This window comes from Triturus cristatus, chromosome 5_1, assembly GCF_964204655.1.
Source record: "Triturus cristatus chromosome 5_1, aTriCri1.1, whole genome shotgun sequence".
Classification (NCBI taxonomy): domain Eukaryota; kingdom Metazoa; phylum Chordata; class Amphibia; order Caudata; family Salamandridae; genus Triturus; species Triturus cristatus.
In genome coordinates this window covers 936,720,883-936,792,971 of record NC_140587.1, presented here as the reverse complement: position 1 = coordinate 936,792,971, position 72,089 = coordinate 936,720,883, and the positions used below count along the sequence as shown (strand labels likewise).

The 72,089-nt window shown below is 47.8% G+C and overlaps 1 protein-coding gene across 1 annotated transcript; it reads left to right on the top strand.

Moving 5' to 3' along the window:
* Window positions 1-30,647: 30,647 nt before the first annotated feature.
* On the top strand, window positions 30,648-49,330 carry LOC146832696 (keratin, type I cytoskeletal 12-like). The gene is made up of 8 exons (XM_085605977.1): window positions 30,648-31,162; window positions 33,967-34,049; window positions 35,368-35,524; window positions 37,693-37,854; window positions 38,000-38,125; window positions 39,323-39,540; window positions 47,050-47,156; window positions 48,622-49,330. The coding sequence occupies exons 1-8, from the start codon at window positions 30,713-30,715 to the stop codon at window positions 48,729-48,731; spliced, it is 1,413 nt and encodes a 470-aa protein (XP_085462103.1). The 5' UTR covers window positions 30,648-30,712; the 3' UTR covers window positions 48,732-49,330.
* Window positions 49,331-72,089: the final 22,759 nt, after the last annotated feature.

The following is a 72,089-nucleotide window of genomic DNA, read 5'->3' as shown; positions in this document are numbered from 1 at the left end:
TGCTAAGTGTGATTAAACAACACTTTGGCATCACTTTATTGCTCAATTTTTGATGTTGCTTTTGGATATTGCTTTATAAGTACATATGCTCTGGGACCTTCCCTTTATACTGCCAAAGTATTACCAGTCTGATTAATTAGCAAAGTCAACATCATCTGTTTGTAAGCAGGGGGAGCCAAACGGATTATTTCATTTCGCACTGACACAGTTAAAAGTCCAACCATCAACTTTTGTGCATTATCCATAAAAATAGCACTTTTCATCACTTCCTCCTTAAGCCTCTGTATAGCATCTCTCAATATATACAAGGGTTTATCATTCACTGGTCAGTCTAACTCTGTCGGGTATTTCTGACTGCATACAACCACTGCCAATTGTAACAGGTTAGTTTGATTATTGCCCCCGTAATTCCTAAACTGCCCCTGCACTGTGGGATCCATACAGAGTGTTCAGATTTTCATTGCATCTCCGTGATCCAACATTACCCCAGAGGCGCCCATATCGAACAACCGCACCATCATCCAGGTCTTTGTCGGAATCTGTCTAAAATGTCCTGCTGTATAAAATCCTCCATAGAATCCATTGCAACGTCCTGTGGAAAATTTGGACCACTCTGTATTTTCCTACAATGTATGGGTGGCGCCTGAACCACTTTGCGTTCTTTCGACTCACCCTGACTACTGGCTTGATCACACTCTCCGCCAGAGTCTGAAAACTCTGAAGAATCCCAAATATTTCCATCCCACGTTTCAGGATCCCAGTCAATTCCTACCTTTGCAATAGCTAAACATACTTTTCTCTTGTTAACCCTTCCCCTCCTTTTCTTGTACTTGTCTTGCGCGATACGAACTGCAGCTTTTTCTTCCACAGTTTGGTAAGTTTCCAACTTATCATGTAATAACTTATTCTGACAAATTAACATCGTAGAGGTATTTTTGGCTTCAACAAATTATTTTTCTATTTTTTTTTGCTTGTACTGCAGCTGAACACATTTTTCATGCATTTTACGATAAGCACACAAGAGGATCCAGCCTCTTCGCCCTAACGTGCTACGCTCATTTCCTTTCTCAACAGGCACTTTTTGAAAACACGCAAACACTTGTGCTGGCTCAGCGTCAGCTAAAAACACATTCATATTCTCACTTAGCCCAGCGCAATGAGCCCACTCGTGGGCAAGCATACCATATGGGACTATCTCCCATCCAGGTATTTCAATTAGTATCTGGGAATCTGCCTTCGTTTTTCTGGAAAAATATTATTTCCCCTTTTAATTTTCTTTTCGAATCCTGTTCGTGATGCCAAAAATGTAGTGCTTGCAATTTTTACACAATAGGACACACCTGGACCCTTCACTCCCAAGAGGAGGCTAATGCACTACTGCACCTTTAAACAACACATGTTAAACAGCACTCCCAAAAGACAAGGCAATAAAACAAAACCCAGCACTCTCTTAAGGCGAGGCAAGAGGACAAATTCAGGTGCATTTAAAGAGACACACACATGTTTATTAATTCAATATTTTAGAAAGGAAGGCAAAATATATCAGTTTAATGCAGACTCCCAAATATCAAGTAGCTCAAGTGCAAAACCAGAATAAAATGTAGCATATTTACATATAGCAAAGAGCAAAGACACATAGTAATTAAGTGTATAAACTAAGGAACACCTCACTGATCGATTATGCAACATCCTTGCCAACTCAAGCTGGAGAAGCCCTTCGACAGCCCAGGAAGGAGTTCGATTGGGACCCAAGTTGCGTTTCTTTCACAGCAGTACGTCTACTCTGTGAATGAGCTCCTAAACGCCCTTCCGAAGACTTCCAGCTTTAATACCTTTACTCAACGTGAGGTGAAGGTTCTAGAAATCTCTCCCCTTTCTTCTGTTGCGAAAACCGAGCTGGCCGTACTGGTCTGTGTCAAGGTCAAGACAGAAGCTGGCCAGGCTCCTGTATTTTGACTCGGAGACAGAGCTGTACATCCCGCACATTCCCTGAGAGGTACCAAGCACACATCCCACACAACATGCTCCAGTTCACTCTGATCGGTGAAGAGCAAAAAAACTAGTGAAGAGCAAAAAAATACCATCCCCACTTTGTAGCTATGTGCTAGCACAGAAAATGGAGTCTGTTACACAAGATGGAATCTGCACAGAAAATGGAGTCAATTATGCCAAATGGAGCCAATGGTCAATAAATCATTCTTAATATCAGTACAAGCAGCCAAAACGATTATAGATGCAATAACTGAGCTAGGGTTGATTGACATTTGGCGCTGCAAATCGGGTGACACGGGGGGGATTTATACATTATGCTGCCCCTTATGATCTACACACCAGGATAGATTACTGGTTCCTGGCAGGCTCACTAAGACATGCCATACAGGGCTGCAAGTTTTTTTCTCACTCGTATTCAGACCACTCGCCAATACTGCTTGACCTGGAGTGTCCTTCAAAGCTCCCACCTCCATTCACTTGGAGACTCCCTCCATATGCATTACTAGATAACACCTTTAGAGGGGAGATGTCAGAGGCCATAGATGTTTTCTTTACTACTAACATTGATTCAGTCCTGCAATTTGCCACCAGTTGGGAAACTTTCAAGGTTTATATCCATGGAATAGCTATTTCTAAGTACTTGGTGTTGAGATCTATCAGAGGGCACTTAGCCCTGTTCGAGCAGAAGCTGGCGGACTTAGAACGAGAAGCCCTTGAGAGAGGCAATGATCAGATGACGAACGATTTTAAGAATACGCTGGATGACATATCACAAAGAGGCCGATAGGGAGGTTAAACTATTGGGAGAATATATGCACTAGCGAGAACATATGGGGAGGGGGAACGCCCTAGCGCCACGTTGGCGGCCACAATGAGACGTAGGCGGGAGAGTGCAGGCCCCATAGAGATTTGTTTAGACTCTGGTGTGAAGACCAGCGACCCTGACGTGGTAGCTGAGCGCTTCAGGGATTATTATTCTGAATTATATCGCTCCAGGTCCCATGGCACAGACACTAGCATGCTGTCATACCTTGAGTACATAAAACTACCTTGGTTGTCGGACGATCACAGAGCGTACCTGATGAGACCTCTAGAGGCATGGGAAGTCCTTGACGCGCTGTGAACAATGCAATCCAACAGCGCTCCGGGCCAGGACAGGCTCACGGTAGCCTTCTATAAGGAGTTTAGAGAGCAATTAACCCCTCATCTGATTTCTTTGTTTGAGGAAATGGGCGAAGCAGATCCATGCCACCCACGATGCATGAAGCCTTGCTGGTCTCTCTCCTGAAGCCGGGCATATCGCCAGAAGATTTTGCTTCATGCAGGCCCCTGTCTCTTTTAAATGTGGACACAAAAATATTTGCCAAGATCCTCGTGAACCGCTTGGCCCCTCTGATTCCGTTCTTAGTTGGCCACAGCAGACACGATTCGTCCTAGGCGTACATTAACACACAATTTACATACAGTGTTTGGTACTATTCAACACACCAAACCAGATACTAAAGGGGCTGCGATCTTCCTTGACGCCGAAAAAGCTTTTGATTCTGTGAAATGGGATTTGATGCTGCTAGTGCTTGTAAGCATGGGGCTAGGGAGCCATTTTATCCATCTGGCCCATGTGAGAGTGGGCAACATTGTGACTTCCTCTCTGAAGATTTCCAGAGGCACCCGTCAGGGTTGTCTGCTATCTCCACTTCTCTACGTGCTGGTCGCAGAGCCATTGACATGCACCCTCAGGGAGTACCATAGCCACAAGGGGATCTGGTTTCCCTCTTACAACTTGACAATCTCTTCATATGCCACCGATACGCTCCTGTATATTCGTGATCCGGAATATAACCTCTCTCCAGTGTTATGGGAAATAGTGAAATTTGGGGAATTTACTGGACTTAAAATTAACTGGTCAAAGTCTACTGTTTTCCACCTCAACCCAGCGATGCTCCCAGTGGATTTGGACTTTCCCTTGGCTTGGTCTACTGATCCGGTGCGATACCTGGGGATCCAAGTACACACGTGCTCAAATACAGTATTCAAGGAAAACTACGGCACGGCGATTACTAGACTGGAAGACGATGTAAATAGGTGGATTTGCTTCCCCCTCTCGCTCCTAGGAAGGATATTGATTATAAAGATGGTAATGCTACCCAGATATCCTCTTCCTGTTCTTAAATATACCAATTGTCCTTCCAGCTCAGTTTTTCCATCACCTTAAGTCTTTACAGATCAAATTGGCTTAGGCCGGAAAACAATCTAGAGCCAAGTGGGACGTTCTTACTCTCCCCTACTCAATGGGGGGGCTGGGAGCCCCGGATCTAGACCTCTATTACTGAGCGGCTCAATGCTCATATCCCTTTTACTGGCAACACCAACAAACCTCATCCCTCACCTCCATATAGAGAGGGTGGCAGTGACTCCATCTCACTTGACTACAGCGCTGTTTCGTGCGGTGATACGATGCACTGGGACTTTAGATTCTATAAATGCAACCACACACGCCTGGCATAACCTAATTAACCGCCAAGTGGTCTCCATCCTTTATTCCTCTCTCACTCCCATTGAATGGTGCGCTTGGCTCCCAACTATTACAGAATCAAAAGTAGTGCGGGCCATGCAAACCCTAGACATAGCAGTAATTGGGAACTTTTTGGCAGATGGGAAGGGGCGGGACTGGGACGAGTTGGTCACTAATAAACCAGATGTCTCCCCCTTAACGATATTCCATTACTATAGAGCCTGAAGTGCACTTCTAGAGTTGCTGGGTGCCGAACTGTTGGACCCTCCAGAGGTAGTGCCCCTCACCACAATGTTACGCACCGACTCCACGATTGGGCTAGTCTCGCACATATAAAGTAAAACGCAGGAACTACGCCGGAACCAGTATATTAAGCCCAGGCTGGAGTGGCAATTGGACTTAGAGGCCCAATTAGATGACGACACATGGAAGTACTGCTGTGAGGCTACGCAATGCATTTCCCTGAACGGTAGACACCGCCTAATTCAATTTATATTTCTTAATAAACTATACCATACCCCAGTCTGATTGCATAGGTTTGGTTTGCGTGAAACCGACAAATGCAAAAGATGTGGAGAGGAGGGCAGCTGGCGTCTTACACTTAGCATGGTTATGCCCCTCAATTGCTAATTTTGGGATATTCATATTTTCTAAGCTTAGTGAGGTTACTGTTGAAACTATGAGACCAGACCCACTGCTAGCCCCACTGGGCTTCTCCAAGCAAGTCCATAAAGATATTAGGTGCTTAATAGACATAGGCCTCCTGATAGCAACAAAAAAAAAGTGGTGGCAATGCATTGGGGGCGAGGTCCCCCCCCCCGTACTCTGACTCAATGGTCTAGAGACATGCTGTTCTGCAATACGCAATCTGAATCATACAGTGAACTGCTTCCCCCTAGGAGCCGTCCTAAAAATTTCTGGAGCCTATATAAGAGTTACTTAGAAGGTCAGAAATGAAGGAACTTAAACAGCAGGAGCCCTAGTTGTAAAACTGGATTTGAACCGTGCACAGATGCCACTCTGTTCAAACAAGCAGTGTATTATGCTATACCCTTCCAGTAATGAAACTTGATGTACATTCATGATCGATGTGACTGTTTTTGTTGTTGTTTATTTCTTTTTTCTTTTTGGTTGAAATGTATGTGCTGTACCTTTCTTTTTGATCATAAAAACGAATAAAGAAAATAAAAAATTAAAATTAAAAAACGATCTCAAAGGTATGAAATTTCTCAATGATTCGCTGACTGTTCGAAGTGGCTTGTATCTGTTTCTTGCGCCTTGAAGTCCTTGAAAGTGTTTCAGTTTTTTTCACTGTTGTATTGTATTGTGCAGGCAATCAACTCTTCATATGTGGTCAATTGGAATTACCTCTATCTGGGCATTGCAGAATTCAAATGGATGGGTTTCAAATTGTTCAGACTCCTTTTAAGCCTTCCCTGACCGCATTCTTATATCCTCCTGTGTTGTGTCATTTCATGTAGCCACACATGTGCTAAGGCTGTGCATACATTTCACAATGCTGTTTTGGTCACTTGTCCCTTAATGAACCCTACATTCCTAGTCAATGGCTCTCTTCAGAGTTCCTAAATTTTGATAAGCTTTCATCGGCAGACAGTGTTCACTGACAAGCTTTGGAACTAGCTGCCAATTTCTATTCGACTTACCCAACATCTCTGTTTCAGGAAAGATTGAAAAACCTGGCACTTCACTCCCTCTCTTTAGATTTGCCTGTTCGTCGTGGGCTGCTGCCTTTATTAGCACTGCATGCCTCTAACTTTTAGCATACTCCATAAACTGCAAATGTATTTATTCATTCATTATCGGTGAGGTATGAAGGGGGCATGTAAAGAACCGATGAGGGGTTTGGCTGCATTTGATTCAGTTGTATTATGGTAATAGGCCAGAATATCATGAGTTTAATGTATTCTGTACAGATAAATATTGCAAACAAATATGTTCTCAATCCTATTTCATCAATCATTTTCATTCAGACTACCATTTTTTGTGGATTCTGACTTTTAAGTAATCATATTGTTGTTCTCTTCAGATGACTTTTATTGACTTACTGTTTTTTATCCATTCTCAGCAACCAAGTTACATTTTGTCTATATTTTTCTCTTCTGGATGCAGCAATATTGTAAATAATATGCAATTATCCCACTTGAGCAGAAGAGAACTTGAAACCTCTAGTCATTCTCACTGCTATTTAAAAGTGTACTTATTATAATAAAAACATCTACAAAAACTCCTAAACGTATCCATCTAATATGTAATCATCCCAAAGAAAAGTTCTCTATCATTTTCAAGTTCCAAATTTGATAATTCCGCAAATCTTGATGCACACACACACTTTCTGACTCATAGTGGCTTACATACACATTGGAGTAGTCTGAGATTCAAATAAGTTACAATCGCTCAAGGGCATTCTATAGAAATTGCCACGAAATATGATTTGTGAGCATATTGATTGACCACCTTGTTTCAGATATCCAAGCACCATTCTTAGCCTCCATTGCCCGTAAATATTTATGTAGTGGATTTACATCTCAAAAAGTCTCAAGACCTACTGCCGGAACATTGTAGGAAAAATGTATCTCAGTGTGAAACTTCCTACAAGAACCAGATGCAGAAAGCAATGTAATGCAAAATGTGGAAAAAATTGCACATTTCACGTAACAAAAAATTCAGAGATTATGAAAGACTACGCTGGCAGTGCACATTTTTCTTTCAGGCCACGTTTTATGGAAAAGTGTAGTACTTGTTGTCAGCTGCACAGCTAAGTGACCGGACAGCAACAGTGCCTATAATGGATTTTATGCGGAAAAACATCAATTGGCTGGCTGTAGGCGAGGTATTTACTACACCCAGTAAACACCATAACCCAAGAGTGAGGTATTTACTGCCTGCAGTAAATACCTCTTTGTCTTTTTTTTTCATTTGGGAATTAGGCATAACTGCAGCCACTGAATTGTTCATGATTTCGGGCTTTTTAGTTGATTAGTTGAAAGGATTCCCAAGATTTGACCAGCCCAAAAATGAAACAAGCATTGGCATAGCCAATAGGTCTCGCCTTTGGGACCTTATAAGTGTTTAGCCATGCAAGAGTTGCATAACTAAATACTTATAAGGTCCCAAAAGCGAGACCTATTGTCTATGCCAAGCGGCCGTGCGGCCGCGAAAGTGATCGCGATCAAACATCAAAGCGGCCGTGAAAGTGAAAATAAGCTCGGTCAAGCGCGGCGCGCGTGCCTGCGCACATGCACTGTAGCTATAGGCTGGCCTGGTAGCACTTTTTGGAGCCCTCACAAAATGTCTCGCCAGATCAGCGCATGCGCTGGGTCAGGCGAGACCTAAAAACTGCATGGGAGTGGAAATTATTGTACTTCTTGGAATTCCAATCCCTGTACAAACCCCAGCTTGCATAGGGATTGGAATACACCATGATAATGAGTGCAGTTGACGAGTTTCAGCTATTTTTCGCACCTAGAAAAATTAAAAACCCTGGGATTCAGAATTTATCAAGTGTAATAAAACAGTTGTTCTGTAAAAATGGAACGATAACATGGAGATTTTAATGCTTTAGAAAACAAAAGTCCACGTCATGGTATTTTCTGGGCATTTATCCTCCTATAATTCGACAGGTTTAACCTAAAGAAATATATGTGAAAAACAATGTGGGGTGCACTGTTTATCACACCCAATAATTTCCATGTGGTGTAAACTCCACATAAATTATAAATCTGAACCCTGTGCAAATTGGGTTTCCACAGAGATTACAACTGAGTGAGGCCCTCACAATCAGCCAAGGGTCCTGATGAGGAGTTGGCTGTAAACTGCATTACCTGAACACACAGCACACAGTTTGTGCAGGGATCAGAGTTACGAGGTGTGTCATAATTATTGCACATTTGCTATTTTCCCCTGATATATTTCATCAAGAAAAACCTGTGTCAGTTATGATGGTGGGGAAGTCCAAAGGTCTTGTTGGACTTGGCCTTTTTGCAGGGTCATCCCTAAAATGTTTGCCTTCCTCCTAGCCTTTCTGCTGACATGGTGTTGGTGGTTTTAGGACTCTGGGCACTTGAGCACTGGTTAGTAGTGCAGAGTGCGTGTGCTCTCAGCCCTCCATAGGCTAACATTGGGAACTCCTCCCTTATGACATAACTCCTAAATGGAATAAAATAAGTATGTCATGTCTGGTATGTTTGAACTGGAAACAATAAATGCTGCGCAATGGTGTGCGCAGATTTACCTTCAATATTTTAGAAATGCCACTTCTAAACGTTGCCATTTCTGTGTGCTGTGTGCCTGCCTGCTTGTCTGTTTCTAGAAGTGACAGTGGCTGGTGAGGAGTGGGTGGCTTCAGGGAGGCAGGGTCAGGCTGAGTTGGAGGTCTGCAACTGGAGTAGTGGGCGGAGAAATCCCCTGTCTCTGAAATAGGTCAGTGCATGCCCTGTACAAGGGTAGCTTCGCCCCCTTATAACACCCCTCCCAGTGCCACTTGGGACTGGAACTTCCAAGACCCTTCCAGAAACCCGTACCCCTAGACCCTTCCAGAAGTGTCTACCCTCTTCTAGACGCCGGGCAGGGAGGTGTATAAATACAGGGGCTGTGACCCCATGTGAGTGTTGTGCTTGTGCTGACTTGAAGGGGACATTCTGCCAGGAGGAACCGCCGCAGGACCCAGCATACTGGCCCCTGTGCCCAACTTTGCCCCTCTGCCTTTCTACCGAACCCAGGAGAGACTCTGCTGGAGTGAAGGCTGCTGCGCAAGGAGGATTGCCACCCTGATGGGTTTAACTGTTCCCAGGAACTGCTACTTCATTCTTGGTGAGCTGCCCTGTTGCCTGCTGATCTTACACAGCATTGACTGTGCTCTCCTGCCGTCTTGCACCACTTGAGCGCTATATTTTAATCGCCTGTACTCCAAGGAGGTGAGGAGCGTGTGCGCCCCTGCCGCGCAAGGCTGCGACGTGCTGGGAGGGAATCCCAGCGTGTGGGATTCCCCCTGCATAGTCACGGAGCTGGAGCCCACCCTGCATTAATGCTGATTCTGATGGCGGGTGCCCACCCCGCATGTGAACGCTGTTCGCAGGTGCCCACCCCGCACTTTTCATGCCTTTCTGCTCATTTATTAAACCCCGCATTGGTGCCATCTCGCGGGAGCCCACCCCGCGTTTCTGCCACTTCTACATTTATTTTAAGTGGGGGCCCACCCCACATTGCACCACCATCTCCAAAATTGCCACTGCGGCCTGAGAACACCGGGGACAGAAGTCGGCTCCCGCGCCTGGTTGTGGGCCGGGCCTGCCGAGACGGAACCTCGCGGGCTCCGTTTTCCCCTCCCCCTGCCTTGGGGGAAGCCATCCAGAGCCTCGCGGGTTCCCCATCGAAGTCCGGGGTCCCAGGAGGGGACCCGGGTGAAGTAAGGAGAAGCCTGGAGGCGGCATGTTGGTGTGCGGGGCTCCCGTGATCTGGAGAGAGCCCTGCGGAGGTCAGGAGGACCGGAGGAGGCACGCGCCTGCAGCCCAAGAAGACCGGAGCCTCGCGGGCTCCATCTGCCGCTCTACAAGCCTTCCCCCCACCTGCCCGAAGTGGAAGCACGGCTGCTGGGATCGCCAGTGACCAAGGGAGCCCAGGAGCAGCGCGAGGAGTGTCCCGGTGAGTGGGGCTTGGTGGTGGCGCATTGATGGTGCTCGTGAGACACCCACGTAGTCGGCCCTGTGGTTCCTGAGCGGCCCCTCAGGACAGCGGGCTGCTGCAACGCTATTGGCAAAGTCTACTTCTTTTCTTGAATCCACGAGGGGGGGGGCTCCAGCGTGGGCGGTGACAGGTTCCTCTTGATTACACAGTGGCGCCGCAGTTGCGGGCCGCTGCAACGTTTTCCGTTCTTGTGGGCACCATCTTTTTAGCAGAGTCCCGGAATTGGGCTCCAACGAGTACAGTGGTGCCAGTAGTTCTTTGTTGGGCTGCACAGCGGCGCCGCAGTTGCAGGCCACTGCAACGTTTTTGGGGGCATTTCTGATTTTAGAGTCCCAGAGGGGACTCCAACTTTACTGGTACTGGTTGTACTCTGCACAGCTGCCCCACAGGACAGTGGGCAGCTGCAACATTTGGACAGTTCCTGTACTGTGGAGTCCTAGAGTGGGGCTCCAATCTGCGCATTGTTGGGGTCACTAGGTTTGCCCTGCTGATTTTTTGTGTAATTCATTTATGCCTAAGGGAATGCCTAATGTGATGATGCCATGATGTTTTGGTGTTATGCCCACTGTTAATGGGATTTATGACTAATGGTTTCATGCTAATGAGATGCTGCATGCTAAGGTGTTTATGCCCAATGTGACTTCTGCTGTTATGATGCATAATATGTTTATAAGCCTAAGGTTGATGCCTAATGTTTTTCCCCTAATGCTTACATTGCTGGTTTTCTGCATAATGTGCTTATACCTGATCTAAGGTGGCTTATGCCTAATCTAATGTGGTTTACGCCTAATAAGATGCATCATGTTTTTCGGCCTAATGTCATGCTAGGATGTCTTAGGATGATGCCGCATGCACATGTGATTTATGCCTAACCCTAATGTGATGATGCTCAGTTCATTATTCACCTGTAGCTACTGGCTGTTATTACAGGTTGTTTTCATTTAATCTTTGTGCTTGTGATGGTTCTGGCAGTGACCCGATTGACGCTGCCTTGTACATGGTCCCCTGTAAATTGGGACCTGGTGTTGGTTGGCACAGTGTATACTTGTCTGTGATTGTATTCTAACGTGTTGTTATAATACAAAGGCTATTTATATATAACATTGTGTGGAGTCTCTTTTGCAGTGTGCCTAGTGTGTCACCGCTGTGTGTGTGTGTTGCGCAAACGCTTTAAACATTGCCTCTGGGATAAGCCTGACTGCTCGTGCCAAGCTACCAAGGGGGCAAGCAGGGGTTATCATCAGGGTGTAACTTTCTCCCCCTGACTAGAACGGGGGTTTCTGCCTGGCTTTGGCGCTTGCCTTAGCCTACCGAGAAACCCCGTTTCTAACATTGGTGATCAGCGGTGGGATAGGACTTGCGTTTACGCAGTACCACAGCGACTACTGGTTGTGCTACAAACTCTGCATTTAGGTAAATCACAGGTTTGGGGATTATTTTTCTTGATTTTGAAAGTCATTTTGAATTGTGTTCCCCTGTTGCAGTGTGGGTTGCGTATCCCGTGTGTATCTCGCTAAGATGGGGTTAATCTATGAGGAGAACGACCTTATGGAGTACACTGAGGAGGAGGTAATGAGTTTCTGTAGAGAAAGGGGGGTACCCACAGTAGGCAACACCCTCAGGAAGCTCTTCCTCTATGAAGCCCTCAAAAGGGGAGTAGCCTTAAAGTGCAGGGGGACCTTTCAGATTACCCCTCTGCATACCTAAGCCCCTCCGCACACCTAAGTGCTGGGTTTGAGGGAGAGCCTGAGGAGTACCCCGAGAGTTGGGAGGACTCTCAGAGCGAGGGTCCCCAGTCCATACCCCTGGGGGGCGGTGGTCCTGAAGAGGAGGAAGAAAATGACTGGGCGGGAACGCCAGTAGGTAGTGAGGACCCCATAGCTAGGGAGTCCCTTGCTGGGTACAGTGCCAGGGGCAGTGCCCCACCTCTTTCCCTGTCCCCAGAGGAGTGGGTAGATAGGAGGGAAGAAAGGGAGCATCAGCTGGCTTTGGAGAGGCTAGGATTAGAGCATGCCAAGGAGATAGTGCAGCTGAGGGTTGAAGAGAAAAAGCTAGAGACCGAAAGGGTCCTAGCGCAGGAAAGGATGGTGGAGGCAGAGAGGGCCTTTGCCAGGGAGAAGCTAGCTCTAGAGGGTAGGTTGTCCCCTGAGAGTGGTTTTTGTAGTCTGGGTTCACCGGTGTGGGTGGGACCTAGTGGTGGCAGCGAGAGTACCTCCAGTGTAGGAAGTCCCACTCCCAGATCTCAGTGTATGGTGCTTGATTCCCAGGAAGAGGGGTACAAGTTGAGATTCAGGTGCAGCAAGAAACTGTCTCACCAGTCCTGGGGGGAGTTTGTGGATGTGTGTTGTAATGCACTGGAGGATTGGGTGGTGTGTAGCACGGCGAACGATTTTGAAGGGCTGTTCCATCTGATTATCAGGGAGTAATTGTTTTCCGGGGTTGCGCCAACACCTGTTGGAGTGTGGGTTCTCGGATCCCAGGGAACTTGCACCGGAGGCAGACCTCTGGGTGAGCGCCAGAGTGTCTGAATAGGCATTGGGGAGTGATCCTGAAGGGCGTGGTTCAAGGATCTTTCAACCCAGAGAGGTGGGAGAGGTTCAGAGTAGCCCAGCTAGGTCCCGGTGTAGTGGGAGGGTTGTAGGGCCTCACGTCCTGTCTCCAAGGAGAAGGAGTGAGACAGGGAGGTGTCCCGAGGTGCCCCAACCGCAGTCCCAGGGCCTGGAGAGTTCCATAAGGGAACCCCAGGTTGGAAGCCTAGGCTGTCCTGATGGGCTGTCCATTGAGGGGGATCCCCTAGTGTCAGGAGAACCAGGGGCGTCTGTAAACAGAGCTCCAGTGGTTCTGGTGTCTGCTCAGCCAAAGGATTTAGATGCTGGGCTGGGATGCCAGGTTCAGGTGCTGCCTGACCTGGAGGGAGGGACATCTGTAATCAGTGTTCCCCCTAGCTTGTCTTCCAGGGGTACCACTCCAGGTGGGAGGGTGCGGGAACTCTGGAAGGGGGTGCAGAGGGGTGGTGTCCCCACCTCTGGCACCGGGTTTGTCTTCCAGGGGTAGTTCTCCAGGTGGGAGGGTGCAGAACTCTGGAAGGGGGTGCAGAGGGGTGGAGTCCCCACCTCTGGCACCGGGTTTGTCTTCCAGGGGTATTTCTCCAGGCGGGAGGGTGCGGAACTCTGGAAGGGGGTGCAGAGGGAGGGAGGACTCGCCTCTGGCACCGGCTCAGCCACAGGGTCTAGATCCTGGGTTGGGAGGTCAAGTTCAGGTACTGCCTGACCTGGAGGGAGGGACATCTGTAATCAGTGTCCCCCCAGCTTGTCTTCCAGGGGTACCACTCCAGGTGGGAGGGTGCGGGAACTCTGGAAGGGGGTGCAGAGGGGTGGAGTCCCCACCTCTGGCACCGGGTTTGTCTTCCAGGGGTAGTTCTCCAGGTGGGAGGGTGCAGAACTCTGGAAGGGGGTGTAGAGGGGTGGAGTCCCCACCTCTGGCACCGGGTTTGTCTTCCAGGGGTATTTCTCCAGGCGGGAGGGTGCGGAACTCTAGAAGGGGGTGCAGAGGGAGGGAGGACTCACCTCTGGCACCCGTTCAACCGAAGGGTTTAGACCCTAGGTTGGTGTATCAGTTACAGGGTCACGGTCCTGGACTGGTGTGAGAAGTTGGCCTGGCATATGCTGTCCTCTAGTTATAGGGGACACCTTGTACCAGTCCAAGTCGACTCTTATGGTGATAGGTTAAAGACAACCTTTAAAGAAAGCTATCCTAGTGGTAGCTGTTGAGAGCAGCCTTCAGGCTAAGTCTTGAAGGAGTGTTAAGTTTATTGTTTTACCATAGATAACCTCTTGAATAACCAAATGAAAGAGTAGCCCACGCAGGTATATATATAAAATATATGTATTTATTCTAGGAATAACCCCACTAGTCTCTTTATGAGGCTAGAAGTGAAGATACAATTCAAACAAGCATTGATAGTTACAATAAATAGCACTGAAATCACAGGGCTCCAGGGGGGGACCAAACCATATATCAAAAAAGTGGTATAAGAACCACGACAATTCTACAGACAATGCCTAGGGCATTTAGGGTCGCTGGCCCCTTGTGAAACCACCCAAGGTAGTGAGGAAGGGGACCCACGGTAGACGCGTGCAATGGCTAAAGCTACTGTCTGGATCTCTATTAAAGCCTATGGAGAATGTCGCGCTTGAATTTTACAAGATTAAAAATACTTCTAGCAGGAGTTCAAGTTCAATACTTTAGAGTTAAGCTTTTGAAGGGCCCACACCCACGAGAGTACCGAGGTACCACTGTTTCCTGCCCCAGGGAAGCCGGGTGCATAGGTCGTTTTCGATGTCGGGTCGCGGGCTGATTTTCAATGGCAAAACGTGAAGAACTGCTGCTAGCAAGAAGCGTTGTCATTGTCGTGAAGAATGAAAATGTAGATCTTGAAGAGAAGGACCTGAAAGCCGAGGGAACAGGGTCTGGGTCACGGCACAGTGACCAGGGGTCTCAAGAGAAGGAGCCCTTCAATGTCGGGTGCTTCCAGGTGAAAGAGGTGTATCTTGGATCATCAGCCACGGGTCCAGGAGGTGTCAAGGAAGGCCAGCTTCTGGAGGGCGACTGTCCCACAAAGGATGAGGGTCGCTGTGGTGTTAGTGTCTGGATTGGATCCTTTAAGCCTTGGCAACCGCAACCCACGCAAGAAACACAAAACTGCTACTGGTGCAGACCCATGAGATCTGAGTGAGGTCTCCAGCAAGGAGACTAAAGAGCAGGCCTGGAGCAACCAGGGGAACTCTTGGAATCGAAGATTGACCTCCGCTAGGGCCCACAAGTCGAGAGACAAGGGACCGCGGGAGGCAGCAATTTGGCGTGCGTAAAGATGCGCCCACGGGTCACCAGAGCAGGCTAGGGCATCGATCTTTGGCACAGTTGATGCTGAGAGGTTGGCTCAATAATGGGCCAAAGCACAACTTCCCCACTCGTCGGGGTCGGGTGCTGTGCAAGAGGTGGCCGGTGTCCTGGGGTATTGGGGATCTCGGCACCCACGGGGTCCATGGTGCTGAGCTTTGCTGTGCACACTCACTGGCCTCTGGGATGCTTGTAAACCCACCTCAAGGTAGGAAAGAGTCGTCGATGTCCGTAGGAGCAGCAAGGTTCCAACCGGGTCACTTGCAGTGTTTCTTCAGTCAGCTGTGCGGCAGCAAGTCGAAGTTCAAGTCTGTGAAGTTCAAGAATAATCTGAGGCTCTGGGGACCCTGTATTCACCTTTATCCAAGGATTAGGGGAGTGTCCAGATCAGAGCCCACCAATGAGAGTTCAGGTGGGAAAGGGTAGCTACACCCTCTCCCCTTTGTGTGTTTTCTCACCTGGGCAGGGGACAGGATGCCCCTGAACCGGTTTGAGGCGGTGTATGCAGAAGTAGGCACTGGAGAAGCCTACGTGCAAGTCTGAAAGACATCCTATGGTGCACCCACCCAGTTCCAATCCACATAGTCTGTCTGGGGAGGTGGGAGCACCTCCCTGCAACAAGATCCCTATTGTCCAGCTTCCGTGGCTGGAGTTCTGCCCAGCAACAGGCATCCAGAGTCGTGTGGGTGGCGGGTAGCATCCATTTTGTACTACGGGTGCACTTTTAAATTGGTGTCTAAAATCTGCCGCTTTTGCCATATCGCCCCTCTAGCAGGGGGGAATCATGCCCTCACTCCCATGGTTGGATTGGGGGTATGATTCCTACATGTTTGACACCAAACACGACATGGTTCTGTGCAGCCACTCTCAAGTTATCACGTTATCGCGATTACTTATAATGCAGTTAAGAGTATATGGTATGGCTGCACAACAAACAACCCAGCCGTAGTTTTACGAAGGTTTCAGAGGGGCCCTACTCAGGTAGGGGTTCCCCCTCACACATATCTCAGCACCCTGCCTTGTAGGATTAGCAAGGCCTGCCTTAGGGGTGACCTATGAGGATATATGTGTTGTATTAAGTGGGATACAGGATACCTATATCTCTGTAAGGGGTGCAAGCACCACCTTACCCAGACTACAGTAGTGGTCTGGTGGTGTCAGTTTGTATGGGTGTCCCAGGGGTGGCACAATAAGTGCTGCAGCCCCTGGTAGGCCTCTGAGGGACCCGTGCCCTGGGTACCTAGGGTACCATCTAAGAGGGGCTGATTGGGAGTCCTCAGTATCCAATTGGTATGTACCTAGGGTACTCACATCAGTTTAGAGAAGAAGCAGATAGGCTGGGGTCCTGGATAGCAGGATCCCAGCCAGACTAGTCAAAAACCATTCAAATACCAGGCAAAAAGTTGGGGGCAACCATATAGTCAGATTCCACCTTCCTACAACTGGTGAAGAAATTGTGTTCTGAGGGTGCCTCTCATAGAAGGAGATTGCGGAACCCCAGAAGGAGAGGTCGGGGGAGGAAGGCCTCACCCGTGACTTCTGATCAGCCTGAAGGTGCAGACCCTAGGCTGGAGGATCAGTGGCTGTTTAGAACTGCCCTGATGAGAGGTAGAGTGGTAAATGTGCTCTATATGCCTGGGGTTACTGCCCCCCACTCTGTGAGACGGCAGGGACCGGAGACATCTGGATGGCCTAGGGCTTGGTCCTGGCCGCGGACAGCTAGGGAGTACCAGTAGGGTAGCTTAGTTGGTCCAGGGAGCTCTGACAGAGGGAACCACCTAGGTCCAAAGTGGCGTAGAACTGGCCGGTGCCCCTGCAGTTGCGGGCCTGCGTCTTTGTTCTATCGCCCCAAGCAGGGAAGTCCATCAAGGTATTGATTGATCTCCTCTGGCTTTTGGCTGGAAGGGGGTTGTGTTGGACTTGGCCCTTTTTACAGGGTCATCCCTAAACTTTTTGCCTTCCTCCTAGCCTTTTTGCTGACATGGTGTTGGTGGTTTTAGGACTCTAGGCACTTTAGCACTCGTTAGCAGTGCAGAGTGCCTGTGCTCTCAGCCCTCCATAGGCTAACATTGGGAACTCCCCCCTTATGGGATAACTCCTAAATGGAATAAAATAAGGATGTCATGTCTGTTATGTTTAAACTGGAAACAATAAATCCTGCGCAATGGTGTGCGCATATTTACCGTCACTATTTTAGAAATGCCACTTCTAAAAGTTGCCATTTCTGTGTGCTGTGTGCCTGCCTGCTTATCTGTTTCTAGAAGTGACCGGGGCTGGTGAGGAGTGGGTGGCTCCAGGGAGGCAGGGTCAGGCTGAGTGGGAGGTCTGCAACTGGAGTAGTGGGCAGAGAAATCCCCTGTCCCTGAATAGGTCAGTACCTGCCCTGTACAAGGCTAGCTCTGCCCCCCTACTAACACCCCTCCCAGTGCCATTTGGGACTGGCACTTCCAAGACCCTTCCAGAAACCCCTAACCCTAGACCCTTCCAGAAGCTTCTACCCCCTTCTAGACACAGGGCAGGGAGATGTATAAATACAGGGGCTGTGACCCCATGTGAGTGTTGTGCTTGTGCTGACTTGGAGGGGACACTCTGCCAGGAGGAACCGCTGCGGAACCCTGTGTGCTGGCCGCCCTGCCCAACTTTGCCCCTCTGCCTTTCTACCGGACCCAGGAGAGACTCTGCTGGAGTGAAGGCTGCTGCACCAGGAAGATTGCCACCCTGATGGGTTTGACTGTTCCCAGGAACTGCTACTTCATTCTTGGTGAGCTGCCCTGTTGCCTGCTGGTCTTGCCCAGCATTGACTGTGCTCTCCTGCCATCTAGCGCCTCGTGAGCGCTATATTTTAAACGCCTGTACTCCAAGGAGGTGAGGAGCGTGTGCGCCCCTGCTGCGCAAGGCTGCGACGCGCTGGGAGCGAATCCCAGCATGTGGGATTCCCCCGGCATAGTCACCGAGCGGGAGCCCAGCCCGCATTAATGCTGATTCTGATCGCGGGTGCCCACCCCGCATGTGAACGCTGTTCATGGGTGCCCACCCCACACTTTTCATGCCTTTCTGCTCATTTATTAAGCGGAAGCCTACGCCTCATTGGTGCCATCTCGCGGGAGCCCACCCTGTGTTTCTGCCGCTTCTACATTTATTTTAAGTGGGGGTCCACCCCGCATTGCACCACCGACATCTCCAAAATCACCACCGCTGCCCTAGAACACTGGGGACAGAAGTCTGCGCCCACGCCTGGTTGTTGGCAGAGCCTGCCGAGACGGAACCTCACGGACTCCATTTCCACCTCCCCCTGCATTGGGGCAAGCCATCCGGAGCCTCGCGGGCTCCCCATCGAAGTCCCGGGTCCCAGGAGGGGACCCGGGTGAAGTAAGGAGAAGCCTGGAGGCAGCCTGTTGGTGTGCGGGGCTCCCGTGATCTGGAGAGAGCCCCGCGGAGGTCAGAAGAACCGGAGGAGCCCTGCGCCTGCAGCACAAGAAGACCGGAGCCTCGTGGGCTCCATCTGCCGCTCTACAAGCCTTCCCTTCACCTGCCCGCAGTGCAAGCAGGCCTGCTGGGATCACCGGTGACCAAGGGAGCCCAGGAGCAGTGCGAGGAGTGTCCCAGTGAGTGGACCTTGGTGGGGCCGCAGGGATGGTGCTCGTGGGACACCCGCCTAGTCGCCAAAGTGGTTCCTGAGCGGCCCCGCAGGACAGCAGGCCGCTCCAACTTGGGGCAGTACTTGGGTGAAGGATCCCAGAGTGGGGGCTGCCCTTAGAGCACCAAGAGTGCTCTGACCTGGTGGACTATTCAGCGGCGCCGCAGTTGCGGGCTGCTGCAATGCTATTGGCAAAGTCTACTTCTTTTCTTGAGTCCCCGAGGGGGGGAGGCTCCAGCGTGGGCGGTGACAGGGTCCTCTTGACTACACAGCGGCGCCACAGTTGCGGACCGCTGCAACGTTTTCCGTTCTTGTGGGCACCATCTTTTTATCAGAGTCCCAGAGTGGGGCTCCAACGGGAACAGTTGTGCCAGTAGTTCTTTGTTGGGCTGCACAGCGGCGCCGCAGTTGCGGACCTCTGCAACGTTTTTGGGGACGTTTCCGATTATAGAGTCCCACAGGGGACTCCATCTTTACCGGTACTGGTTGTACTCTGCACAGCTGCCCCACAGGACAGTGGGCAGCTGCAACGTTTGGGCAATTCTGTACTGTGAAGTCCCAGAGTGGGGCTCCAATCTGCGCATTGTTGGGGTCACTAGGTTTGCCCTGCTGATTTTGTGTGTAATGCATTTATGCCTAAGGGAATGCCTAATGTGATGATGCCTAACGTCATGCCATGATGTTTTGGTGTTATGCCCGCTGCTAATGAGATTTATGACTAATGGTTTCATGCTAATGAGATGCCGCATGCTAAGGTGTTTATGCCCAATGTGACTTCTGCTGTTATGATGCATAATGTGTTTATATGCCTAAGGTTGATGCCTATTGTTTTTCCCCTAATGCTTACATTGCTGGTTTTCTGCATAATGTGCTTATACCTAATCTAAGGTGTTTTATGCCTAATCTAATGTGGTTTACGCCTAATAAGATGCATCATGTGTTGCGGCCTAATGTCATGCTAGGATGTCTTAGGATGATGCCGCATGCACATGTGATTTATGCCTAACCCTAATGTGATGATGCTCAGTTCATTATTCACCTGTAGCTACTGGCTGTTATTTTAGGTTGTTTTCATTTACTCTTTGTGCTTGTGATGGTTCTGGCAGTGACCCGATTGGCGCTGCCTTGTACATAGTCCCCTGTAAATTGTGACCTGGTGTTGGTTGGCACAGTGTATACTTGTCTGTGATTGTATTCTAACGTGTTGTTATAATACAAAGGCTATTTTTATATAACATTGTGTGGAGTCTCTTTTGTAGTGTGCCTAATGTGTCCCCGCTGTGTGTGTCTGTTGCGCAAACGCTTTACACATTGCCTCTGGGATAAGCCTGACTGCTCGTGCCAAGCTACCAAGGGGGCAACCAGGGGTTATCCTCAGGGTGTAACTCCCTCGCCCTGACTAGAACGGGGGTTTCTGCCTGGCTTTGGCGCTTGCCCTAGCCTACTGGGAAACCCCGTTTCTAACAGGTGTGAATTAAGGTTCGAAGTTTCCGTATATTGTTGCGATCTTGCCATGGTAGAAGTGGGCTAGGCTGTCGCACAGTTCCTTTGATGGTGTGATATTGTTTTTGCTGCCAACCAGGTTGGAGAATTCCTTAACAATGATGAAAAGTTCCTTAGTGTTGTTTGTACTGGTTTCGATGCGACCGACAAGGGCTGCCATCTTTGTTGCCCTTAGCATGGGGTAGTATAGGTTGAGAGAGGTCTTGAAGGCTGCCCTGTCTGAGGTGTCCTTGTGGGCGCTCCATCTCTTCTCCGGCTGCTTACTGTCCAGTTTCGCTGTTCTGAGTTCTTGGACGTACCAGCTAGCCTTTTTGGAGGATTTTCTCTGGGTGTTGCTCTTGATGGAGACAACGCTCTTGGCGCAGTTGGTGATCTAGGCTTTGAAGTTTTTCACTCCCTCTTCGAGGGTGGTGTCAGTAGTGGGGTTGGAGATGTTGAAGGCACCTGCCCAGCTGGCCTCTGAGATTTTGATGCACCTCCGGTGGGGTCGTTGATCATCTCGGGGGTGGCGGTGTGGGTTCTGGAAATGTGGAGGGGAGGATAGAATGGTCGGTCCATATGAGTTCTGTGACATGGCTGTATTTGACGCAGTTACCGGAGAAGAAAATGGGGTCCAGCATATGTCCTATGGAGTGTGTATGGTCGTGGATGATTTGGATCAATTCGAGACTGCTCATACTGTCGAGGTGGTTTGTGGTGGTGTTGACGTTGGGGCCGTCGATGTGGAAATTTAGGTCGCCAAAGAAGATGTAGACCTGGGAGTCTAAAGCTATGGGTGCAATGAAGTCTGCGATGGTGTTGAAGAACCTGGAGCATGGCCCTAGGGATCAGTTTGCAAGGTTGCCTCTGATGGATGGTTTGTCATCCATGTGGAGCGAAAGTTGAGATGTTCCATAGGAGTGGTGGTTGTGCACTGTATGGTCTCTTTGTGGATGATGGCTGTTCCTCCTACGAGCTTGTTGGTGAGGTCCTGGTGTGTGATTTTATATTTATTAGGGATCGCTGTGGCAATGTCTGGGATGGATGTGGGGTTGAGCCAGGTCTTAGTGAGGAAGACGATGTCTGGTACAGAGTGGAGATGAGGTCCCATAATTAGGTGGAGTGCTTGCATAGTGAGTGTATGTTGAGAAGGGCCCATGCGAGTTTGTGTTTTTGTTCAGGTGGTGTCTGTGGTGTGTTCGAGGTGGGGCTGGTCGGAGGGCTGGTGTGTGTGCTGTGGCAGCTGCAGGTGTAAGGTCCTACCGTGGAGCATGGGTTGACACAGTGGCAGTGTTTATTGCGGCATCTGGGGTCGGGTGTGGAGCCTGGCGCTGGTGTATCTTTGGGGTTGTGAGGTCCAGGAGTCGTGGCGCTGGGCGCAGTCCAGGCATGCATTGGCGCAGGCAGGCTTGCTTTTATCCTGCCAAAGTGCGTTAGCATTAAGTACGTCCTGGGGTGGGCAGGCCTTCTGTTTTTGGAAAGAGAGGTGAGTGGGAAAACCCGGACGAGAAAACCCCGGCAGGAAAAACCCAAGCAGCTGCGGTGTCCCTAGATCAGTCTGAAACAAGCAGGAACTGGAGCCCACAGGCAAGTGGCAGGCTAGATGTCCCGGCGCCACATGAAAGAAAGAGAGCAGGAGTGCACCATATCTATTAAGACATGATGCATTCCTGCTCTCTCCCTGTGCTAGTGCACAGAGTGCTACCTAGCGTCCTTAATGCAAGTGGTCCTGTGTTACACACAGGATTGTTTTTGTGCTGGAAGGGTCCATCTTCCTGCACAAAAACAATCCTTAGATTATATTGTCCTCTTTTCATATGTGTGGCGGAATGCAGAACACGTAGAAAGGGGAAATGAGAAGAAATAAACATATTTCTACTTGTTACATCTTTGTTGGGATGGTGTAGCATTTTGATGCATTCCCTGGTTTATTATTCTCAGCAAATCTGTGAGTTCACCAAAAAACATGGGTGGGTGCATGGGAACACCCACACTCCAACCAGGGAATGCCTTCCCAATGCAGAGTAACGCAAGGCAGCAACTTGCGTAGATTTACTAAGCCACACAGAGCCACAGAAGGTGACTTTTAGTAGCTTACAAAATCTAATTGAAGGGCTTGTGCTGTCTTGCGTCACTTTGCGTGATACAAAGCAAGCCCTTGGTAAATCTGGGGCTAAATGTCTCACAGGGCAGTGGAATGCTAATCATTAATTTGACACAATCGATCGTGGCTTTCAGATCTTAAGTAAGGCAACAACTAGACTTCTCAATTGCCTACTTAAGGGACACCAAAAAACCTTTTATTGATAAGGACAGAAAAGATTGTGGGCCGTTAAATATGTAATGACATTGGAAAAGAAGTGTGTTGAAATGGGGGTGACGGCTTCTGTTTACATCTAAGAACAAACCATTATCTGGCAACAAATAATGACATTTATTCTACAAAAACGATGCAAAGATTGTGTTATACGCCCATTTCAGGACTGCAAGACCCCTTCAACTCAGCTGAATAAAAATGTCAAAGGCAATTTTAAATGAATAAAAATGTAAAATAAAAATGCCAAAATGTAAAGGAGGGATGTATATGATTTCGAAAGCTTATGTTCTAGATTCAGACCACCTATGAACTCATTTAGATGTGACAGTAGGTTTCAACCCTTAAACACACAAACAGAATTGGGTACTGTGAGATGGGGGAGTGCATGTCCTCTTACCAAACTGGAGCGCCTCTCCACAAAGCTGCGTTACACAAGCTCCTGCCACACAGGAGGTGGGGGCAGGCAGCCCTCCAAGGGGCCCCCAACCCTCCAGGGGCCTTCTAGTCAGCCATAGGCCAACCAATATCTCCAAGAGATAGGAAAGAAAGTGGCCCCTCCTCACGTTCTGCACATAAGGACCCCGTCATTGCTTTCGTTACTCTACTGGCTTCACACGTCGATAACCAGGATTTTCAAACATTGTCAGTGCTTTTTAAGTGAACTCTGAGAGCACAGGATTAGCAGCAAGCTACCACGAAGGGTCTTCCATGTAAGGTGGGACTACTATTTACTAAGTTGGGGAATCATAGAACCACCCAAAGGAGCAGAGCAACGTTGTGCCACTTGATTAAAGACAATCCGGCATACCACAATGTCAGTTTTTTTTTTTAAGGGGCGGGGGGGGCGGGGGGGGGGGTGGAGTGGGATGTTATAGCGCGAATTCCACCGGAAGGCATCAGAGAGCTTTACATGATCACCAGTTGCATTATTTATTTATTTATTTATTCTATTAATTTGTATTTATTTTTTTATTTTATTCTTGCTCTTGTATATATTTTTTATTAATTTTATTGCATTTTCTGCTAATTGTATGTACTTTTATGACTAAAAGTCGAAATAAAGATTGAGAGAGAGAGTTGCATTATAGACTGACACATTCATGTTTTTTAGGCACGTGGTGAATAAAGTGATTTGCCCAGAATCACAGGACGCTAGAGGCGGCTCCACCCAGACTTGAAGCTGGTTCCACAGCTTTAAAGTCGGCCGCTCTTACAGTTAAGCCACATTGACCTCTGGCCTCTTTGACCTCCACAGCACTTTGCCTCTTTGGTCTCACAAATCTTTCTCCTTCTTCTCTCAATGAAAAGGTTTTCAGGTATGGGGCTGGGCTGAAATTACTGCTTTGCGTCTCCAAAGGAATTCACCTCCAGGCTCTGGTCAGCCCTGCTCCGAGGGCTGGATTCTCAGCAGTTTCCTACGTCTCTTGGCCTGTGATTTTTTACTCAGCATTTTTATGTTTCTTTATTGATTTCCAAAGAGTTTAATTTCTTTCAGTAATGCCTGGTGTGTCCAAAAGCTCGGTTAGCCTATTGTGAATTGCACACAGTATGAGCCCAGATGTTTATCTCGCCCTGAATCTAATATTACTGACTCCAGTGTAAAACCTCATATGGACGGGTCTATGAGTCACGTGACTGGATGACACGCGGTAGACTGGTCCACCAAGTGACCACGGGGCTGAGCCATGTGGCCGTCCAATCTAGTTACTCTTGTCCATATATATTCTCCCAGAGCCAGGAGTGAAAGGATTCCCTATTTGACCTGCAAACCTTTGCATTTTTTTGCACTCCACAAACTTTTCGGTTTTCATTCACTTCCGCCCAATAAAGGTTTTTGGCGAGATATCTGTCATCTCATACTTGGACTATTTTACACTAATCAAAACCAGCCAAGCTAAAAAATAATATTTAGACTAAAACAACCATGCAGGATTTTTCTATGCAAGGGTTCCTTTTGTATAGTTTCCAAGTGCAACAGCATTGTGCAGGAAAATAACACCGAGATACCTCTTCGTGCAGGAAGGGCATTTATAAGCGGTGTTATGCTTAGTTCACCCCCTTCTAAATTCTAGCATATTGAACCTACCAGAATTGAATGCACCATAAATACAGGTAAGCGAGGATCTTTGTGCAGTAAGCACATTCTGCACGGTATGCTCATTTCCTGAACAAAACTTGAAATAAGCCATATTATTGTACCTAATAAATGTTAAGCACCTCCTTGCCTAAATAAGAATGCATGCAACATCTGTTTTGTCACAAAATCACGATTTTAATGAAGATACGGCATGGTACAATGGCAAAAGTCGGTGCCATCTTCATGGTAAAAATTACTTTAAAAACGTTGAAACTTCGAGCCTATCCTCTGTTCGTGCTTCAGTTGAGAGGGTGGGAAACATGGCGGCTGGTAGAGTGCTCCCAGGGCTGTAAGAAGCCCCTCTGTTCTCCATCATCCTCCTGAAACAAGCCTCTAATCAGTAATGATGGGCATTGCTTGCTCTGGGCGGCTCCCCTTGCATTGATTGTTACCCAGTACTAACCCCTTCCAAGAGGGCGAGTGACCTCGAGCACCACAGCCACTAACTGCACGCCACCTTCCTTTTTCTGGCACAAATTATAATACGGCTTGGATGGTGCAAAACAGCCACAGCTTCTCTTTTAGAAACATATTGATATGCAAAATTCACAGATCATTCATTTGAAACATGCATAACATCATCCTTGCACACATTATTTGTAGCTCTACAACAGTCGTCCTTAGTCCATGACAGCAGCAGCTGCAAGTAAGAGCGGTGGGGCCGGCTGAGGGGGATTTCGAGAGACGACCACGAGGCAAAATTAAATGAATAATAAACTTTCCCTCGTGGTCGTCTTTCGAAATCCCCTCTCCCCCCAGGCGGCTCCACCGCTCTTACCTGCAGCGGCTGCAGCTGCATAACAGCACCTTGTGACAGTGCATATAGTGAATGCCCTTTCCCAGCGAGGGTCTAGCACCGCTCCTGTGGCTTCTAGGCTACACCTTCCTGCCAAGAGTTGTGGGCGGCCCTTGTACCTGACTTGGGCTGCAAGTGCCGTGTCCGCCCTCTGCTGATCCCATGCTGCCCCACAGCCTGCTCCCTGTGCCCCAGCCAAAAGGCATCCCAAGGGCACGGGCTTGAGCTGCTCCACCTTTGGCTATTGCGCTCCTTCTGCTGTCCCTTTTTGATGTCCACGTCTTGCCTGAGCCCATCCGCAATCCGCGACTGCGATGCCCACGTTGCTGCTGTGGGTGTGTAGGTCAACAGTGAAGGCACATGCTTTTTGAGGGGACCCTCCACGCCCTTTTACCTGGTGGCACACCCAGGAGGTCCCCCTGCAATTTGTCGCTTTAAACCACGTGGACCAATCGGCACCCAGCATTTCCCTGCGCTTAGCTGCTCGGTTCCCACCCCTGGTAGGGGTTTGTCGCAGGCCACTTAGTGGTCCGGCTGTACTGCCCCAGCCTGCGTTCTAACCCCTGTCAGGGGGGAGAGTGCCCTTGAGCATCCTGACCGCTAACTGCACACCACTTTCCTTTTTCTGGCACAGATGAAAATATGACTTAGATGGTGCAAAACAGCCGCAGCTCCTCTTTATTAATATATTGATATGCAAAGTTCACAGTTCATTATTTTTATACATGCATAACATCAACATTGCCCACGTTATCTGTAGCTCAACAACAGTAGTCCTTAGTCCATAACAGCTTCTTGTGACAGAGCCCTGAGCGAAAGTCCTTTCCCATCCATTGTCTAGCACCTCTCTTGCGGCTTCTAGGCTACACCTTGCTGCCAAGAGTTGTACCTGACCTCGGCTGCAAGTGCCAAATCCGCCTTCTGCTGACCCCATAGCCTGCTCCCTGTGCACCAGCCATAATGCATCCCAATGCACATGCTTGAGCGGCTCCACCTTTGGCTATTGCACTCCTTCTGCTGTTCCTTTGTGCTGCCCCCGCCATGCTGCCTGTGGATTCAAGACCTCAGGCAGCTTCCCCACCTGCTCGTCTCCTGATGCTGCCATGCTGAATCCTAATAACTCGAGATCTCCCCAAAGTTGAAGAGGAAGAGGTCCATTCCACTTACCGACAAATGTACGCAGTCTGAATCGTGGTATCCTTTTGTGTTGTGGTTGATGAGGCCATGCCTCACGCCACCCCACCCGTTCTCCTTGCTTGATCTGAACATGACGATGCTCAACTTCTTCCTAGACCTTTCTACAGTTGTGTTGCCCTAACCCCCCTCCAAACAACTCAAGTTATGATCGCAACCAAGCGCCTGGCCGAGGCTCCCTAGCAGGGCTACCACTATATTACGAAGACCCAGGACCATAACCACCACAGTCTGGGCCTGCTTCACCATGCCCCGGTTTTGGATAAATGAGCCCCATTCTCTACCCACCTGGGAGGTGGACATTGTCTTCGGAGTTGTGACCTGGAACTCAGAGGTTGAGCACAGTTGAATGCATGACACCTCCTAGTTGCATTGATAGACGTGCAGGGAAAATGCTCTTCTACACGCCTGCCAACATGAGTATCCGTGTGACAAATCAAAACTCCAAAAGATCGAGGGTAACATGCTAGTTCCCTCTCTCTTAATGCAGTTAGCTGTCAAGCAAAAGGACAATTTGTTATATGCTCCACTCTTTTACCTTTGCCGCAAGCACTCCTAAGCGCATACTTTGACCCAAGGGAAAAATAAGCTAATCTCCAATCTTGCCCTATCCGAAAGAATGTTTACGGGCAAAGGGTTGAAACAAAGATATGTCCTAGCACCATTACTTTTTTACTTATATATGACTGATTTAAGCCTGGTGCTGGAAACTTCATTTCTATTTACCCCTGAATATGCAGGTCCAAAGCTGAATCTTCTGCAATATGAGGATGATGCCGTAATAATCAGGACACTTATTGGAGTACAGAGGGGCATATCAACAAGGGCTTTATCTCTGCTTTTTTGGCTTTAAAAGCCAAAAAAGCAGAGATAAAACTAGCGCCCTATCAACAACAGGGTGCTAACATGCAAATTTGCATGTTAGCACCCTTTTACTCTACGCTTCCCCTTGCATCTCTAATGAGATGCAAAGGGGGCGTTCCAGAGTAAAATAATAGGAGAAATGTCGCTAAGCGACATTTCTCCTATTATCAAGAATGTCGCTAACCCTGTTAGAGACAAAAAAAGCAGCGCTAACCGCGGTTAACGCTGCTTTTTTACGTCTGGTATTTTTCAGACTTAGCCATGATATCTTATGGAAGGAGGATATCATGGCTAAGTTTGCCTGTCCCTATTAACAAGGTAACGTGAGATTATCGCTGGGTTTCCAGCGATAATCTCACGTTAGCCTGTTAGCGTGAGGATTTTTATCGCTATTGAGATAAGCGTTGCTAATAGCACGCTATCTCAGCAATAAAAATTCACGCTAGCCGGCGATAATTATCCTAGCGCTAAGATCGCTTAGAGATAATTATCGCCGGTTGTTGTTGATCTGCCCCAATGTTCCTTAAAGGCATTGCAGCACTTACAGTTAAGAAAAACCGTACAAGAAATATTAAGGGAAACTAGGCCTGTGAGCTTTGGCTGCCAGCTAGATAGATAAAATACCTGGAAGATAGGAGGGGCGACACTGGCTAGCATATATTGCTATCAGTACCTAGGAGTGTGGTTCGACGAAGAGAACTGGCAGCAATATTAACCACATCATTCCACTCTATGAATCCTTTGTGTGGTTTGACCATATACTAGCTGTGTATGGGATAAATGTACCCGTTTTGTCAATATTGTAATGCCTGCCCTTGCGTATGGACTGTGCGATTTTTGTTGAAAGTTCCCACTAGGTTTGAGGTAGCTCACCGAAAAGGTGATTCCTTGCTCTCTTTTTTGTTGGCGGTGTTTTTTGCATACCCTTGCCCCTTCTCGCAGTTGATGGCTGGATGTGCCCCCACCATAGTTGCTGCAGGCGGGCCTAAACTTACAAGACTGTGCGCACTTGCAATCATCCCTGTCAGATACCTCCAGCATGCTGTGCTGCTGTTTTTCTCTGCTTCACCCCCTGCATACACCCATGGTTTGCTATTATGGGGAATCCCTACAGCCTCCCTTTCTGTCCTATACCCCGGAAAGGTGACTGCTTGCAAGTGACTCCCTCCCTGGTCACCACCAAATGGGTCATATACCCTTCTACATCCTGGTGGTCCCAGTCGACGTGCCATTAGCCTGAGAGGTCCTGACTGAGTCCGGAGTGTGGGGAGCCCCCTCCATGTACCTTGCAGTGGGGCCCACTCAAGTTTCATTATGACCCCGCTCAAAATGTTTCTGTGCAAGGTTTCCTTTTGTAGAATTTTCTATGCCCAGCAGTATTGTGTATAAAAATCACACTGAGATACCTCTTTGTGCAGGAACTGCATTTATAAGAGGCGTTGTGCTTGGTTTACCCCTTCTAAATTCTGGCAGATCAGGCCTGCTAGATTTAAATGGGCCAAAAATGCACCATAAATACTGGTAAACATGGATGTCGTACGGTAAGAACAATCTGCATGGAATGCCCATTTCCTGAGCAAAACTTGTAATAAGTGATATTATTGTACCTAATACATTTTAAGCACCTTCTTGTCTAAACATGAATGCAGCGGCAACAAATGATGCATGGAATGCTGTATAAATCAAACATTCACCCCAGTCAAAAAATCTTGGTTAAACCCATTACTCTTTTACTCACTACGCCACCCAAATTTGAACTTAGCCATATGCATATCAGTCTTGACCCTGCTCCTCATGAGAACAGTCCAGCCAGAACTGCCAAGCCGGGTCCTCCTTAGACCCAAACAGGCATCCTGGGACTGGTTTCAAGGTATCACCCAGGCTAGCTTGAATCCAGTGGCACATGGAACAAGGAACCCAGGTCTGGGCAGATATGCATATGGCTGGGTTTAAAGTGTAATGGAATGAGGAGCAAAAAAACGATGGATTGAGGCCCCCAATCTCTGTACTGGGGTGAATGTTTGACATTTTTCAACATTCTGTCCATCAATCGTTCTTTTTGCGTTTGTCACCCTGAGTGGGACTGATATGCCCAGACATGCGTCCCGTGCACTCCATGCCACTGGAGTCTAGCCTGCCAAGCTGATGAGGGATGATACCCCGAAACAGATCCCAGGTTGCTTGTTTCCGGTCCAGGGAGGACCCGGCCTGGCGTTCAAGACTAATTTGCATTTGGCTGGGTTTAAACTAGAATGGCATGGGGAGCAAAAAGAAACTACACACATGATGAATTTAGGCCCAGATCTCTGTACCGGGGTGTATGTTTGACATTGTTCAGCATTCTGTCTATCAATTGTTCGTTTTGGATGAATAAGAATGCATGCAACATCTGTTTTGTCACAAAATCACGATTTTAATGAAAATGTGGCATGGTAGAATGGCAAAAGTCTTTGCACTCTTCATGCTGAAAGTTACTTTAAAAATGTTGAAACTCAGAGCCTACCGCCCTCAGTCCTAAGGCTTCTTATACAAAATAGAAGATTGGTCTGGACTGCGTCTGACTCCTAGCAGGTGTGCTGGGCCTGCGTGGGCAGGAGACAGTCCAATTGCAAAGCCATCTGCAACAATTTTAAAACGTTGTGTGGTTCGTGCTTCAGTTGAGAGGCTGAGAAACATGGCGGCTGGCAGGGTGCTGACAGTGCCCTGAAAGAAGCCCGACTGTTCTCCATTGTCCTCCTGAGACAAGCTCTTATCGGTAATGATAGGCATTGCTTGCTTTGGGCGGTTGGCCTTGCATTGCTTGTTACCCAGTAATTTGCCGCTGCTGCAACAATATTATCAGCAACTTTCAAACGGGGGAAGGGGAGCACGGCCGGTTACAGGGGGGGCTGTCAGACTACTTTTGAAGTTAACAACTTCCCGTAAGGTAAGTTTCGTGCCCCTCCTTCGGGAGATTAACAAACAGCTCTGGGGAAAAAGGACAGGTCAGGGCAGCTTGCCTTTAGGGCTGGGTGAACAGGAATGTGGTCCTGGCGAGGAGGGAGGGGGCGAGGTCAGATTGAAATACAACCCCCCTTCTTTGGGTATAAAGGGACAGTCGGAGCTGGCTGTGGTGTACTCTTGTGCTTTCGCCACACCAGGTACATCTGAAGCCCAGGGCCCTCTCACCAGCCGCCATCATGAAGCGCTTTAGCAGCCAGTCTGCGTATGGGTCATCAAGCAGGGGCCCTGCATTTGGAGGCGAGTCCTTCAGCGTCGCTAGGGGGGTGTACAGCTCTGGTGGGGCTGGCTTTGGGGGGGGCTCCTTCGGTACTGGTGCTGGCTTTGGAGGGACCTCCTCCGGTGGTGGTTCAGGCTTTGGTGGCGGTGCTGGGGGTGGCTCTGGTTTCAGCTTCAGCGCAGGGGGTGGCGATGGCGGCCTCATTGGCAGCGGCGGAGAGAAGCAGGTCATGCAGAACCTCAATGACCGCCTGGCCTCCTACCTGGACAAGGTGCGGGCCCTGGAGGCAGCCAACAGCGAGCTGGAGCTCAAGATCCGCAACTGGTACGAGAAGAACCAGAGCAGCAGCAGCGCGCGCGTGGACGACTACAGCAAGTACTACGTCATCATCGACGACCTGCGCAGCAAGGTAAGAGGGTGAGCGGGAGCCAGCATCAGCAGCACTGCATGCACGCCGAGACGAAAATCGACCCAATGAGATAAAAAGTGCGAAACGGAATAGTTTCTGCAAGATTTCCTTCGAAGCCTGTCCATAGTGCTTAGGAAAAGAGGTGGGAGGGAGGAGTGCGGCCACCACAGTGGGGTGGCCCCACTCCTCCCTCCCTTTGTTCCCACATCCATTTCTGCACCCTTCCATCCAGCCTCCAGGCTGCAGAGATAACATGCAACTAACTGGCTGTCTCTGTCACTCGCTTTCTCCATTCAGCCCCTCTCTCTCTGCTTTCCGGCCTCTCTCTCTCTCGTCCTCCCACGTTCTCCCTTTCACGGTCTCTCCTTTCTGTCTTTATTTCCTCTCGCTCTCTTCTTAAAAAGAATCTTGTACATTGTGCACAGCAAGTAACTTGGCATCGGGGCGTTTTTTTTTGTTTCCCCCACCCAGAGTTTTATATAGCGCGAACTTGACACGAATCCAATCAGGTATCAGAGCGCTTTACATAGCACCAGTTACGTTACACGAGGACACATGACAGTTATGTATGACAGTGACAGTGAGAAAGAAGGTCGGTGTGACCTGGAATTCTACTGAACGCCTCACCAGGAATATATTTAATGGGACAATCACTGCAAGTTACATAGATCCGTGTTTTGACGGGTATAAGTAGTTTTACTTGTAGCCCTTGCGCTTCACAGCGCCCGGCTGAGGCCTTTAATTTCCTGGCAAGGCTGGCACACCGGGAGGCGAGAGAGGAAGAAACAGGGACGTAAGGTTACGTCACGTCTTTCTTTGGGAGACAATATTTGGGGCCGTCGGAACTGTGGGCATGGGGGGGGGGGGGGGGTTGGTCGAGGGTGCATGGCTATCGGTGCTGGCTTGAAGGATGCAAAGAGGCAAGCTTTGACCAAAACAGACCACCGATATATAATTGTTGTAGCCCTAAGCTATTCAAAGTGACTCCTTTGGCCGTTTTCCACTTTAGTATATATCCGAGCCACAGTGTTCCCGTAACAGCTTATGTAAGGCTAGTCCACCTAAAAATATGGATCAGCGTCCCTCAAACAGTAATTTAATTTTAACCCTCCACGTGACGCCAAGGTGCCTACAAAACAGTAAGCGAGGTGAGACTCGGGGACACAAGTTGGCATGCATCGTCTTCCTCGGTGCGAGTGTAGGTAACAAGCGCAACGTATGCATTTCCCTACACGATTCAAACCCCTGGTTGATTTTAGGAAGCAAATGTCAGAGCATGATGCTAGATGGGGAGAGGTTGTGGGGTTACGGCCAGAACTGCGTACTATGAAACGCTGGAACCACGTTCTTACCTGAGCGTCGGCTGAGCATCCTGTGATTCTAGACAAATCATAATTTAATCTTCTCGTGTCAGAAAAAAAAATCTGACCGCGTGTAATGTAACTGCTGGTAAAGTAAAGTGTTCAAACATACGCGTTCTCACTAAAATAAGAAAAATTAAAATGTAGTCAGGCATTCCTGTTTAACAGCCAGGCTTGATATGTCACGAATGGACAGACCCCTTCGTATGGACCCAATACGCAGCTCACTTTGCAAGCCTAAACACTTGTAAGCAAACGCGAGAATTATTGGCATGTATATGATCGTCTTCTGTACATCTCCCTGTTCCGTGGCATATATTGCTTCAGCTGGGACACACACACTACCCTGAGAAGTGTGAAGGTCGCTTCCTCCTACAATCAAAAACAAGCAGCACTGGTAAAGTCAGTAGGCCTGTGATTTATTATGCCGGGCAGCACAGTGATCATGAAGCCAAGGATAGTGGTTAATAGATATTGTTGCTTAGTGGGATTATTCATGTCCTCTCAAGAAAGCCATTCCATGTATTTTCGCAATTTTATTCTTTGTGGTAGATTGCATTGGTAGGCGTCTGGCATACTGTTAATCTGCGACCGCATGTGGCGTTACTATATTAGAGCGAGGCAGACGGGAAGCAATCAGCAGGAGTGGACGGAGAGGGCTATATAGTTGTAAACTAGTCCCCAGGTGCACTATAAGCACTCGAGTTGAGATAGAAGGATATGCTCAACCAGCTGATAGCTTTAGAAGAGAGATACGTCACCGGACTGAGCCAAGTCCTGGCTTCTCAAGGCAATGGCTGAGAGCATCACCGGACTGAGCCAAGTCCTGGCTTCTCAAGGCAATGGCTGAGAGCATCACCAGACTGAGCCAAGTCCTGGCTTCTCAAGGCAATGGCTGAGAGCATCACCGGACTGAGCCAAGTCCTGGCTTCTCAAGGCAATGGCTGACAGCATCACCGGACTGAGCCAAGTCCTGGCTTCTCAAGGCAATGGCTGAGAGCATCACCGGACTGAGCCAAGTCCTGGCTTCTCAAGGCAATGGCTGAGAGCATCACCGGACTGAGCCAAGTCCTGGCGTCTCAAGGCAATGGCTGAGAGCGGCTGCTCGAAGAGAGCCGATTGTTGAAAGGGGCAGACGAAAAGCCCACTCTGTACAGACTGTTAGCAACAGGCATATTGGACAGACACCGGCTCAACATATCTACCTACAACTCTATTACTTTTATCACAGAATAATGTCAACAATCTACAGCACATTTATAGGTAACAACCATCCAACCCCTGGCTGAGAAGAGTGGAATATTTCCTACTTCCAAGAAAGTGATCTCATTCCTTAGGACAGCTGCCCCACACTTCCTGCATGTTCTGTACCATCACTTTATGTACAACACCTCTGAAGTATTAACCAGTTATTTTACTGTCAATAACTTTCCTGTCTTCCAGATCGGCGCTGCCACCTTTGAAAATGCCCGCTTTGTACTACAGGTCGACAACGCCAGGCTGGCGGCTGATGACTTCAAACTGAAGTGAGTCTGAGCTCAGGGGAGGGATCTCAAAATGAATTCCGTATCTTTCTGGGACTTTCTACCTCTTCTAAATCTTTCCAATCATGCAGAGAAGCGCAATATCTCCAAAACACCTCACATGAGTGTTTCACTCAACTGGCACATCTTGGAAGAACCTGACCTGTCAATGCAACCTATGGCAGGATTTGCCTGGAACTGACTGTTGTTATTTTATGGGACACACAGTGGCTGCCGCGCAAAAAAGTCGTGGGGTGGGTGGAGGGGGCACATGAAGGGGAGCGTGGGGGGTTAATAATAAAATTATAAGACTTAGCTGAAGCTGCTGGCTGCCTCTCGCTTCGGTGTTCCTCTGCTTCCTGGTCCCAGCAGACATTGGGACAGCATCATAGACTCCCGGTGCAATCCCTGTGTTGATCTCATGCTATTACCAAGCATGAGAGCAGCGTGGGGATTGGCCTCAGCGGGCTGGTGTAACGCTCGCTCAGACACAAGGATCAGTGCTGTTTCTCCAACACAGCTGTGCAATACAGCTGGGTTGGAGAAACCTTACTGCGCATGTCTGTTTGGCCGGCTTAAGCTGGCCGGCCAAACAGACATGTGCACTTAAAAGTGAACATACCACTCTATTCCTCCTCCCTCCCATGGCCCGGCCCAGCCCCTCCCTACATATGCTGGCTCAGCCAGCAGCTAAAAAATAAAACGATAATAAAATATTGTTTTATTTATTAGGGGTGTCCCATTAGATCCAGCTTTACTGCACCATTCTTATTGTCTTGTTCTTAATGCAGCACTGTATTACCTCTAGATTTAACAGTACCAATAACTTAGACTTAACAAAGCCCTCCATAATCTCTTGCCTTCATTTTAGGTTAGTGTTACTATACACGCAACCATGTGACCAAAATACTGTACACAATTTCTAGCTGGGAGTAATAGTTGCTAACTTTTAAAATTTGAGGAAAACTGTTCTGGAAGCAGTGTAAGAAGAGCTCAATCTCTGACTCTTTTAACTCTCCATATATTTATTAAAATGTTTTCCTCACAATCATAGTGACCCAGTTCGAACAAGTTGTGTACCAGTAATCTAATGTGCAATTCATTTGAACTTTGTTAAAAAAAAGCAACTTCCTTGTACAGTTTTTACGTTTTAATACACACCAAGGCCTTACTCTTCATACTTGGCTCATAGTTTAATGCTCTTCAAGTTGCTGGCTCCATTTGTGCTGATGAGGTGACAATGCAATAAGCAGCAAAGTACTTAGCTAAGGACTATGGGGAGCTACCATTACCCCAAGGATTTTCTTTTGCCCTTCTTCAGGTATGAGAATGAGCTGGCCATGCGCCAGAGCGTGGAGGCCGACATCAATGGGCTGCGCCGCGTCCTGGAGGAGCTGACCATGGCCAGATCTGACCTGGAGATGCAGATTGAGAGCTTGACTGATGAGCTGGCCTACCTCAAGAAGAACCACCAAGAGGTACAGGACAGACCTAGTGCGTTGGTTACCTGCTAAACTAGAAAGACGTGGTGGAAAGATATAGCTACAGTATAGGAAAGGTGTTTAGTACTTATTCTGTTGATCAAGTCTAACCTTTTTTCGAGAGTATGCTTGGTATCCATTGCTGTTTTTATGACAACAATGATGGAGCCTTTTTGCACTTTGCAGACATAACTTGTGTCTATGATTATTATTGCAGTTTATTAATGGAAGTGTGGTCTCTTGGAAATGGGTGATTAAGAGGGGAAAGATTGGGCCTTTAGTTGGAGAAGTGAACTATTGAAAGAGTATCATTTGATTAGGCTAGAGTGTTGGTTCTGTTTGGTAATGTTCTCTACTAAGTGTGTGATATAAGATGTATGGAAGAGTACTTTTCTTTTTTTACCAGAAATGCTGTAGAGACAACAGCAAAGCAATATATTAGGTCTTCGGCAATGGAACTGTTTACATAGCTATAGGGAGGCTGTTATTATTGATGAATGAAGCAATACAATACATCCACAGGAAATTCTGCTAAATGCTAACAATAAATTATACATACCTAAAACCTCAGGCAAATAGATAGCATTGTGTCCATTGCTTTTTCTCAGTGATTTGCCTACCATCCCACAATACTTGATCAAGTGATAAAGCTGGACCTAAGTAAAATTTGAAAGCTAGACTTCAGGATACCAAAACATACCCTCCCAATGTGTACTTCGTTGTTCTTGAAGAGTGTGCATTTTATTAAGTAGATTGTTTGTTTGGTCTAATGGGCAGGGCCTTCTTTTGACGTGGTGGGGTGGTATAGTTGCCTAAGGTAACTTGGTCTACTAAGATAAGGAGAGCGAGTTTATGCCAGAAGGCATATTTTACGGATGGTATGTGGTCTTTGTGGAGGAAGCTTGGTCCAGGGATTAAGGGCCTGATGTAAGGGCAAAGCAGTCACAAGTAAAGGGTGCAAATTGCTTATTGACTTTTAGTGACCTACTGTTCATTTTATGATGCAACCTGTGTCATAGTAGGTCGCAATACAAAACTCCCATTCACAGTGGGTCACAAAATGATCTGCCTAATAAATATTAATTTGCGTCTCCTATGGTTGGCTGTGAATGCAGCAATGGAGTCATGCAAAATACAGGAGCCCAACATTTTTTAAAGAACCCTGTGTCCATTAAATCAGATCAAGTTTCTGCTCTTTAAAAAAAATCTTCAATGTTTGGGAACATGTGAGACAGCGGGCAGTGGCCTTTTGGCTTGTTGCTCCCCCTTGGCCACTGACACTACTGGTGAGCTGCCTTAAGCGGACAGCTTCCCCTTTGTGAGTAATTTCCACTCCAACTTGGTGGTCAGTAACTGATCAATGGTTAGCAACCACAATTGCATAGCAAGCCATTGACCTATAACTTTCAGAATTAAGAGTAGGAGGGTCAACACCTTTAACAACCCAGGATTTGAAATTAGGAAAGGGTTGCAAAAATCTTTTTATGAGTTAGACAGGTATTTCCGATTCCTAAAAGAGCTTTGATATCTTGTAAAAAGCATATTTGCTGTTTAAACTCTGCAACTTTGCAAATTGCTGGTCTTCAACTTCAAAAGAGCTTCATCAGATCCTAAAATTGTTATCTGATCTGAGAAGTAAGACAAAGTGTTAGGGAGTGCAGTGGGCACCATAGTCTATTGGTCGATGGTGCATTTGAGTGGAAGTGCAACATGTATAAGGGAGTGTACAGGGTAGCATAGTCTTTTGGTAGGTGTGTTTCAGTGGAAGTGCTGTGGTAGAACTGGATCTGATATATGAGAGAGTGAGCAGGCAAGAAATATTGTCTAACAAAAGGCGCGTTGTCTAGTAATGGGTTGTGGCAGACGTGTGGACGAGTGAAAAATGGTTATATCAAGTAGGAAGAGATGTTATCTATTAGGAGAGCTGTGGACTTGAAGCACAGATGTGGTCTAATGAAATACGGCATTATGATATTACATTTGTAAAGTTTGAATCTAAGTTTCCTTACATTGTCTTTATGTGTTCCATGAGTATATGAACTCATTTCTATTGAGTCTATTTCTAGGGCACCTCCCTCTAAATCTAGTGTTTTCCACACGTTCCACAAGTGTATCAATTTTCATTCAAATGAACCAAAAGCCAATTGTCTCATTGCTGTCCCCAGGAAATGCACACTGTATCTGGAAATGTTTCTGGCCAAGTTAATGTTGAGATGGACGCTACTCCTGGACAAGACCTGACTGAAATCCTGAATAACATGAGAGCTGATTATGAGGCGCTGGCGGATACAAACCGCAGAGAGGCGCAGGCCCAGTTCTTGAAGGCGGTAAGAATCTATTTACAGCATAGCACATTGCACAATATACCGTGCATCAGCCAGTCACTGGACATGGTTTCTAGTAGCCACTAGCCCACTTCACAGAATATCATGCCTGCTGAATGCTAACTATACCCTTTTTCTCTGGTCTTAGTCTGAAGATTTGAAAGTGCAGATCACTGAGAACGTGCAGGCGGTGCAGTCATCAAAGAGCGAGGTGACAGATACTCGTCGCACTCTCCAGAGCTTGGAGATCGAGCTTCAATCCCAGCTGGCCATGGTATGTATGTCTCAGATACCGTGCAAATTGACTTTCCTCACATAGAGGAATATAGTTTTACACCCGGGAATGCATAATTTTCAGCATAATTCTTCACTCATGTATCCCTACTTAGACTCATCCGAAAACGAATTCCACTACTATGATCTCCCTAATCCATTTCTAGAGACTCTTCCCTTCTCCATCTCTCCTTTACTCATCCCAAACACCCTACTACTACTATGATCTCCCAATAAACACTTTCCAGACTTTTCCCTCTTCTATCCCTCCATTATCCTTTCCAATCCAACCAACAAACTCACATGTACACTGCTCCAATTAATTCATATTTTCCTATTATAATTCGTCACTAATCCTTTTGTGTTCCGGTGTAGCGTGCTACTCATCGAAAAGCAGTTCAACGCTTCATCAGGGGTAGTAAGCGCTATATAAATACAATTGCAATTACAGTTCACTGCCTTGTAGCCAGATTTGCACTATTTGAGTAACCTACATACTTATCTTTGCAATATTGCTGCTGCTACATCATTAGAATTACCTACAAAAAGGCAACAACATTTCAGAGGTGACTTTCCCAACAACCATATTTGGCATTCACAAATTCTATAAAATAAGATAGATCGGAGGGAATGGTGCTTGACTACATTTTGGTGTCCACCCATGTTGCCCATCCATGAGTACAGTCCACAGTAGCCAGATATTGGAGGAGGCTGTAAACTTGATTACCCAGAAGGAGAAGATAAGATGGAAGTGGATTTACCAATATGAGCACTGTTGCTTACCTTAATTATTGGATATAAAGTTCCAAGTAAAAAATGTGCATTTGGACCTAGACAGATCAGAAATAAAGCTTACAAATTCATAGAATTATTTTGTGTTGTGATTGGAGTTGAGAGGAAAGTGCAAGTTCATTAGTATTTAAGCCATTTACATGCCTGACGGAAGAAAATGATAATGATCCATCTTTCCTACTTCACTATAGCCGAAGATAGAAGCATAGATATGTCAATGTATAAGGCTTTGCAAATTCCTCTAAATACTAATGTCTTATTCTTACAGGTATATTAAAATACACTAAGATACCAGCAAATACTTGCTTTCTAAAGCATCTGTAAACTTGCTTGGTTTGCCAGCCTCTTTGACATGCCTTTAGTGCTCTAGCCTGTTCTGTAACATGCTGGGTTCTTCTCTTGACAGAAAAGCTCCCTGGAACAAACCTTGGCAGAGACAGAAGGAAGCTACGGGGCACAGCTCATGCAGATGCAGCAGAGGATCAGTGGTCTGGAGGCGCAGCTCATGCAGCTCCGCAGCGACATGGAGCAGCAGAGCTATGAGTACCAGCAGCTCCTGGACATCAAGACCCGGCTGGAGATGGAGATTGAGACCTACCGGCGTCTGCTGGAGGGAGAGTTTAAGTAAGTTTAAGTACAGAAGACCTGCAGGGATCTCATACAATTCTCTTAGAGATGCAATAATCATGTACTGGCTGGAAGGAAGTACATCATTTATAAGAAATGATATCCTTCACAGACTTTAATGGAGCGATGCTGATACCCATTCTCTTGACCCCCAAATACATCAATGGAATGCCACTAATGGCCATTCCCAATGACTCAATTGCCTTTATTGGATTGGTGTTTTTGTCCATTGTTAATACAGTGCCTCACTTAAATCATCCAGAATAGCCGTAATAGCCAAATATTCTTGAATGGATGCTCATTCATAGCCATCATCAATCAGCCAGCGACTACTCTTGAATTCAATATCCTTCACAGCAATTACCAACAGCCCACATCTTTTTAATGAGCATTAAATGACCTTTAGCTTTAACAACTTTTAATCATCGGCACCATCAAGTGCAACTAGCCCTTCAGTGAGCCTTTGTTATAGGCAGCAAAACCGCATTTAATTCAGCATTACTGTTAGGAAGCATCAGTGGCCCATTGCTTTTAGTTCTTACTCATAGCCAGCATCAATGGTAAATGGCATTTAATGGTGTCATCCGCGGAGGCAGCATAAATGTTATGAAGCCTTTTACCGAATCACTCTAATTAGCTGCATCAGAGGCTCAGTTACTTTAGAGAAGTCTTACCCTTTTGCAGCATTATTAAGACTACTGGCTTGTCCTCACGGGTACCATCAATGGCCTTTGGACTTTACAAGAGTCTCACTCAAAGGCAGTATCAATGTGCCATAGTTTATAATAGTAAAAAGAACAGATGATGGATAGCATGCTGAAGAATGCAAACATTCACCCCCAGTCAACAGATCTGGGTTTAATTTATCGTTTTTTGCCCATCACGCCCCCACAGTTTGGACCCAGTTATATGCAAATTAGTCTTGACCCTGCTTCTCCTGGGAATAATCCAACCCAAACTTCCAGGCCAGATCCTCCCTCATTTATTATAGAACAATACCCATAGGCACACTTTAGCAAACTTACTTTGAATCATAATTACTGCATTGTAGCTATCAACCACTATTACTCAAGGTCAGAAATCCAGATAGGTTGCCATTCATGAGTGTTGTACTGTTGATTTTAATAGATTCTCTTTATTACCTCCCAAGCCCGACACCACCAACCCAGCTTTTTGAATGGAGTTTGCAATTACCTAATAAAAACTTCTAGGTCGGCTTTACGGAAATCCAGCTCATGCTCAATATTCCTATTGACTTCAATGGAGACTCACGTGTGCCCAGCCTTACTGTCGCCATAGAACTTCATTAAGTGGCACTCATGGCTGGCGCCGCAGACACTCACTACATTAATTGTTCAGTACAGCGTGAATGGCCCTGTAGACTTGGACGGACTTTTACTCAACCACACTCTCAGTGCGCCTTTACACCATTATTGAGATTTATTTATACTCCCTCTGTTAGAAATTAGGGTCTCTAGTTGGCAGAGGTAGGTGCCTTTATCTGAATAGGAACCCTTGATTCTAGTCAGGGTAAGGAAAATCACTTCTAAAATAACCCCTGCTCATCCCCTTGGTAGCTTGGCACGAACAGACAGGTTTATCTCAAAGGCAGTGTGTAAAGCATTTGTGAACACATACAGTAATACAGTGAAAGCACTACAAATGGACACCACACCAATTTAGAAAAATAAGTAATCTTTATCTAAACCAAACAAGAACAAACATCAAAAATCCACAATACAGTAATAAAAATTTTACTTTCAAATGATAGAAATAGTTCAGTTCAAAGCAAATTGCAGATGCAACACTTTTCACACAAGGTACCTTGGATGCGTTGCGCACACAAACAAAAAGGGCCGCAGGGAAGGTGATGCATCGGTTCCTTACACTCAGGGAAGGTGATGCGTCGGTTCTTTGCTCCGGTGGAGATGATGCGTCAGTTCCTTACTGCTGCGCAGGGGAGGTGATGCGTCGGTTCCTTACCGGAGAGTCTGTGATGCATCGATTTCTTACTAGGTGGGGAGGTGATGCGTTGGTTTCTTACTTCTTCCCCCAACCATGCGACAAACCTGGCACCTCGATGCGATGATCCGGGACGATGCATGGGTTCTTGCAGCCGCACAACAGGGCTTGCATCGGAATCGGTGCGGTGATCTCGGACTTCGGAGATCGGTGCACTCGATGTGGCGTGCGGTGATTTCTCGAGCTGCGGGCAGGCGCTGCGACGATTTCTTTGGCTATTCATCGGAAACAGGTGCAGATGCGTCACGCTTCTTGTTGTTGCATTGCTTTTCCAGCTCCTAGCAGCCAGAACAACCTCCAGAGGCCCTGAACAGCTACAGGTACCTCTTGTCAGGTCAGAACTCCCAGCAAGGAAGTTCAGGGGAGCTGGGGGTGAAGTCTTTGTGTCCCTGAGACGTCAGAACAGGAGGCAAGCTCTTCTTCAAACCCTTGGAGATCCTCCTCAAGCAGGGGACACAGCAAACAGCAAAGTCATTTTTCCCTTTCCTTGGCAGAAAGTAGCCACTGCAGGCCAATCCCAGACAGCAAACAGCACAGGGGCAGTATTCCTCCTCAGTTTCTGCCGCTCTTCTCCTTGGCAAAGGTAATTTAGTGTAGTGTAATCTAATGTAGGTTAGTATTTGTGAATCACTGACTGCCACTCTGAAAGGAGGATCCTGGTGCTGGTTGGTTGGAGATGAGAGGGGGCCCTAGGGATGCTAAATGAGAGAAAGGCATACTCTGAGGTGTTGGGTTAGAGGCCAAGGTTCCTCTTGATTTCACTGAATTGATCTAAATGTCTGTGCCCCTCTTTTTATAATACAAAATCCTTTGTTCTCTGAAAGCATAGAGTGTCTGTGCCCAGCCAGAACTAGATCTGTCCTCACCGATACAGCTTCCTGGCAGGAGATGAAGACAGCATTAAGGAAGGCAGATCAGGCCCATCCAGGTGAAAGGAAATCTCCACCCCTACTCTAAATGCAGCCCAGGTCTCTTCAGCCCCGCCCTGACTCATCTGACTCTCCGGAGCCACTGCACCTCCCCAGCCCCTGTCACACTAAAAGCCAGACAGCCAATACACATACTGGCAGAGGCACACTGGATGGTTAAGCAAGAAAATACCTACTTTCTAAAAGTGGTATTTTCAAAAACAGAATGTAAAATCACCCGCACTAAAAGATGCATCTTAACATTCTGAGTTCAGGCATACTAAACTTTATTTTCCTACTTTGTTCCCAGGGGTTTTTATGTTTATAAGATGTTATAAACAAACTCCACATTCTGTCCTGTGAGAACAGGTAGCCTTGCAATAGTGAAAAACGAAATTGGCAGTAATTCACTATCAGGACATGCCACACACATCAGGGCATGTCCTACCTTTTACATACATTGTACCCTGCCCACAGGGGTACACTGGGGAGACCTTAGGGGTGACAAACATGTAAGAAAAGGGAAGGTTAGGATCTGGCAAGTGGTTAAAAAACTGCCCTCAAGCTCTGTGATGGCGCGCCTGAGTTACATTTACAGGCTGCTTATGTGTGTGGCACAGTCAGTGCTGCAGCCCACTAGCAGCATTTGATTTACAGGCCCTGAGCACACAGTGCACTGTACTAGGGACTGACTATTAAATCAAATATGCTAATCATGGAATCACCATCCATAACAACAATTTACAACGGGAGAACTTGCACTTTGGCACTGAACAGCAGTGGCAAAGTGCCCAAAGCATCTAGACCAGCAAAACGAAGTACAACACACAGCAAAAACACAAGAGGCAAAGGCAAAAATACAGGGGAGACCCAAGCCAATGGTGCCAGGTCTAACATCCTCCAACTGAATACCAAATTCAGTCTGGTATTCTATTTCTGTATGTTTTATTAATTTGGTTTTCATAGTTGCTAGAAATGGGATCTCTGGTTGGCCGAGGCTTGCGCCAAAGCCAGGCAGAGACCACCACTCTAAATCAGGGTTGGGGAGTTACACGCCAAAGATAACCCCTGCTCACCCCCTTGGTAGCTTTTCACGAGCAGTCAGGCTTATCCCGGAGGCAATGTGTAAAGCGTTGGCGCGCGCACACAGCAACAACACCCTAGGCCCACCACAAAAGGAACTCCACACAAGGATATATATAAAAATAGCCTTTGTATTATAATAAACACATTAGATCATAATCACATAATTTACACTGTGCCAACTGGCACTGGGCAGAATTTTACAGGGGACTATTTACACAAGACAGGGCCACATGGACCACCGTCAGAATCATCACAAATCACCAATTGTAACTGTAGAACAAATAATAAATGTGGTGCACAACCAGTAACTACTGGCGCAATAATGACCTCCGTATTATCACATTAGTATTAGACACCATCCTAACATATCATACCATGACATTAGGCATATCCACATTAGGCCCACACCTCATTAGCATACCTATATTATGCAGAGCACCCCAAGCATAAATACATTAGAGGCATAAATCACATTATGCAGGTTTGTAGAGCCTGGTGCTCTGCCTAATGTCGCCAAATGGTCCCCAGGCCAACTGGCCTTCTCTAGGGCTCCAATGCCTGTTGTCCAGCAATGTCAGGGCCTAGCTGCAAATGCAGCAACAGCCAAAACGTGCGCAATGCCCTGGCCTAAACGTAGCAGCTGCCCGCTAATTGCGGTGCAGCTGTGCAGACAAAGAAGGTGGGCACTGGGAACACGGCGCAGGGCTCTGGGGCCCTGTTCTGGGCCTCCCTCAATAAATGTAACCCAATGGCAACCGACAATGCGCCCCGATTGGCACCACTGTGCCCTTGTGAAGTCCCACTCTGGGACTTTGCAAACAAATGCCCCAAAAAGAATGACACTGGCACTGACTGTGCCACTGAAGCCCCACTGGGACTTCGTCCTGAAATGTGGCCCACTCGTTGCAGCTGCCCACTGCCAGATGGGGCAGCTGAAAAACCAACCTGGGCACTGCTGCTCACTAGGACACGGGCACCGACAATGTGGCTCTTCTCCTCTGATGTGGACACTCTCTTTGGCTCTCAGCGGCATCGGCAGTGCTCGGGGCTCTCTCCTCACCATGGGAGCTCCGCTGGTCCACTGCAGCGTCTCTCCGCCTCACCTCACTTCACCCGGGCCCCCTCCTGGGACCCGGGACTTTCTCCTTTCTGCTGCGGGAAGCGGGGTGGGCTCCCGTTCTCCTCCAATGCAGGCACTTCACCACGCGGGGCTCCAACTTCCTCACAGGAGCCCCGCCTGGATTCTTCTTCGGTCGCTAGTGCGGGGTGGGCTTCCGCCTGTCTTTAGCAGTGTCCCGGGTCTCCCCAGCTCACGGGAGGCCCGGCTACTTCCGGGGGCGCGTTACCAAGCCCCGCCCACAACCAGGGCTTCCCGGACTACTTCCGGGTCACCGTGGGCAGCGCAGCGGTGACTTCCTTCCGTGCGGAGGCAATACGGTGGCAATGAGGGGTAGGCTCCCTCTTCCTTAAACATACAAAGTGGGATGGGCACCCGCTCAACGTCGCAAAAATGCGGGGTGGGCACCCGCTATGAAGGTACCGATGCGGGGTGGGCTCCCGCTCGGTTATGAAGCATAAATCAGCGGGGTGGGCACCCGCCAAAGTAACGGCAAGTGCAGGCAGGCTACCGCGAGGTCAGCAGCACAAGGTGGAATCCCTACGCTCAGGATTCCCTCGGCAGGCTCCTCTGCAGCGCTCTGCCAGACGCCAGCCCTTCAAATTCAAAAGGCACTCAGCAAGAATAGAAATCAAGCGCTCGCAGGCGCTAGCTGCCCATAAAGTCCTGGGAAAGGCAAAATGAAAGTCTCTTTGGTGCTGGAGAAGGCCCCAGCAAAGCGCAGCCAGGCAGGCCAGCACGCAGGGACCCCCAGGAAACATCAGCTGGGTCCAGCGGCGGTTCCTCCTGGCAGAGTGTCCTCCTAAAGGAAGAACAAGCACAACAGAACGTTTTCATGGGGTCACAGCCCCTTCATTTATACTACTTCTTTCCTTTGTGTCACAGCACAGGGCTGGGGGAAAAACCAGATGCAACTGGTTTGGGAGGAGCTTTGGAGCACTTTGTTTTGCTCAGCTCCTCTCTCCTTTGTTAGGTGGGGGCTAGGTGCTCAGACGCACCACAGGGGGCGGAGCCAGCATTGTGGAGGGAAAGCCCAGCCCTATTCAGGTCCCAGGTGTACTCCTCCCTGCCATCAGCATGCAGATCTCTCCATTCACCACCGGGGCAGACCCATGCTGACTCCTGGAGCAAGGCACACCAGCCAATCACAAGCCAGACAGTCACTTCACATTTATTACACAGACATGCCAGCTTCTAGAAGTGGCACTTCTACACTAGACACAGTAACGCCGCACACATCATCGTACAGCATTCAATCTCTCGAGTTCGCACATACCAAACTCGACCCTGCACTCCTCTCACATCAGGACTTAACACGGTCACTCAGATCCCCCATGCATTCCTATGGGAGGGCAGGTCAGTCTCACTAAATGTAACACAGAGCGCACGCACTTTACACTGGGACACAGTGTTAAAGTGCCTAGAGGACTAAAACAACTAACATCAGGTCACATTAAAAGGCAAAAAGTTTTAGGGGTGAACCTGCCGGAAGGGCCAAGTCCAACAATAGTGCTATTGAGAACTGTAGAAAAGGCCAGATTTTTCTGTCACGGTGACATCAGCTAAGCACAATAAATGCTGTCAGGCCAGCATAATGTGAATAATGAGCAACCAACAGCATGATTTGAATCAGTAAAAATAATACCACACTTACAGAAACTCAACTCATATTTTACATTCCATTGTTGTTCTGTCATAATAAACCACAACTTAAATATTACAGAGTTATATTTTACAAACTGTCAGAATTGTATTCTTTAGTTTTACCTCTCTATTTCCTTATCACTGCCTTCCTAGGATTGTTGGAAAAATCGCACAGCCTTTGAGGGGAAAAGCATGGATTCCAGTTTAAATGTTTCTCAAAATCTGTGTGTCTAGAAATACTTATGTACCATTGAGTTGGGTAACAATAAACATCTCTTATTTCAGTGCCACCATAACCTTCTGGATGAATGCAGGTTTTAAAAATACATGTTACGTTATGTAGTGTTTAATTTGTAAAAAGGGTTCTCATCAAAAGGCCGCTGCAGCTTGTACCACTCATTGCCACTGCGAGCGCTGCCAAAGATAGAACCCATACAACTACTAACCATCGCACTGCTGCATGTGACAATTCAGACTGTTCGAGGCCCCCAAAATGTATATTGAATGAATAAACAACTGTTGTTCTGCTCATATCTAAATTACACAAACTGCACCACCATGTGGCAGATGTCGTAAGTGCCGGTGTTGACAAGTAAGTGTTGGTGCCAAGCCCCGGAAACCCCCGGCTCAAATTAAGCACTATAGGGCAAGCCAGATTTAGAAGATTATGCCATCTGCTGACTTGTCATTGATAATATCTGCAGTCATTAACAGGCCTTTTTTCAACAGCACATCATCTTCCCAGATGACGATGAGTACCAGTTCAACAGTTTCCTCTTCCCAAATGTCTACAACTGACGCAGTATCGGAGACATCATCGGTGGATTCCAAAAAAGGTGTGTAATACTAGGTAGCTTGCTTTTGACTCCATGTTCAGATACTGATAACACTCAAGGGTTGGTTGTCATGGGTTGTGGTTGATAATGTCTGGCGTTCTCTTCACACGGGGACCAGGGAATACAATAAAATTTTACAATCAACAGTGTCTCAGTGGCTTTCCAGATGCAAGATGTGTCTCAAGAAATAGCAACTATCTATGAAATTTGGATGACTACGTTTCCCCTAACACTTGATGAAAATAAGTAAAGAAAAGTGGCAAACTCAATGAGGACCTAAAGTTATTTTGCCTACTGGCAGAAGCAGTAAATTACAACTAAACTGCAACACATATCAATGGCTGATAGTGTGCCAACACAATTCTAACAGTAACAATAAAATGTCCAATAAAATCTCAGATCCAGTATCATATTCCTGGTTCAGAGGAAAACATGGACAAAATTGAACAAAAACTATTGAAAAGGTTTTTTTTTTTTTTTTTTAGAGTTTTATATACCGCGAACTAGACCCGAGAAATCGGGTATCAGAGCACATTACATGAGCACCAGTTTCGTTACAGATGGACACATTCATTTTTGTTAGGCACGGGGAGATTAAGTGATTTGCCCAGAATCACAGGATATTGAGCGTTGTTGCCGAAACTCGAACCCGGTTCCCCAGCCCAGTGCCTGCAAATAGACTGAAAAGAGGGTAAACAGAAAGGTAATCAAAAATGTAACAGACGGACATCATTACAACAGGATGCAGGAGCTTTCTCCTTTTGATTCTCGTTGTTTTGAATTGTAGTTGCATTTTTGGCCCAATAGCATGCTGCTCAGAGTACTTGGATGCAACAGTGTGTGTCAGTCATGTGGCCCATGTGAGTTGTGTTTTGCTGTCATGCGTGAGCAACTGTGTTGTTCGCTTATCGTGTTTCTTCTGTTAAAGCATCTTGGACAATATTAAAACTAAAGGAGTATGATCTTATGCACGTCATTTGATGGTAGTCAGGGGTCGCAACTATGACCTCTATCTTGCTCCCTGCAACTCCTGTTACTTCCTTTGCAAACCATGGCCTCAGAGGAGGCAAAAGTTCAGCCCTCCTCTGAGGCCGGGGGTCGCAAAGGAAGTCACAGGAGCAGCAGGGAGCAAGCTAGAGGTCACAGCTGTGACCCCTGACTACCTCCTCAGTACGTCCATGGAAGAGATAGTCTCTCATGTTTATAGATGCAAGTGTTTGGAGAAACCGTATGTGCCGTGTGGTCCATGAAGGAAGTTTTCTGGTGTTGTGCGTGTATGGCTGAGGCTACCTACATGTCATCGCTATGAACATATAGCTCCACTTGTGATGGAGCAAATGAGAGTCAGGAATAGCTGCATATGTCGGCACTAGGTTGGATTTTAGGTTAGAACATCTGTGTTTTTCATATTACCAATTTTGTACAAAAAATTCTAAGTTGACCTTGTTTCCTGACACTTCTCCAGATCCCAGCAAAACCAGGAAGGTGAAGACCATCATTGAGGAAGTCGTTGATGGTGTCGTTGTTGCTTCCCACGTTGAGGAAATTGAAGAGGACATGACAAATAAGAAATAAGCAACTATTACAAGGGAGCATTCTTTGCAAAGGAAAGAAGAGATTAACCAGAGAAATGAACCATTGAACACTTAGTTGACCTGCTTGTTTGATAAATGTAGGAGTAATGCGATACGCTGAGGAACGGGTACTCCATAGTCATTAGCGATCTCCCAAAAGCACCAAAGCTTTCCCCAGTGAACTGCACATGTTCCTGGTCTTACAACACAACCTTCTTGTCACCATCTTGGATTATTTTCCTCTTAACATGGTAAGCGCGCTTGGAAAAGCCAGAGGTATGTGCAGTTCCTGTGTAAATGCTAGGAGCAATGACCGACTTCCACAAATAGAGTCCGGTAGGATCCAGGGAGAGCACAAGGGCATCAACTAGTTAGATAACACCTTTGATAACCTTCCTACCTGCTATAGTAATACCAGTCATGCAACTGACAAGTCAAAGGAAAAAAAATGAGCATAAATGTATCTCACAAATTGTTGTAGCGATGAGCATTCATTGTTGAAAGGTGCTGGCTCATAAAAAATAACTACAGTTCCAATGTACACATTTTCTCTGTTTGGGTTTGTGTTTAATAAAATTTCTCTTTCAAGTAACCAACAAAGTTGTTGTAAATCTTTTTGGTGTATTGGGCATTGTAGCTCCAGGTGTTGACCTCCCTGATCTTGTCTGCCTCTTCTCCTACCAAGAATGACAACCAGATATCACAGCATGTCTTCTGTTGGTATACTATCTTACAGAGGGATGACATACAGATAACACAGCGGGACCTCTGCTGCTATACCCTTCTCATACAGGCATGACATCCGGATCTCTCAGCGTGTCCTCCAACGCTATACCTCTCCGACCACAAATTATATCCATATATCACAGCATGTCCTCTGCTGCTATACCTCTCTTACAGAGGACGGCATCCAGACATCTCAGCATGTCCTCTGATGCTATACCTCTCTAAAACACAAATCATATCCGGATATCACAGCACGTCTTCTGTTGTTATACTATCTTACACAGGGATGACATCCAGATAACACATGAAGACCTCTGCTACTATACCCTTCTCGTTCAGGGATAAAATCTGGATATCTCAGCGTGTCCTCCAATGCTATACTTCTCTGACCACAAATTATATCCACATATCACAGCATGTCCTCTGCTGCTATACCTCTTTAAAACACAAATCATATCAAGATATCACAGCATGTCCTCTGATGCTATACCTCTCTTACACAGGACGACATCTGAATATCTCAGCATGTCCTCCAATGCTATACCTCTCTTACACAGGATGGCATCCGGATATCTCAGCATGTCCTCCAATGCTATACCTCTCTGACCACAAATTATATCCATCTATCACAGCATATCCTCTGCTGCTATACCTCTCTTACAGAGGACGGCATCCAGACATCTCAGCATGTCCTCTGATGCTATACCTCTCTAAAATACAAATCATATCCAGCTATCACAGCATGTCTTCTGTTGTTATACTATCTTACAAAAGGGGTGACATCCAGATAAGTAAGTAAGTGTGATTTATAGAGCGCACACCTACCTTCAGCAAAGGTGTCCAGGCGCTGTGTTGCAGATTCACAGTGAAGAGGGAAAAGGGGTGAACTACAGGAGGTTAAAAAGCCAGGTTTTCAGTGCTCTTCTGAAGGCCGGTTCTGACTCCGTCATGCGGAGATGGAGAGGCATAGCATTCCAGAGGGACACAGCTTTCACCGACAGTGCTCTGCCGCCTATCCTAGCCTTAAAGGCCTTAAAGTGCAGGGATGACATCCGGATATCTCAGCGTGTCCTCCAATGCTATACCTCTCTGACCACAAATTATATCCACATATCACAACATGTCCTCTGCTGCTATACCTCTCTAAAACACAAATCATATCAAGATATCACAGCATGTCCTCCAATGCTATACCTCTCTTACACAGGACGGCATCCGGATATCTCAGCATGTCCTCCAATGCTATACCTCTCTGACCACAAATGATATCCATCTATCAAAGCATATCCTATGCTGTTATACCTCTCTTACAGAGGACGGCATCCAAATATCAAAATGTCCTCTGATGCTATTCCTCTCTAAAACACAAATCATATCCAGATATCACAGCATGTCTTCTGTTGCTATACTATCTTACAAAGGGGTGACATCCAGATAAGTGAGTAAGTAAGTGTGATTTATAGAGCACACAGCTACCTTCAGCGAAGGTGTCCAGGCGCTGTGTTGCAGATTCACAGTGAGGAGGGAAAAGGAGTGAACTACAGGAGGTTAAAAAGCCAGATTTTCAGAGCTTTTCTGAAGGCCGGTTCTGACTCCGTCATGCGGAGGTGGAGAGGCATAGCATTCCAGAGTGACGCAGCTCTCACCGAGTATGCTCTGCCGCCTATCCTTGCCTAAAAGGCCATAAAGTGGAGGAATGACATCCGCATATCTCAGCATGTCCTCCGATGCAATACCTCTCTTACACAGGATGACATCTTGGTATCTCGGTGTGTACTCCAATGCTATACCTCTCTCATACATGAATCAGATTCTGATATTGCAGCATGTCCGCTGCTGCTATACCTCTCTTACACAGGGGCGACATCCAGCTATCACAGTGAGTTTGCTATTGCTATACCTCTCACATCATGTCCGCTGCTGCTATACCGCTCTTACACAGGGGCGACATCCAGATATCACATTGTGTTTGTTATACCTCTCTCATCCAGGAATGACACCCAGATATCTCAGCTGCCCCTCCGTTGCTATACCTCTCTCATACACAAATCACCTCCAGATATCACAACACGTTGTCTGCTGCTATACCTCTGTAATCCAGGAATGACATCCCGATCTCACAGTGTGTCCTCTGCTGCTGTACCTTTCTTATACAGGATGACATCCAGATATCTCAGCGTGTCCTCTGATGCTATAACTCTCTGATACACAAATCGCATCTAGATATCACAGTGCGTCCTCTGCTGCACTACCTCTGTAATCCAGAAATGACATCCTGATATCATAGCGTGTCCTCTGCAGCTATCCCTCTGTAATCCAGGAATGACATAAAGATCTCAAAGTGTGTCCTCCGATGCTATCCCTCTCTGATACACAAATCACGTCTAGATATCACAGCGTGTCCTCTGATGCTATACCTCTGTAATCCAGAAGTGACATACTGATGTCTCAGTGTGTCCTCTGATGCTATACCTCTCTGATAAACAAATCACTTCTAGATATCACAGCGTGTCCTCTGCTGCTATAACTCTGTATTCCTGAAATGATATCCAGATATCTCAGCGTGTCCTCCGATGCTGTCCTTCTCTGATACACAAATCACGTCCAGCTATCACAACATGTTCTTTCCTGCTATACCTCTATAATCCAGGAATGATATCCAAATCTCAGAGTGTGTCCTCTGCTGCTGTACCTTTCTTATACAGGATGACATCCAGATATCTCAGCGTGTCCTCTAATGCTATACCTCTCTGATACACAAATCACATCTAGATATCACAGCACGTCCTCTGCTGCTCTACCTCTGTAATCCAGAAATGACATCCTGATATCACAGAGTCTCCTCTGCTGCTATACCTCTGTAATCCAGGAATGACATCCAGATCTCAAAGTGTGTCCTCCGATGCTGTCCCTCTCTGATAAACAAATCACGTCTAGATATCACAGCGTGTCCTCTGATGCTATACCTCTGTATTCCAGAAATGACATCCAGATATCTCAGCATGTCCTCTGATGCTGTCCGTCTCTGATACACAAATGACGTCTAGATATCCCAGTGTCCTCTGATGCTATACCTCTGTATTCCAGAAATGACATCCAGCTATCTCAGCGTCTCCTCCGATGCTATACCTCGCTGATACACAAATAACGTCTAGATATCACAACGTGTCCTCTGCAGCTATACCTCTGTAATCCAGGAATTACATCCTGATATCACACCATGTTCTCTGCTGCTATACCTCTGTAATCCAGAAATGACATCCTGATATCACAGTGTGTCCTCTGCAGCTATACTTCTGTAATCTAAGAATGACATCCTCATATCTCAGCATGTCCTCTGATGCTATACCTCTCTGATACACAAATCACGTCTAGATATTACAGCGTGTCCTCTGCAGCATACCACTGTAATCTAGAAATTACATCCTGCTATCACAGCGTGTCCTTTGCAGCTATACTTCTGTAATCCAGGAATAACATCCTGATATCACAGCATGTTCTCTGCTGCTATACCTCTGTAATCCAGAAATGACATCTTGATATCACAGCGTGTCCTCTGCAGCAATACTTCCGTAATCCAGATATAACATCCTGATATCACAGCATGTTCTCTGATGCTATACCTCTGTAATCCAGAAATGACACCTTGATATCGCAGCGTGTCCTCTGCCGCTATACTTTTGTAATCCAACAATGACATCTTGATATCACAGCGTGTCCTCTGCTGTTATACCTCTGTAATACAGGAGTGACATCCTGATATCACAGCGCTTCCTCTGCTGTTATACCTCAGTAATCCAGGAGTGAAATCCTGAAATCACAGCGTCTCCTCTGCAGCTATACCTCTGTAATCCAGGAATGACATACTGATATCACAGCTTGTCCTCTGCATCTATACTTCTGTTATCCAAGAAGGATATCCTGATATCACAGTGTGCCATCTGCTGTTATACCTCAGTAATCCAGGAAATACATCCTGATATTACAGCGTATCCTCCGAAGCTATACCTCTCTGATACACACATCACGTCTAGACATCACAGCATGTCCTCTGCAGCTATACCTCTGTAATTCAGGAATGGCATCCATTACAGCGTGTCCTCTGCAGCTATACCTCTGCAATCCAGGAATGACATCCTACTATCACAGCTTGTCCTCTGCTGCTCTACCTCTGTAATCCAGAAATGAGATCCTGATATCACATCGTGCCCTCTGCAACTATACCTCTGTAATCCAGGAATAACATCCAGATCTCACAGTGTGTCCTCTGATGCTATCCCTCTCTGATACACAAATCACGTCTAGATATCACAGCGTGTCCTCTGCAGCTATACCTCTGTAATTCAGGAGTGACATCCTAAAATCACAGCGTGACCTTGGCTGTTATGCCTCTGTTATCCAGGAGTGACATCCTGATATCACAGCGTGTCCTCTGCAGCTATACCTCTGTAATCCAGGAATGACATCCTGATATCACAGCTTGTCCTCTGCATCTACACTTCTGTAATCCAAGAATGACATCCCGATATCACAGCGTGCCCTCTGCTGTTATACCTCTGTAATCCACGAATTACATCCTGATATCAGAGTGTGTCCTCCAATGCTATACCTCTCTGTTATAAAAATCACGACTAGCCATCACAGCAAGTCCTCTGCAGCTATACCTCTGTAATTCAGAATGACATCCTGATATTACAGCGTGTCCTCTGCAGCTATACCTCTGTAATCCAGGAATGACATCCTACTATCACAGCGTGTCCTCTGCTGCTATACCTCTGTAGTCCAGGAATGACAGCTTGCTCTCACAGCATGCCTTCTGTAGCTATATCTCTGTAATCTAGGAATGACATCTAGTTCTCACAGTGTGTCCTCCAATGCAAACCCTGTCTGATACACAAATCACGTCTAGATATCACAGCGTGTCCTCTGATGCTTTACCTCTGTAATCCAGAAATGACATCCTGATATCTCAGTGTGTCCTCTGATGCTATACCTCTCTGATACACAAATGACGTCTAGATATCACAGCGTGTCCACTGCTGCTATACCTCTGTATTGCTGAAATGATATCCAGATATCTCAGCGTGTCCTCTGCTGCTGTCCCTCTCTGATACACAAATCACGTCCAGATATCACAACATGTTCTCTGCTGCTATACCTCTGTAATCCAGGAATGACATACAGATCTCACAGTGTGTCCTCTGCTGCTGGACCTTTTAATGCAGGATGACATCCAGATAACTCAGCGTGTCCTCTGATGCTATACCTCTCTTATACACAAATCGAGTCAAGATATCACAGTGCGTCCTCTGCTGCTCTACCTCTGTAATCCAGATTTGACATTGTGATATCACAGCGTGTCCTATGCAGCTATACCTCTGTAATCCAGGAATAACATCCAGATCTCACAGTGTGTCCTCTGATGCTAGCCCTCTCTGATACACAAATCATGCCTAGATATCACAGCGTGTCCTCTGATGCTATACCTCTGTAATCTAGAAATGACATCCTGATATCTCAGTGTGTCCTCCGATGCTATACCTCAATGATACACAAATCACGTCAAGATATCACAGCGTGTCCTCTGCTGCTCTTCCTCTGTATTCCTGAAATGATATGCAGAAATGTCAGTGTGTCCTCTGATGCTATACCTCTCTGATGCACAAATCACATCTAGATATCAAAGCGTGTCCTCTGCTGCTATACCTCTGTATTCCTGAAATGATATCCAGATATCTCAGTGTGTCCTCCGCTGCTGTCCCTCTCTGATACACACGTTAAAACATCACAACATGTTCTCTCCTGCTATTCCTCTGTAATCCAGGAATGACATCAAGATCTCACAGTGTGTCCTCTGTTGCTGTACATTTCTTATATAGAATGACATCCAGATCTCAAAGTGTGTCCTCTGCTGCTGTAACTTTCTTATACAGGATGACATCCAGATGTCTCAGCGTGTCCTCTGATGCTATACCTCTCTTATACACAAATCGAGTCAAGATATCACAGTGCGTCCTCTGCTGCTCTACAGCTGTAATCCAAAAATTACATCCTGATATCACAGCTTGCCCTCTGCAGCTATACCTCTGTAATCCAGGAATGACATCCAGATCTCACAGTGTGTCCTCCGATGCTATCCCTCTCTGATACACAAATCACATCTAACTATCACAGCGTGTCCTCTGAATCTTTACCTCTGTAATCCAGAAATGACATCCTGATATCTCAGTGTGTCCTCCGATGCTATACCTCTCTAATACACAAATCACGTCTAGATATCACAGCGTGTCCTCTGCTGCTATACCTCTGTATTCCTGAAATGATATCCAGATATCTCAGCGTGTCCTCCGATGCTGTCCCTCTCTGATGCACAAATCACGTTAAGAAATCACAACATGTTCTCTGCTGTTATACCTCTATAATCAAGGAATGACATCAAGATCTCACAGTGTGTCCTCTGCTGCTGTACATTTCTTATATAGAATGACATCCAGATTTCTCAGCGTGTCCTATGATGCTATACCTCTCTTATACACAAATCGCGTCTAGATATCACAGTGAGTCCTCTGCTGCTCTACATCTGTAATCCAGAAATGACATACTGATATCACAGCTTGTCCTCTACAGCTATACCTATGTAATCCAGGAATGACATCCAGATCTCACAGTGTGTCCTCTGATGCTATCCCTCTCTCACACACAAATCACTTCTAGATATCACAGCGTGTCCTCTGATGCTATACCTCTGTAATCCAGAAATGATATTCTGATATCTCAGTGTGTCCTCCAATGCTATACCTCTCCGATACACAAATCACATCTAGATATCACAGCGTGTCCTCTGCTGCTATACCTCTGTATTCCTGAAATGATATCCAGATATCTCAGCGTATCCTCCGATGCTATACCTCTCTTATACACAAACCACGTCTAGATATCACAGCGTGTTCTCTGCTGCTCTACCTTTGTAATCCAGAAATTACATTCTGATATCACGGCGTGTTCACTGCTGCTATACCTCTGTAATCCAGGAATGACATCCAGATGTCACAGTGGTCCGCGATGCCATCCCTCTCTCATACACAAATGACGTCTAGATATCATCGCATGTCCTTTGCTGCTCTACCTGTGTAATCCAGAAATGACATCTTGATATCACAGCGTGTCCTATGCTGCTATACCTCTGTAATCCAGGAATGACATCCAGGTCTCATAGTGTGTCCTCCGATGCCATCCCCCTCTGATAGACAAATCATGTCTAGATATCACGGCGTGTCCTCTGATGCTATAACTCGGTATTCCAGAAGTGACATCCAGATATCTCCGTGTGTCCTCAGATGCTATACTTCTCTGATATACAAATCACATCTAGATATCACAGCATGTCTTCTGCTGCTATACCTCTGTATTCCCGAAATGATATCCAGATATCTCAGCGTATCCTCCGATGCTATACCTCTCTGATACACAAACCACTTCTAGATATCACAGCGTGTCCTCTGCTGCTCTACCTCTGTAATCCAGAAATTACATTCTGATATCACGGCGTGTTCACTGCTGCTATTCCTCTGTAATTCAGGAATGACATCCATATCTCACAGTGTGTCTGCGATGCCATCCCTCTCTGATACGCAAATGACGTCTAGATATCATCGCATGTTCTCTGCTGCTCTACCTCTGTAATCCAGAAACACCATCCAGATCTCACAGTGTGTCCTCTGATGACGTCCCCCACTGATAGGCAAATCATGTCTAGATATCACAGCGTGTCCTCTGATGCTATACCTCTGTATTCCAGAAATAACATCCAGATATCTCAGCGTGTCCTCCGATGCTATACCTCGCTGATACACAAATCATGTCTAGATATCTCAGCGTGTCCTCTGCTGCTATACCTCTGTATTCCAGTAATCCCTCCAGATATCTCAGCGTTTCCTCCGATACTATACCTCTCTTTTACACAAATCACGTCTAGATATCACAACGTCTCCTCTGCAGCTATACCTCTGTAATTCAGGAATGACATCCTGATAGCTCAGCGTGACCTCTGATGCTATCCCTCTCTGTGTTGTGTTCACCTTCTCAAAGCGCCAGGACGCCCCTTTGCTGGGGCAGCTGTGCACGGTATAAATAAAAATAACATAACATAACATAACATACACAAATCATGTCTAGATATCACAGCGTGTCTTCTGCAGCTATACCTCTGTAATTCAGGAATGACATTCTGATATTGCAGCGTGTTCTCTGCAGCTATACCTCTGTAATCCAGAAATGACATCCTGATATCGCAGTGTGTCCACTGCAGCTATACTTCGAAATTCAACAATGACATCCTGATACCACAGCGTGTCCTCTGCTGTTCTACCTCTTTAATGCATGCCTGACATCCAGATATCGCAGCTTGTCCTCTGCTGTTATACCTCTGTAATTCAGGAGTGACATCCTAAAATCACAGCGTGTCCTCTGCTGTTAGCCCTTGTTAGACTTGGGGGTCTCTGGTTGGCGCAAGGTTGCCCTTGTGTCAAGCAGGAACCCTCTCCTCTACGTCAGGGCACAGGATAACCCCTTTGGGAATGACCCTTGCTCACCCTCTAGGTGCGTGGCGTGAGCAGCCAAGGCGATTCTTCAGGCGTTGTTGGTTAAGTAATTATAATCATACACACAGTAAACCCTTTAATCCCCCTAGAAACGGACACCAGGCTTAGGTATGTGAAAATACGCTCTTTTATGTAAAAATAGTTATCTCAATATGCAGACTTATCACAAGACCAGTAACGTTGTTTCTATGCCACCAGATTATTAAAGCAGGCAAACAGTTCTTTCCGCGAATACTTCTTTAGTCGTTTCTCAATGTCACTTGGGAGATTCCAGTCTTGACTTACTTCAGGCCTACCGCGGCTCACGCATCGGTCGTGGGCGCGCTCGCGCCGTGCACAGCTCCTCCCGGTGGCTCCCGGGCAGCGGCGGTGAGACGGGCGTGTGGTGAGGATTTAACGGGGAAGTAAGGCGGTGCGGGCCCCGAGCCCGATACTGGAATTCCTGTAGCACTGTTGCGTGGAGAGAGTCGGCACAGATCGGTGCGACTCTCGGCTTTGGGGAAGTGTTCTTGGATCCTCAATCAGCGGGTGTGGGCAACAGGTAGGCGCGGCCAGCGACCCTTAGCACGGCGGTGCAGGGGGGTCTCCACAGCGGGGGCGGCGCGGCCTGAGATGTCCGGGGATAGAGAAGCGGGGTCACAGGGCACGGACAGTGCAGCTGGATGACCCGGCGTTGATCACAGTCGTCGGACAGATTCCGGCGGGAGGGGTGACAGCGCGTTCAGCGCACTCCAGTGGCAGGCGGTGACAGGGGCGCAGGCAGCCTAGCCCGGGGACAGAGTGCGGCTCCGGACGGAGCGGGGCTCTCACGGGGTAAAGGCAGGCAAGCTCCTGAGTGTCACGGCCCTAGGAGGGGGCGATGAGGGGCGCAGTCTCTTTCCAGCGGGATGCACACACGGCTCGATTGGAGGACGAGCAAAAGCACAGAGAACCCACTGGTCCTGGGGTTCAGTTCAGGGGGCAAGCTCAGATCAAGCCCTTGGAGAATGTTCAAGCACAAAGTAGCAAAGTCTTTTCAGCAAGTCTTTTTCCTCTCCTTTCTCAGCAAGGCAAGCAGCAGGCCAGTCCTTCCAGCGTCTTCTTCTCCTCCTAGTCGGGCAGAGGTTCTTTGTGGTAAACAGGATTCTAATTTCTTAGGAGCCAGGCTCCTACTTTTATACAGTGATTCCTTTGTTCTTTAGCGCCAGGGGGCCTGGGCCTGGCTCAGTCCAGTTCTGGAGCACTTTGTTATGATGACTCTGCTCTTTCCTTTCAGCAGCAGGGCAGAGACATCTGCCGCTCCACAGGGGGCGGCGCCGGCTTTGTGGTGGCAGAGCACAGGTCTATTCATGAGTCAAGGTGTACTCCTCCCACCCATCCTGGTGCAATCTCTCTACCCACCACCTGGCAGCCAGCCTGTCTCTGGGGATTCCCCAACCCTGCTCCTTACTGTTGCTAGGCAGAACACACACACACAGCAGAGGCGGACTGAAATGGCCAGGTCAGTAAATACTAACTTTCTAAAAGTAGTATTTACAAACACAGGATATTAAAATAAACTTGACTACAAGAAGTATTTTATTATTCTGAGTTCAGGCATACTAAACTTGACATTCTACCCTGCTCTCTGAGTCTACTGGGGTCACAGCGTGTAGTGACTCCAGCAGCCCATTCTGGCCTATGGAGAGCAGGTAGCCTTCAATAGTGAAGAACGAAAATGGCTGTAATTCACTACTAAGACATGCCACACACATCAGGGCATGTCCTACCTTATGCCTACAATGCACCCTGCCCTTGGGCCTACCAGAGGGGTGGCTAATATGTAGGTAAGGGAAGGTTTTAGGGACTGGCAAGTGGGGGCACTTGCGCAGTCAGCGCGACGGTCCCAGACCGCGCACAGGGTTGGCGGTGGCAGACCCTAGACACATTTTACGCGGCCGCTTTCTGTGGGTGGCGCAACCAGCGCTGCAAGCCCACCAGCAGCATTGGCATTCACAAGCCCTGGCACCCCTGGTGCACTTTACTGGGCACTGACAGTAAATCCAATAAACCAATCATGAACATCAATTACAGGTACACTTTACCTAGGGAGCACTTGCACTGCGGCACGGATTAGCCGTGGCGCAGTTCCCTGAGCGGACAACACCAGCAAAACAATCGAGGCACACCATCAAAAAGTGGAAGGGAAACTCACGCCAAGGTGCCAGGTCTAACACGTGTCCCCTCCAGCTGAAATGTGGGGAGAACTACCCTTGCCCAGGGGGTTCCTCGTCACTAAGGCGGAAATACCTGGACAGACCGTCAGCGTTGGCGTGATCTGTACCAGGACGGTGTTCCACCGTAAAGTCCATACCCTGTAGGGAGATGGACCACCTCAACAGCTTCGGGTTCTCACCCCTCATTTGCATCAACCATCTGAGGGGCCTGTGGTCCGTCTGAACCCGGAAGTGAGACCCAAACAAGTAGGGTCTTAGCTTCTTCAGCGCCCAGACCACAGCAAATGCTTCTCGCTCAATTGCACTCCACCTACTTTCCCGTGGAAGTAACCTCCTACTGATGAAGGCTACGGGTTGGTCCCAGCCCTCCTCAGTCATCTGTGAGAGAACAGCCCCTACACCATGCTCTGAAGCGTCTGTCTGCACTAGGAATTCCTTGGAGAAGTCAGGGGCCAAAAGCACGGGCGCCGTGCACATGGCAGTCTTCAGGGTGTCGAAAGCTTTCTGACAGGTGTCAGTCCAGATCACGTTCCTGGGCTGCTTCTTGGAAGTCAGCTCTGTCAAGGGGGCAACGATCGTTCCATAGCCCTTGACAAACCTCCTGTAGTACCCAGTGAGCCCCAGGAAGGCCCTCACTGCGGTCTGCGTCTTGGGGGGTTCCCAAGCCAGGATGGTCTCAATTTTGGGTTGCAAGGGAGCCACCTTGCCACTCCCCACTTGGTGTCCCAAGTACACCACGGAACCCTGCCCGATCTGGCACTTGCTTGCCTTGATCGTGAGGCCTGCTCGGCGCAGAGCCATCAACACTTCCCAGAGGTGGCGCAGGTGTTCGGGCCAGGTGGCACTGAACACTGCGATGTCATCCAGGTAGGCGGCACTGAACGCATCCAGCCCAACCAGTACCTGGTTGACCAACCTCTGAAAGGTGGCAGGGGCATTCTTCATTCCAACTGGCATGACTCGGAACTGGAAGTGCCCATCTGGTGTAGAGAATGCTGACCTCCCTTTGGCCCCATCGGTCAAGGCGATCTGCCAGTACCCAGACGTTAAATCAAACGTGCTGAGGAACCGGGCAGCCCCCAGCCGATCAATGAGCTCATCAGCTCTGGGGATGGGGTGCGCGTCAGTCTTCGTTACTGAATTGAGTCCTCTGTAGTCCACACAGAACCGGAGTTCAGGTGTGGCTCCCGGCGCAGCAGCTTTGGGGACCAAGACCACGGGGCTGGACCAAGGACTGCTGGAGGACTCAACCACCCCTAGCGCAAGCATTTTGGAGACCTCCTCCTTGATGCAAGCTCTGACCCTGTCAGTTACCCTGTAAGCCTTGTGCTTCACAGGTAAGCTGTCTCCTGTGTCCACATCATGGACGCACCAATCTGTGACACGAGGAACCAGGGAGAACCTATCTGGAAACTGCCCCAGCAAGTGTCGGCAATCTTCCTGTTGTTCGGGCGTCAGGGTGGGTGAGAGGTTAACTCCATCCACTGACCCATCTTTCTCAGAGGCTACTAAGAGGTCAGGAAGAGGCTCGGTCTCCTCTTCCATTCCATCATCAGTGGCCAGCAGCATGCCCACTTCGGTCCTCTCTAAGTGGGGCTTAAGGCGGTTAACATGTAGGACCCTCAAAGGGTTCCTGGGAGACTGCATGTCCACCAAGTAGGTGATAGGACGTTTGCGCTCCACAACCTCAAATGGACCTGTCCACTTATCCTGAAGTGCACAAGGCTCCACTGGGGCCAAGACCCACACCTTTTGTCCAGGTTGAAGCTCTACCAGAGTGGCATTCCGGTCGTACCACCGCTTCATCTCCTCCTGGCTGGCTTCCAGATTTGCCTCAGCAAGTTGCCTGAAACGCCTAGTCTGGTTTCGGAAGGCCAGCATGTAACTGTATACATTCTGGGGAGGTTTCCTGGGAGATTGCTCCCAGCCTTCCTTTACCAAACTCAGAGGTCCTCTTACCGGGTGACCATACAGAAGCTCAAAGGGGCTGAACCCTAGAGACTTCTGTGGCACCTCTCGGTAAGCGAAGAGCAGGCATGGCAAGAGGACGTCCCACTTACGCCTCATTGGACCGTCCAGGCCCATGATCATGCCTTTGAGGGTTCGGTTGAATCTCTCAACCAACCCATTTCCTTGGGGGTGGTAAGGAGTGGTGAACTTGTAAGTTACCCCACACTCCTTCCACAGGGATTTCATATATGTGGATATGAAATTGGTCCCCCTGTCGCTCACCACCTCTAGAGGGAATCCCACTCGGGAGAAAATTCCCATCAGTGCTCGTCCCACCACGGGGGCCGTCACTGTCCTCAGAGGGATGGCTTCAGGGTACCGGGTGGCATGGTCCACCAAGACCAGGATGAACCTGTTGCCCAGGGCTGTCTTGGGGTCCAGAGGCCCCACAATATCAATACCCACTCGCTGGAATGGCGTACCGACCACGGGGAAGGGCTGCAGAGGAGCCTTGTGCTTCCCTCCGCTCTTACCACTTGCCTGGCAAGTCTGACAGGTTCTGCAGTAGGAATCTGAATTCTTGTGCATTTGGGGCCAGTAAAAGTGGGTGACAAGCCTGTCATAGGTCTTGTCCATCCCCAAATGTCCTGCTAAAGGCACATCATGAGCCAGCCCCAGTAGGAAGGTTCTGAACTTCTGGGGTACCACCAGCACACGGGCTGACCCAGGTTCAGCAGCCTTAGGCTCGGAATACAGGAGGTCACTCTCCCAGTACACGTAGTGTGTTTTGGCCTGAACACCATTGGCCTGGTCTGCAGCCTGCTGCCGCATACCCACGAGAGAAGGGCATTCTTTCTGCTCCCTGCAGAATTCCTCCCTGGAGGGACCTCCTTCTTGCTGCCAATGGGTCAGCTCAGGCAGGTCTCCCAGTTCGGCAATCTGTTCCCCGGTAGGCTCCAGAGCATCCCCCTCAGGGTCTACTTCCTCCTGGGCCGTGGGAACTTCGGGGGCCGGTTTCCCGCGCCTCCTGCGCCTTCTCCCTAAGGCCGGTTCCTGGACCTCTCCCTCAGGCTCCAGGACCCTCTCAACACCCCTACTGGCTGCCATGGACCGGGTGGTCACGCACGCCCAGTCGGGCAGACCCACCATCCTCAGATGCGTGGTCTTCTCCACCTTTTCCCAAGGGGAGCTCTCCAGGTCGTTTCCCAGCAGACAGTCTACAGGCATGTCAGTTCTCACAGCGACTTGTAGAGTACCAGAGACCTCCCCCCACTCAAAGGGAACTTGAGCCATTGGACAACGACTCTCTATGTTGTCAGCGTTGACAACCCTACAGTAGGCATTGGGTACAATCTGCTCTTGAGACACCAGGTGTTGCCTCACCGAGGTCACGCTGGCTCCTGTATCTCTAAGAGCCTCAACCTTCTTTCCATTGATGGTCACTACTTGCCCATATTTCTTAGTGTTAGAGGGTAAGTAGGTTTCAGGGACCATCTCACTGTCTCCTAGCGAGACTAGGGTCATCTGCCCGGGACCCCCACCCTCCTGGACTGCTACCTCCTCCCCAAAGTTAATATTAGCTACTTGCCGGTTTGGAGCACTAGTGGGTGCGGTCTTACCAAACAGGCGACACTTAGGATCAGAGGCAATGTGACCCGGGTCACCACACCTGTAACAATTGAAGGGCCCCTTTGGAACAGGTCTACCTGTCGGGGCCCCGTTCTGCTGCGGGGGTGGGGGAGGCTGAGAACCCGTCTGCTGGTTCCCTTGGGGATTACTTTGGGGGCCTTTTTGGAACCCCTTCTGTTTACCCCTGTCCCCCCCACTCTTCTGCTGGGGACCCTGCCCACCTTTGGCGGAGTCTCCCACTTGACCCTTGTGGACCCTGGTGCTGAGCCAGCGGTCCGCCTCCTCAGCAAGCTTCCTCGGGTTGGACAGCTTGCGATCAATCAGGTGCTGGCGTAGCTCAGGAAAACATTGACTGGACAAGTGCTCCCATGCAATTAAATCAAGCAGCCCTTGATAATCATTCACTTTGCTACCCTTCACCCAACCATCCAGTGCTCTGCAGAAAAAAGTTACATACTCCACATACGTACTCTCAGGGATCTTCTTAGTCTCCCTGAACCTCTGTCGATATAGCTCAGGAGTTAACCCATACCTGGTCATTAAAGCTTCCTTCATATGGGGGTATGAGGCTTGGAGATCTAGGGGTAAATCTAACAGTGTGTCACGCCCTTCAGCAAGGAACCTTCCCCACAACCCCGCTCCCCAGTCTTTCTCAGGGACCCGGTGTGAAGACATGGCCACCTCATAGGCTCTAAACCACTGCCCTATGTCATCCTTTCTAAAATACTCCTTCACTACATCTTTGGGGATGTACACCTTGGACTCTACCTGCACCGGTGGAGTGCTGCCACCAGAAGGAGCGGTGTCCAAACTTTTCGCCTTCAGCTCCAACTCCTTCAATCTTATATCATGATCCATTTGGCGTTGTTGTGCCTCCAGGGCCAACTTCTGCTTTTCCATTTCCATTTGTCCTGCCAACTTTGCCATCTCAATTGCATGTGCCCTGTCTGCTGCCCTGTCTGCCAGCTCCTCTGGCGACCGTACTCTGCTGGGCGCCTCCAGGTTGTCGGGTGGAACGATGTACCCGCATTCTGTGGGTCTCTTGACTCCTTCCATTCTCTCAACGCCTTGAGGTACTGGTTCCTCCTCTTGAATCCAGCATGGGGAACTCTGAATTTTACACTGTAGCCTTTCAATTGCTCTATCGTGTAGCCTTCCAGTCCCTCCCAATCCACCTCATCCATTCCAGAAATCACAGAGAGTGCTCTTCCAGCGGAGAGTGAGCCAGGCATGGTTGCAGTAATGGCAGATGTCTCAACAAAGTTCAAAAATGAAAACCTGTGGCTGCGTTACTTGGTCTGCTCTCACTATCTGGTGATTAATAATTCACTGTATGCAAATTATAAATGCAAATCCGAAATCCCAGCCGCTGCCAACAATGTTAGACTTGGGGGTCTCTGGTTGGCGCAAGGTTGCCCTTGTGTCAAGCAGGAACCCTCTCCTCTACATCAGGGCACAGGATAACCCCTTTGGGAATGACCCTTGCTCACCCTCTAGGTGCGTGGCGTGAGCAGCCAAGGCGATTCTTCAGGCATTGTTGGTTAAGCAATTATAATCATACACACAGTAAACCCTTTAATCCCCCCAGAAACGGACACCAGGCTTAGGTATGTGAAAATACGCTCTTTTATGTAAAAATAGTTATCTCAATATGCAGACTTATCACAAGACCAGTAACGTTGTTTCTATGCCACCAGATTATTAAAGCAGGCAAACAGTTCTTTCCGCGAATACTTCTTTAGTCGTTTCTCAATGTCACTTGGGAGATTCCAGTCTTGACTTACTTCAGGCCTACCGCGGCTCACGCATCGGTCGTGGGCGCGCTCGCGCTGTGCACAGCTCCTCCCGGTGGCTCCCGGGCAGCGGCGGTGAGACGGGCGTGTGGTGAGGATTTAACGGGGAAGTAAGGCGGTGCGGGCCCCGAGCCCGATACTGGAATTCCTGTAGCACTGTTGCGTGGAGAGAGTCGGCACACATCGGTGCGACTCTCGGCTTTGGGGAAGTGTTCTTGGATCCTCAATCAGCGGGTGTGGGCAACAGGCAGGCGCGGCCAGCGACCCTTAGCACGGCGGTGCAGGGGGGTCTCCACAGCGGGGGCGGCGCGGCCTGAGATGTCTGGGGATAGTGAAGCGGGGTCACAGGGCACGGACAGTGCAGCTGGATGACCCGGCGTTGATCACAGTCGTCGGACGGATTCCGGCGGGAGGGGTGACAGCGCGTTCAGCGCACTCCAGTGGCAGGCGGTGACAGGGGCGCAGGCAGCCTAGCCCGGGGACAGAGAGCGGCTCCGGACGGAGCGGGGCTCTCACGGGGTAAAGGCAGGCAAGCTCCTGAGTGTCACGGCCCTAGGAGGGGGCGATGAGGGGCGCAGTCTCTTTCCAGCGGGATGCACACACGGCTCGATTGGAGGACGAGCAAAAGCACAGAGAACCCACTGGTCCTGGGGTTCAGTTCAGGGGGCAAGCTCAGATCAAGCCCTTGGAGAATGTTCAAGCACAAAGTAGCAAAGTCTTTTCAGCAAGTCTTTTTCCTCTCCTTTCTCAGCAAGGCAAGCAGCAGGCCAGTCCTTCCAGCGTCTTCTTCTCCTCCTAGTCGGGCAGAGGTTCTTTGTGGTAAACAGGATTCTAATTTCTTAGGAGCCAGGCTCCTACTTTTATACAGTGATTCCTTTGTTCTTTAGCGCCAGGGGGCCTGGGCCTGGCTCAGTCCAGTTCTGGAGCACTTTGTTATGGTGACTCTGCTCTTTCCTTTCAGCAGCAGGGCAGAGACATCAGCCGCTCCACAGGGGGCGGAGCCGGCTTTGTGGTGGCAGAGCACAGGTCTATTCATGAGTCAAGGTGTACTCCTCCCACCCATCCTGGTGCAATCTCTCTACCCACCACCTGGCAGCCAGCCTGTCTCTGGGGATTCCCCAACCCTGCTCCTTACTGTTGCTAGGCAGAACACACACACACAGCAGAGGCGGACTGAAATGGCCAGGTCAGTAAATACTAACTTTCTAAAAGTAGTATTTACAAACACAGGATATTAAAATAAACTTGACTACAAGAAGTATTTTATTATTCTGAGTTCAGGCATACTAAACTTGACATTCTACCCTGCTCTCTGAGTCTACTGGGGTCACAGCGTGTAGTGACTCCAGCAGCCCATTCTGGCCTATGGAGAGCAGGTAGCCTTCAATAGTGAAGAACGAAAATGGCTGTAATTCACTACTAAGACATGCCACACACATCAGGGCATGTCCTACCTTATGCCTACAATGCACCCTGCCCTTGGGCCTACCAGAGGGGTGGCTAATATGTAGGTAAGGGAAGGTTTTAGGGACTGGCAAGTGGGGGCACTTGCGCAGTCAGCGCGACGGTCCCAGACCGCGCACAGGGTCGGCGGTGGCAGACCCTAGACACATTTTACACGGCCGCTTTCTGTGGGTGGCGCAACCAGCGCTGCAAGCCCACCAGCAGCATTGGCATTCACAAGCCCTGGCACCCCTGGTGCACTTTACTGGGGACTGACAGTAAATCCAATAAACCAATCATGAACATCAATTACAGGTACACTTTACCTAGGGAGCACTTGCACTGCGGCACGGATTAGCCGTGGCGCAGTTCCCTGAGCGGACAACACCAGCAAAACAATCGAGGCACACCATCAAAAAGTGGAAGGGAAACTCACGCCAAGGTGCCAGGTCTAACAGCCCTCTGTAATCTAGGAGTGACATCCTAAAATCACAGTGTGTCCTCCGATGCTATACCTCTCTGATACACAAATAACATCTGGAAATCATAGCATTTCCTCTGCAGTTATACCTCTGTAATCTAGGAGTGACATCCTGATACCAAAGCGTGTCCTCCGATGCTATAACTCTCTGATACTCAAATCACATCTAGACATCACAGCATGTCCTCTGCAGCTATACCTCTGTAATTCAGGAATGACATCCTGATATTACAGCGTATTCTCTGCAGCTATACCTCTGTAATAAGGAATGACATCCTGCTATCACAGCGTGTCCTCTGTTGCTATACTTCTGTAATCCAGGAATTACATCTGGCTATCTCAGCATGTCCTTTGCAGCTATACCTCTGTAATCCAGGAATGACATCTAGATCTCCCAGTGTGTCCTCCTATGCTTTCCCTCTCTGATACACAAATCACTTCTAGATATCATAGCGTGTCCTCTGATGCTATACCTCTGTAACCAGTAATGACACCCTGATATCTGTGTGTCCTCCTATGCTATCCCTCTCTGATACACAAATCACGTTTAGATATCACAGCGTGTCCTCTGCAGCTATACCTCTGTAATCCAGGAATGACATCCTGATATTACAGAGTATCCTCTGCAGCTATACCTCTGTAATCCAGAAATGACATCATGAGATTGCAGTGTGTCCTCTGCAGCTATACTTCTGTAATCCAACAATGACATCCTGATACCACAGCGTGTCCTCTGCTGTTCTACCTCTGTAATGCAGGACTGACATCCGGATATTGCTGCGTGTCCTCTGCTGTTATACCTCTGTAATCCAGGAGTGACATCCTAAAATCACAGCGTCTCCTCTGCTGTTATCTCTCTGTAATCTAGGAGTGACATCCTAAAATCACAGCGTGTCCTCCGATTCCATGCCTCTCTGATACACCATCTGGACATCACAGCATGTCCTCTGCAGTTATACATCTGTATTCCAGAAATGACATCCAGATATGTCAGCATGCCCTCTGATGCTATACCTCTCTGATACACAAATCACGTCTAGCTATCACAGCGTGTCCTCTGCAGCTATACCTCTGTAATCCAGAAATGACATCCTGATATCACAGCGTGTCTTCTGCTGCTATAACTCTGTAATCCAGGAATTACATCTTGCTCTCACAGTGTGTCCTCTGATGCTGTCCCTCTCTGATACACAAACCTTGTCTAGATATCTCAGCATGTCCTCCGATGCTGTCCTTCTCTGAGACACAAATCACGTCTGGATATCACAGAGTGTCCTCTGATGCTATACTTTGTATTCCAGAAATGACATCCAGATATCTCAGCGTCTCCTCAGATGCTATACCTCTCTGATACACAAATCACGCCTAGATATCACAGCGTGTCCTCTGCAGCTATACCTCTGTAATCCAGGAATTACATCCTGATGTTACAGTGTGTCCTCTGCAGCTATACCTCTGTAATCCAGAAATGACATCCGGATATCACAGCGTGTCTTCTGCTGCTATACCTCTGTAATCCAGGAATGACATCCAGATCTCAAAGTGTGTCCTCCTATGCTGTCCCTCTCTGATACACAAAACTTGTCTAGATATCTCTGCGTGTCCTCCGATGCTGTCCCTCTCTGAAACACAAATCACATCTGGATATCACGGAGTGTCCTCTGATGCTATACCTCTGTGTCCCAGAAATGACATCCAGATATCTCAGCGTGTCCTCAGATGCTATACCTCTCTGATACACAAATCATGCCTACATATCACAGCTTGTCCTCTGCAGGTATACCTCTGTACTCCAGGAATGACAACCTGATATTACAGCATATCCTCTGCAGCTATACCACTGTATTCCAGAAATGACATCCTGCTATCACAGCGTGTCATTTGCAGCTATACTTCTGTAATCCAGATATAACATCCTGATATCACAGCATGTTCTCTGCTGCTATACCTCTGTAATCCAGAAATTACATCTTGATATCATAGCGTGTACTGTGAAGCTATACTTCTGTAATCCAAGAATGACATCCAGATATCACAGCGTGTCCTCTACTGCTATACCTCTGTAATCCAGAAATGTCATCCTGATATCGCAGCATGTTCTCTGCACCTATACTTCTGTGATCCACCAATGACATCCTGATATAACAGCGTGTACTCTGCTGTTATACCTCTGTAACGCAGGACTGACATCCTGATATCACAGCATGTCCTCTGCTGTTATACCTCTGTAATCCAGGAGTGACATCCTAAAGTCACAGCATGTCCGCAGCTGTTATAACTCTGTAATCTTGGAGTGACATCCTGATATCACAGCGTGTCCTCTGCATCTATACTTCTGTAATCCAAGAATGACATCCTGATATCACAGCTTGTCCTCTGCATCTATACCTCTGTAATCCAGGAATTACATCCTGATATCACACCGTGTCCTCCGATGCTATACCTCAATGAAACACAAATCACGTCTAGACATCATAGCATGTCCTCTACAGTTATACCTCTGTATTTTCGAAATGACATCCAGATATCTCAGCATGTTCTCTGATGCTATACCTCTGTAATCCAGGAATAACATCCTGATATTACAGCGTGCCCTCTGCCGCTATCCCTCTGTAATCCAGTAATGACATCCTGCTATCACAGCATGTCCTTTGCAGCAATACTTCTGTAATCCAGGAATAATATCCTGATATCACAGCATGTTCTCTGCTGCTATACCTCTGTAATCCAGAAATTATATCTTGATATCACAGCGTGTCCTCTGAAGCTATACTTCTGTATCCAAGAATGACATTGTGATATCACAGCGTGTCCTCTGCTGCTATACCTCTGTAGTCCAGAAATGACATCCTGCTATCACAGCGTATCCACTGCAGTTATACTTCTGTAATCCAGGAATAACATTCTGATATCACAGAATGTTCTCTGCTGGTATTCCTCTGTAATCCAGAAATGACATCTTGATATCACAGCGTGTCCTCTGAAGCTATACTTCTTTAATCCAAGAATGACATCGTGATACCAGAGCGTGTCCTCTGCTGCAATACCTCTGTAATCCAGAAATGACATCCTGATATCGCAGCGTGTCCTCTGCAGCTATATTTCTGTAATCCAACAATGACATCCTGATATCACAGCGTGCCCTCTGCTGTTATACCTCTGTAATCCAGGAGTGACCTCCTAAAATGACAGCGTGTCTTCTGCTGTTATACCTCTGTAATCTAGGAGTGACATCATTATATCACAGCGTGTCCTCTGCAGCTATCCCTCTATAATCCAAGAATGACATCCTGATATCACAGCGTGTCCTCCGATGCTATACCTGTCTGATACACAAATCTCGTATAGATATCACAGCGTGACCTCTGCAGCTATACCTCAGTAATCCAGGAATTACATCCTGAGATTACAGAGTGTCCTCTGCAGCTATACCTCTGTAATCCAGAAATGACATCCTGTTATCACAACATGTCCGTTGCAGCTTTACTTCTGTAATCCAGAAATGACAGCCTGATATCGCAGCGTGTCCTCCGATGCTATACCTCTCTGATACACAAATCACGTCTAGATATCACAGCGTGTCCTCTGCTGCTCTACCTCTGTAATCCACAAATGACATCCTGATATCACAGCGTGTCCACTGCTGCTATACCTCTGTAATCCAGGAATGACATCCAGATCTCACAGTGTGTCCATGATGCCATCACTCTCTGATACACAAATGACGTCTAGATATCTTCGCATGTCCTCTGCTGCTCTACCTCTGTAATCCAGAAATGACATCCTGATATTACAGTGTGTCCTCTGCTGCTGTACCTCTGTAATCCAGGCATGACATCCAGATCTCACATTGTGTCCTTCGTTGCCGTCCCCCTCTGATAGACAAATCATGTCTAGATATCACAGTGTCCTCTGATACTATACCTCTATATTCCAGAAATGACATCCAGATATCTCAGTGTGTCCTCCGATACTATATCTCTCTGATACACAAATCACGTCTAGATATCACAGCGTGTCCACTGCTGCTATACCTCTGTATTCCTGAAATGCTATCCAGATATCTCAGCGTGTCCGCCGCTGCTGTCCCTCTCTGATACACAAATCATGTCCAGATATCACAACATGTTCTCTATACCTCTGTCATCCAGGAATCACATCCAGATCTCATAGTGTGTCCTCTGCTGCTGTACCTTTCTTATACAGGATGACATCCAGATGTCTCAGCGTGTCCTCTGATGCTATACCTCTCTTATACACAAATTGAGTCAAGATATCACAGTGCGTCCTCTGCTGCTCCACCTCTGTAATCCAGATTTGACATCCTGATATCTCAGCTATACCTCTCTTATACACAAATCACGTCAAGATATCACAGCATGACCTCTGCTGCTATACCTCAGTGTTCCTGAAATGATATCCAGATATGTCAGTGTGTCCTCTGATGCTATACATCTCTGTTACACAAATCACGTCTAGATATCACAGCGTGTCCTCTGCTGCTATACCTCTGTATTCCTGAAATGATATCCAGATATCTCA

Excerpts from the sequence above, each read along its gene's own strand:
- LOC146832696 (XM_085605977.1), top strand. The coding sequence starts at position 30,713 with ATGAAGCGCTTTAGCAGCCAGTCTGCGTATGGGTCATCAAGCAGGGGC. Across the intron at positions 34,050-35,367 it reads GCTGATGACTTCAAACTGAA|GTATGAGAATGAGCTGGCCA; the intron begins GTGAGTCTGAGC and ends GCCCTTCTTCAG. Across the intron at positions 37,855-37,999 it reads AGGCCCAGTTCTTGAAGGCG|TCTGAAGATTTGAAAGTGCA; the intron begins GTAAGAATCTAT and ends CTCTGGTCTTAG.